General features: G+C 36.7%; 4 protein-coding genes across 4 annotated transcripts; 2 read left to right on the top strand and 2 right to left on the bottom strand.

Moving 5' to 3' along the window:
- Positions 1-29,403: 29,403 nt before the first annotated feature.
- On the bottom strand, positions 29,404-35,003 carry EMB140 (EMBRYO DEFECTIVE 140). Its single transcript, XM_079070994.1, has 16 exons — positions 34,589-35,003; positions 34,357-34,496; positions 34,114-34,174; positions 33,740-33,955; positions 33,382-33,657; positions 33,150-33,308; positions 32,938-33,063; positions 32,768-32,812; positions 32,481-32,588; positions 31,240-31,388; positions 30,921-31,044; positions 30,719-30,793; positions 30,365-30,643; positions 30,195-30,287; positions 29,953-30,112; positions 29,404-29,875 (listed from the first exon to the last, which is right to left on the bottom strand). Exons 1-16 carry the CDS (start codon positions 34,802-34,804, stop codon positions 29,658-29,660), a joined length of 2,445 nt encoding a protein of 814 aa, XP_078927120.1. The 5' UTR covers positions 34,805-35,003; the 3' UTR covers positions 29,404-29,657.
- A 2,196-nt stretch (positions 35,004-37,199) lies between these two features.
- LOC145140677 (uncharacterized) lies at positions 37,200-43,313 on the top strand. Its single transcript, XM_079074086.1, has 8 exons — positions 37,200-37,275; positions 39,832-39,923; positions 40,018-40,200; positions 40,796-40,867; positions 40,959-41,072; positions 41,158-41,590; positions 42,799-43,212; positions 43,309-43,313. Exons 1-8 carry the CDS (start codon positions 37,200-37,202, stop codon positions 43,311-43,313), a joined length of 1,389 nt encoding a protein of 462 aa, XP_078930212.1.
- A 2,878-nt stretch (positions 43,314-46,191) lies between these two features.
- LOC145135546 (uncharacterized) lies at positions 46,192-47,052 on the top strand. Its single transcript, XM_079069806.1, has 3 exons — positions 46,192-46,278; positions 46,362-46,475; positions 46,534-47,052. The coding sequence occupies exons 1-3, from the start codon at positions 46,249-46,251 to the stop codon at positions 47,050-47,052; spliced, it is 663 nt and encodes a 220-aa protein (XP_078925932.1). The 5' UTR covers positions 46,192-46,248.
- Positions 47,053-47,563: 511 nt separating this feature from the next.
- LOC145138123 (uncharacterized) lies at positions 47,564-50,655 on the bottom strand. The gene is made up of 6 exons (XM_079072264.1): positions 49,523-50,655; positions 49,126-49,424; positions 48,888-49,026; positions 48,650-48,786; positions 48,464-48,590; positions 47,564-48,373 (listed from the first exon to the last, which is right to left on the bottom strand). Exons 1-6 carry the CDS (start codon positions 50,556-50,558, stop codon positions 48,063-48,065), a joined length of 2,049 nt encoding a protein of 682 aa, XP_078928390.1. The 5' UTR covers positions 50,559-50,655; the 3' UTR covers positions 47,564-48,062.
- Positions 50,656-72,089: the final 21,434 nt, after the last annotated feature.

Genomic DNA, 72,089 nt, shown 5'->3' with positions numbered 1-72,089 from the left:
AATCATATTGACAGGCATCCAATCCTCTTGGAAAAATCTCTATCCAAATACTTTCATCTTTCTAGTGGTAGTTCTCTATTGAAAACACTCAAACAATTACAGGTTGAACTATGGTGATTTAGTTCAAGGAACACTTTCATTATTCTCACTATTGACGTCTTACTATTATCTTCATTTTTATAAACTTATAGTTGAAAGATGCCTCCTCGTAGATCAGGCAGACACAATCCACCCATAACTCCAACTCAACCACCACCTCCTCCATAATTCGATCCTGTAGTTTTTCAAGCTGCAGTGACCGCGGCTGTAACGGCATCCTTAACTCAGATCAACGCTAGCGGTACTAGCGGAGGTGGAACGGGTGTTAACTCTACACAAGGTGATAGTCACGGGCACCCTAGGGAGTGTTCATACAAAGACTTCACCAACTGCAAACCCAAAGCCTTTAATGGTAGCGGTGGAATCATCGCTCTATCGCAATGGATAGAGAAAACGGAGTCTATCTTTGAGATTTGCTCCTGCTCAGAAGGAAGCAAAGTAAAATTTGCTACCTACACCTTCTCAGACAGGGCCCTCACATGGTGGAATGGCCATGTCAAGTCACTTACTCTCATAGTGGCTAACTCGATGGGCTAGGAAGCACTGAAGGACCTGATGATAGGAGAATACTGCCCGAGGGGCGAAGTTCAGAAACTCGAATAAGAACTTTGGAGCCTGACCATGAAAGGCTCTGACATAGTAGCCTACACGGCTAGATTCAGTGATCTAGTGGCTCTATGTCCGGGGATGGTCCCCAATGAAGGCAAGAAGATTGAGAGGTAAATCTGGGGATTGGTACCTCCATTTCATGGGAATGTATTGTCTTCAAACCCCGCTACATTCGACAGTGCCAAACGATTGGCACAGCGACTCATTGACCATGGAGTCCGCATGCCAGTAACAACCCCTGCTGTCCCAGAACCAGCCAAAACAACCGACAACAAGAGGAAGTTTTGGGACAGAAAGAAGAACTCCGCCAAGAAATAGTAGATTGTGGTTGTTCATGCCGCAACAACCCCTGCTGTCCCTGCACCAGCAAAACAGTACGCTGGGAGTTTGCCGAAGTGCAACAAGTGCAGCTTCCACCACAACGGACCCTGCCGGGAGATGCAGTGCGCTAACTGCAAGAGGAACTGCCCGAAAGCAGGGAATACTAGTGGACTAGGGAGAGTTTTGGCGATTGGTCATGAGGAAGTTGTGGTAGACCCTACGGTGGTCACGGGTGTATTTGTCACACCCCCGAACCAGACGGCGGAAACGTCCGAGGGCTCGTGTGACTTAAATTGAAATATCATCACAATGAATATACATGAAACATAACATAAACATCACCATGCATTAATACATTACAACCGTCATTGTTCACATCCAGTACATTGTTTACATTACATAATCCAAAACATAAATTGTTTATCAATTGACAACACACAAAAGACGTTCAGAAACATGCTTGATAATTCTTCATTCTAACGGTTACCTGAGAACACAAGTTATTTTGAAAACGGTCAACATATATAATGTTGGTGAGTTCATAAGCAGGTTTGGTGTGAAAATGTTTTGTATTGTTTGTAAAACCCAGAAAATCCGATATTTTCTGAAACAGAAATTGTTTACGAAAAAGGTGTGATGATCCATAAGTATGCGTGTGAATGATTTCAAAACATGTAATAGTGAAATGTTTTTCATAATAGTTTCTTGTATTATAGTTGTTGTAAGTAAAAGTGAATAATGTTGTTCCCCCGGAAAACCCGATGTTTTCTGAGATAAATAGTATGATAGTTTTGTATTATTGTATCGTCACAGCATATGAACATGATTTCCCAATGATTACTTAGATGGTAATGGATCTCTATGTGAGTCGTTATAACCATGCATAATAATGACTAATTCGCCTGTCTTGGCATTTTATCGAATGCCGGTCTTGAATAAAGATTTTGTCACCCTAGATTGGCCGAGTCTAACTGTAGCAAACAGCTTAGGTGTGGGGGAGTCACCCCCGTATAGATCTATACACAAACTCTCGCTCTCCCTCCAAGAGACTTTGATTATAACTACAGACTACGACCGACACTTATTGGTGTCACCTGTTATTTCTCACTAAATCCAAATGAAATTGAATAACATTGTTTTACAACCCGATTTATGTTTACTTGAATAAAAGGTAAGCCTAACAGACGAAGAGAAGAGGACAACGGAGGTCCACTAACCTTATATGTTATTAAAGGTTGTCGAGTATGCTACGGACACGTTATAGCGCATTAGGCATATTATGAATGTTTAGGGTCTTATTATCAATGAAATGGACCATTAAGGCCCAATAGCATGTTAAAGCTGATAAAGGCCCATTGGGTATGTAATTGGGTCAACGGAAGCCCAATAAACATGTGTGATTATATTGGGCCCAATAATCATGATATTGGGCCACAAAGGCCCAATAGCACGAATAGAAGGTATTTGAGCCCAACCATTGAATCATTTATAATTTATTGATCTTAAGTTCGTAATGTAGCTATTTGTTGTAAGCGAAATGTTTATTCGAAGTGTTAAAATACTTTGACGTTTGGTTTATAACGAAGCTTTGCTTATACGTATATATATTTATTTTAAAAACCATGTGTTATAAACTTGATGTTTTTAACCCAAAAATTTATATTTGTCTATTCGGCCCAAAAACATTTAGTTTGACCATTTCAGCCCCTTTATCTATAAAAATGGCACTTTTAGTCCCTTCTTATGAAAATTGACATTTTTGGTCCTTAAACCATTTTTCTTGACATTTTCGACCCAAACTTTATTTAAACAATAGTTTCAGCCCAAAACTATTGTATTTGTCATTTCCAGCCTTTATTTGTAAAAAGTTACATTTTTGGCTCAAATTCCGTAAGTTTCACAATTTTGACCCCAAAATCAAAAACTTTGCATTTTTAGTCCAATTTTTGCATCAAAGTCATTTTCAGCCCTTAAAACAGTTTTATTCACGTTTTAAACTCATATTTTGTTAACTTTTCCATTTCAGCCCCTCAAATACTTCATTTTTCGCAACTTTGGGCCCAAAACTCGTAAGGCCCAAATTTAAAGCCCATTAAGCTAAAATTTATGTGTTTGATGGAATTTTGTTGTCATTGAATGAACATCGTGCATGCTTTCAAGTTTTAGTTACAAATGTTATCCTTGTTAATGTTTACAAAAGCATTAGAATTCCTAGTTGTGACATCATCCCCTCCGTTAGAGGGAATTTCGTCCCGAAATTCTTTTTGAAGCTAGATCTGAGAATGCGAGAATAGGTGAGGGTACTTTTGCTTCATCTGGTTTTCGCGTTCCCATGTGAATTCCGGTCCACGTTTTGCGTTCCACCGAACTTTCACAATCGGAATGCGACTTTGCTTAGTACGCTTCACTTCCCTGTCCATGATTTCAACTGGTTCCTCGATGAACAGGAGATTCTCGTTGATTTCGATTTCTTCCAATGGGATGACAAGAGTTTCATCGGATAAACATTTCTTCAAATTGGAAACATGGAACACGGGGTGTACACTGCTGAGCTCAACAGGTAGCTGCAGCCTATAGGCCACTGGACCAATTCGGGCAAGAATCTCAAATGACCCAATGTATCGTGGGTTTAATTTTCCCCGTTTCCCGAAACGAATCACTCCTTTCCAGGGAGAGACCTTTAATAACACCCGATCACCGACTTGAAATTCTAAGGGTTTCGCCATTTATCAGCATAGCTCTTCTGTCGGTCTCGTGATGCTTGAAGTCGAGCTCTGATTTGAACTATCTTCTCTGTCGTCTCACGTATGATTTCTGGTCTTGTTAATGCATTGTTTGGTGTATGTCCTCTTGCTAGCTGAGTGTCACCTACCTCATCCCAACACAACGGTGATCTACATTTACGCCGATATAATGCTTCAAAAGGAGCAACTTTGATGCTTGTGTGATAACTGTTGTTGTACGAAATAACAATTAAAGGTAAGTGGGTATCCCACAACCTTCCGAAGTCTATCACACATGCTCCAAGCATATCCTCAAGCGTTTGAATGGTTCGCTCACTTTGACCATCCGTTTGTGGGTGGTAAGCAGTGCTTATGTCGAGTTGTGTTCCCATAGCTTTCTGAAGTGATTGCCAAAAGCGTGAAGTGAATCTATTATCTCGATCTGAGATGATAGATATTGGTACTCCATGGAGTCTCATAATTTCCTTGATGTAGATTCTCGTCAATCATTACATCTTGTATGATTCCTTTATTGGCAGGAAATGAGCAGATTTTGTCAACCTATCAACTATTACCCATATGGCATCCAATCCATCAGTTGTCTTGGGTAATTTGGTCACAAAGTCCATGGTAATCCTTTCCCATTTCCACTCGGGTATTACCGGCTGTTGTAATAGTCCCGAGGGCTTCTGATATTCTACCTTCACTTTAGTGCAAGTGAGGCACTTGCTAACGTAAGTGGCAATTTCTGCCTTCATGTTAGGCCACCAATAATGTTGCTTGATATCCAGGTACATTTTATCTGAACCCGGATGGATGGAGTATCGTGTCTGATGGGCCTCATTCATGATTATCTCTCTGAATCCCCCAAGTTTAGGGACCCAGATTCGGTTCATGAAATAATATGTTCCATCCTCCTTGACTTCGAAGTTCTTTTCCATCCCACGTAACGCTTCGCTTGTTCTGTTTTCTGTCTTCATGGCATCAGACTGGGCTTCTTTGATTTGCAAGAACATATGTGATTGAATGGTTATCGAAAGAGTTTTCACACGTCGATTTGAGTATTCTTTCTGACTCAAGGCATCAGCTACCACGTTAGCCTTGCCTGGGTGGTACTTCATTTCGCACTCATAATCGTTTAGCAGCTCCACCCATCTTCACTGCCTCATGATTAACTCCTTTTGATTTATAATGTGTTGGAGGCTCTTGTGGTCAGTGAATATGGTGCACTTTGTACCATAAAGGTAGTGCCTCCAAATCTTTAAAGCAAAGACCACAACTCTCAATTCGAGATCATGGGTGGTATAATTTACCTCATGTGTCTTTAGTTGTCAGGATGCATAAGTTATCACCTTCCCACGTTGCATGAGTACACAGCCTAAACCCTGATTCGAAGCATTGCAGTAAACTATGAAGTCCTCAGCTCCCTCTGGTAATGTTAGTACTGGTGCACTACAGAGAGCTCGTTTCAGAGTTTGGAAGGCAACCTCCTGCTTTTCTGTCCATTCAAATGGTACGCCCTTTTGTGTAAGCATGGTAAGTGGCTTGGCTGTTCTGGAGAAGTTCTAAATGAATCTTCGGTAATAGCCTGCGAGACCCAGAAATTGACGAATTTCTGTGGGTGTCGTTGGGACTGCCCATCCTTCAATGGCTTTGATCTTAGAAGGGTCCACATGTATCCCTTCTTGGCTGACAACATGACCTAAAAAGTTTACGCTATGGAGCCAGAACTCACACTTAGAGAGTTTTGCGTATAACTTTTCGGATTGCAGGGTTTCCAAGATTTGTCGGAGATGTCGACTATGTTCCTCTTCGCTTTGAGAATAGACCAGAATATCGTCGATGAAAACGATGACAAACTTGTCGAGGAATGGTCGGCAAACTCGATTCATCAGGTCCATAAATGCGGCAGGGGCATTCGTTAGACCGAAGGGCATTACAACAAATTCATAATGTCCATAGCGAGTTCAGAAAGCGGTCTTGGGGATATCCTCTTCCCGGACCTTGAGTTGATGGTAGCTGGATCGCAGATCTATCTTAGAGAAGTAATTTGCTCCTTGAAGCTGGTCGAATAGATCGTCGATTCGTGGAAGTGGGTAGCGATTTTTGATAGTGAGCTTATTCAATTCTTTATAATCGATACACATCCTAAAGGATTCGTCCTTCTTTTTAAAAAAAAGGATCGGAGCTCCCCATGGTGAGAAGCTAGGTCGGATGAATCATTTGCTCAAGAGTTCGCTGAGTTGGCTTGACAGTTCTTGCATCTCCGCAGGAGCCAACCTATAGGGCGATTTGGCGATGGGTGTAGCTCCTGGCACAAGGTCGATTCGGAACTCGACTTGTCTTTCTGGGGGTATCCCCGGAAGATCTTCAAGAAAGATGTCAGGGAAATCGCAAGCCACTGGGATGTCTCGAATACTAACCTCTTCCTTGGATTTATCCACGATGTGAGCCAGAAACGTAAAGTCCTTCTTTTGTAGACACTTCTGTGCATTAATACATGAGATAATACGAAGGCTCGTACTGGGTTTGTCTCCGTATATGATTAGGGTTTCGTGGTTAGGGAGATGAAGGCGTACGGCCTTCTCGTGACACATAATTTTGGCATGATGGGGGCTCAACCAATCCATGCCGATAATCACATCAGAACTCCTAATAGCTACAGGCATCAAGTTTATTTGAAATGCGTGCTGATTTAAGGTTAGGGTACATCCTACGTAGATTTCCCCAGTTGATTCTGTTTTCCCCTTAGCCATTTCCACCGTAAAGGTTTCATTAAGCTTCTGGGGTTGTTGTTTTAGCAAATGTTTGAATTTATTACTCATAAAACTCCGCTCTGCCCCGGTATCAAACAGGATGCATGCATATGTGTTGTTAAGGAGAAACGTACCAGTGACAACAGCGGGATCCTGAACCGCTTCTCCTTGACCCATGGTCAGCACTCTCCCTGCTCCTCCATTCCCTTGGTTATTGACAGTGGGGCAGTTTCGATGGAAATGCCCAGTCCTTCCACATCCATAACAGGTGTGGCTAGCCCCAGCGTTGTTGTCGTGGTTGTTGTTGGTGTTGTGTTGGTGGTGGTGGTGTTGTTGCGGTTGTTGTTGTTGTTTCCTTGTTGCTGGTTCTGGGGAGGATAGGTCCTATAGTATTTTGTCGTGTGACCCTTTCGGTTGCAACTGGTATAATGCATCTCCCTGCATTCGCCATTGTGATGGAGATTGCACTTGTTGCACTTTGGGAGATTTTCGGAATACTGCTTAGGGGGACTTGGGGTGGATGAGGCTGGAGCATGTGGTGTGGAGGGAACTTGGGTGGTTGCAGCATGAACTGTCACTGTTTGTTGTTTCTTTGATGACTCGGTGCCTTGTCATCCCTTCCGCTTGTTATTCTTTCCCTTCTTGTTATCACTCTCCTTCTTGCTCTCAGTTTCCCCTGCTTTCTCGCCCTTCTTGTTGTTGTGGTCGTACAACTTTTTGGCCAACCTCTTGGCACTGTCAAAGGTTTCAGGATTTGCGGCTATCACGTTTCCTTGAATTGGGGAGGCTAATCCCCAGATGAATCGTTTGATTTTCTTCCCTTCCAAAGTAATCATGCCAGCGCACAACAGAGACAGTTCACTAAACCTTGATATGTAGGCATCGATGTCGGAGTTTCGGACAGTGAGATTCCATAACTCTTGCTCCGTTTTCTGAACTTCGCCTCGCGGGCAGTATTCAGCCATTAGCATTTCCTTCAATTTTGTCCATGGCATGGCATTAGCCATAGGAAGAGTCATAGCTTCCACATGTCCATTCCACCAGGTGAGAGCTTGATCAACAAATGTACATGCTGCAAACTTCACCTTGACTTCTTCAGGGCATCTGCATATCTCGAACACCGATTCCACCTTTTCAATCCATCTCTTCAGGGTTATCATTCCCCCTGTGCCATTAAAGGTTCGTGGTTTGGCGTTGGTTAAATCTTTGTAAGAGCATGTCTTGGTAGGTCCTTGGTTCATCCCGTTGTTTGAACTTCAGGCCCCCTGTCCGTTGCCTCCACCATTGTTCCCGTTGTGGATCTGCGCCAGTGCTGTTGTGACTGCGGCAGATACAGCTGCTTGAAATGCAATTGAGTTGACTTCTGGTGGCGTCGGTGGTTGATTGTTTCCATGGTTCGGTCTTTGTGGCATCTTGTTGTTATGGAACAGAAAGATGTTGAGTACGTATTGTATTAAGTTGGGAATTCCGTGAGTCGATTTTGCATTTAAGTGATTCCATATATTTACACCAAACAATAAGAGTATAAAACACATAGCAGATAACAACATCACGATAAAACACATAATATCTTCCACTAATAATATCCGCACTTTGATACATGAAAATTTTCTCTAAAGAGCATACATAAGGGTACAAAGTTCGGCAGCATAACGACTCTATGAGTAGTGTAATCACTTAAACATGGAATCGGTAGTACATAACATGGTAAGCATAAGAGAACATAGCACTAGTAGGGGGGTCTACTGATTCTAAACACACTAGGAGGCGCCCAACGGTGGTAGCGAAATCATATTCCGAAATGTTGTGCCAACATCTGGGCCATCTCGGTCATCTCCCCGATGACTTCATCCCTTTCCAGTTCAGCCTGCACCGCTCGTGCCTCCATGGCAAATAGTTGTTTCCGTAGTGCGGCAGCCTCTGCCTCCGGAGAACGATCCTTTCCCACGGGATTTCCTGGTGGGGCAGGGTGGTCCTGATGTGTCTCGTCGGTAGGTGGTTTGATGGAGGCTTCGTCTGTGTCTCTTTCCTCCTCCATGTCGTCATCGGTCCCCTCAAACTCATAGTCCGTATTTGTGTACTCGTCGGGCCCAATGTCGTATGCTGCCCCCTGTCCTTCCTCGGGGTCGTCTTCAATCATTATGTGGGCCACCAAGGCCTGGTGAAACTGAATGCCTTGATGCTCCTCTTCCATGGTGACTATGATGAGGAACACGTAAGGAGGGTATATAAATAAACTATTATTAATCCTAAGATATTTTAGTTGTTATAAAAATTGGGTTGATGTTCTCCCCTTGGTTAACAAAAGGGTATGCCTTAGGTTTACTGACCATCGCGATCGCTCCAGGGCATGTGATAGTTGTATTCTGAAGGAAATGTAGTTGATCAGGCTACATTCATCCCTAATACAACTGTGAACAGTCCTGGCTTAACCGATATGTCAGGATTTTTCCCAATGTCTTATTTGAATTATTATTATGTTTATTTTTCTAAGTCGCACAAATAAGAGTGTTTATTATTATATTTTAGTTGTTTTGTTCAGAGTTATTTAGTCTCTCTTTGGGTTTATAGTTGCATATCAATGTGTGGTTAGATATGTCAGTTCACTATAAACAGAGCTCTGATACCAACCTGTGACACCCCCGAACCAGACGGCGGAAACGTCCGAGGGCTCGTGTGACTTAAATTGAAATATCATCACAATGAATATACATGAAACATAACATAAACATCACCATGCATTAATACATTACAACCGTCATTGTTCACATCCAGTACATTGTTTACATTACATAATCCAAAACATAAATTGTTTATCAATTGACAACACACAAAAGACGTTCAGAAACATGCTTGATAATTCTTCATTCTAACGGTTACATGAGAACACAAGTTATTTTGAAAACGGTCAACATATATAATGTTGGTGAGTTCATAAGCAGGTTTGGTGTGAAAATGTTTTGTATTGTTTGTAAAACCCAGAAAATCCGATATTTTCTGAAACAGAAATTGTTTACGAAAAAGGTGTGATGATCCATAAGTATGCGTGTGAATGATTTCAAAACATGTAATAGTGAAATGTTTTTCATAATAGTTTCTTGTATTATAGTTGTTGTAAGTAAAAGTGAATAATGTTGTTCCCCCGGAAAACCCGATGTTTTCTGAGATAAATAGTATGATAGTTTTGTATTATTGTATCGTCACAGCATATGAACATGATTTCCCAATGATTACTTAGATGGTAATGGATCTCTATGTGAGTCGTTATAACCATGCATAATAATGACTAATTCGCCTGTCTTGGCATTTTATCGAATGCCGGTCTTGAATAAAGATTTTGTCACCCTAGACTGGCCGAGTCTAACTGTAGCAAACAGCTTAGGTGTGGGGGAGTCACCCCCGTATAGATCTATACACAAACTCTCGCTCTCCCTCCAGGAGACTTTGATTATAACTACAGACTACGACCGACACTTACTGGTGTCACCTGTTATTTCTCACTAAATCCAAATGAAATTGAATAACATTGTTTTACAACCCGATTTATGTTTACTTGAATAAAAGGTAAGCCTAACAGACGAAGAGAAGAGGACAACGGAGGTCCACTAACCTTGTATGTTATTAAAGGCTGTCGAGTATGCTACGGACACGTTATAGCGCATTAGGCATATTATGAATGTTTAGGGTCTTATTATCAATGAAATGGACCATTAAGGCCCAATAGCATGTTAAAGCTGATAAAGGCCCATTGGGTATGTAATTGGGTCACCGGAAGCCCAATAAACATGTGTGATTATATTGGGCCCAATAATCATGATATTGGGCCACAAAGGCCCAATAGCACGAATAGAAGGTATTTGAGCCCATCCATTGAATCATTTATAATTTATTGATCTTAAGTTCGTAATGTAGCTATTTGTTGTAAGCGAAATGTTTATTCGAAGTGTTAAAATACTTTGACGTTTGGTTTATAACGAAGCTTTGCTTATACGTATATATATTTATTTTAAAAACCATGTGTTATAAACTTGATGTTTTTAACCCAAAAATTTATATTTGTCTATTCGGCCCAAAAACATTTAGTTTGACCATTTCAGCCCATTTATCTATAAAAATGACACTTTTAGTCCCTTCTTATGAAAATTGACATTTTTGGTCCTTAAACCATTTTTCTTGACATTTTCGACCCAAACTTTATTTAAACAATAGTTTCAGCCGAAAACTATTGTATTTGTCATTTCCAGCCTTTATTTGTAAAAAGTTACTTTTTTGGCTCAAATTCCGTAAGTTTCACAATTTTGACCCCAAAATCAAAAACTTTGCATTTTTAGTCCAATTTTTGCATCAAAGTCATTTTCAGCCCTTAAAACAGTTTTATTCACGTTTTAAACTCATACTTTGTTAACGTTTCCATTTCAGCCCCTCAAATACTTCATTTTTCGCAACTTTGGGCCCAAAACTCGTAAGGCCCAAATTTAAAGCCCATTAAGCTAAAATTTATGTTTTTAATCCCCTAGACAAGTGTTATTTTCATAAAAGTTAGATTTATATGTAAATAATACTATTTTGTCCTTATAAAATCGAAAATATCATATTTTACCCAAACTTTGATTATTTTTGCAAAAATGACACTTATAAGGATTTTGACTTTGTTTTCACTTCTTAAGCTTAAAGATCCTTAGATCTTTGAAGTAAGTTGTTTATTATGTACATTGTTTATGTATTCTTCACACTTTAGCCATAGGTTTCAAGATTTAGCAAATAATATCATATTTTCATAACATAAACCAAAGAAATCACATATAACAAGCATACACACATAGATCAACACATAGTACGTGTATTCTCCCCCAAAAACAAGTAAAAACCAAAAACAAGGGGGTATGAACTCACCTTGTTTTGTTGCTCACGATTTTGAAGAAGAAATGGAAGGGGTTGAGGTGATTCTCGGCCCTAGCAAGCTTTTTGAGAAATCTTTGGGCTTAAATGGGTTCTAAGAAGCATGATCGTGAATTTGAATGAATTAAGAGAAATTTTTTGATAAGATATAGAAGTTAATCCATGGATCTAAGTAAAAACTTACCAAGGATTTGTGATATGAGTGAAGAACCTTCTTGGAATGCTTGCAAATCTTGAAATTTTGATGGAAGAATGAAGGTGTTCTTGAGAGGATTTGGAAGTATTTGGAAGTGAATTAAGTGTGTGTGTGTGTGTGTGTGTTGATGCTCTCGGCCGAGAGTAGAAGAAGAAGAGGGGAAAGAAGAGATAAGTTGCATGGGAAAATGAAATGTCTTAGATGTATGTGATGTATTAAGCCTTGATACCCTTTGAGTAATAATTGTTGGATTATGTGTCTAAGCCCATAACTATAATTGGTATGTGCTTGAATTGATAACAGCACAGTCCTTTTGGGTTGCCCTCAACCTAGCAACTGGAGAAGGAAATTATGAAAGGAGATATATTAATTTATAAGATTAATAAATATAAATGATTTATTAATATGTTAAAAGATTAATATATTAATTAGAAATCATTATGTTTAATTAATAGTTAGCCAGAAATTAATCAGAATTAATTTTGGGGTTAAAAGTATTAATTATAAAGTGCAGGGACTACTTTGCAATTATCTAATAGTTGAGTGGAAGGCTCCAGAACCTCCTTGGAAGGAGGTGGACGAAATCTATAGGGGAAACCCTAAGGATTTCGTCCAAGGGGGCTTTGGATAAGCCTTTGGGTTTGCTTAGGCCCTAAGCAAATGAGCATTAGGGTTTTCCCTAAACCCTAGATCCCTCAGCTATATAAGGAGCGTCCCAGCTCTCAAAATCGGTCACTCCTTCTTTGAAGAAACCCTAGGGGCCGAAATTGCATACTCCCTCTACCCTCTCTCCTTCTAGTTTCCTTCTTGCTAGTTCTTGGGTGTGATTCCATTAGAGGCATTACATTTGTGGTGCTAGGCTTCCAAGAAGATCAATGTCAAGAGGATTATCAATTGTTTGCTATAACAATTGAAAGGTATGTAATTCTAAAACCCTAGTTTGATAATTTCGAAATAAGCCTCTCCCCTCTAGGGTTCTTGTTTTGCAATTCAAAGTTATATGTTCAATAGTTAAAACATAGATCCAAAGTTGGTTGCATGTGAACTTAGGAATTGTTTTCTAGTTTATCTGTTTTACCTAAAACCCATCAGTGGTATCAGAGACATTGTTTGTTTTAAATTGAATTGCTATAATAGTTGAATTGCAAATTAGGGTTTATAGCCGTTAAACCCTAAAGGCCAAAAATTTCGTTTTTAGGGTTTTGGATCAAAGGGTTTTCAAAAACCCTAGCCTCCATGAACCCTAATCGAAATTAGGGTTAGGGCTAGGGTTTTAGAAACCCTAGCCTCCTCCCCTTAAAATTCGAAATATGCTAGCCTTTTTAGGGTTTCCTTGGTTTGGATAATAGTTGCCTTATTGGATAATTGAAAAAAAAATAAGGAAATTATCCTATCCCCATATTTTCGAAATTTAGAGGGATAAGGATTAGGATTAAATTAATTGTTTAATTTGATTAGATAATCCTTACAAGATTTGATAAATTGATTAAGAGTTAATTATCTCCTCCCCTTAATTTCGAAATTTGCTAGTTATTTTAGGGTTTTATCTTATTTTGGATAATTATTACTTGATTGGATAATTCTTGCCTAAATGGATAATTGAGAAGAATAAGGAAATTATCCTTTACCCTAATTTTCGAAATCTAGAAGGGATATGGATTATGATTAAATTAATTGTTTAATTTAATTAGATAATCCTTACAAGATTTAATAAATTAATTAAAAGTTGATTAATAGATAAATATTAAATCTAGTTGTTTGGTTTATTTTAAATTTAAAATTAATGGCTTAATTTTCGAAATTTATAAACCTCAAAGTTTTAAAAAGTTTAAAACACACCTTATATATGTATTATAATTAAAAGTTTAATATTATATATGTATAAGAATATGGTCAGTCAAATCGCTAGTATGCCTCATTCACGAAGCTAATCTATAAGGGGGGTATAAGGAAACTGCCTATAAAATGGTAGTTGAATGGGTGTCCACTCTCACCCACCGCTTCCTTGATTAGTGGAGGGTCGTTAGCAGAACGGGTTTGATAGGACAACTACATCTCATTAAAAGTATAATGTTATTAAAGAAAGTACTAGAACATTATTTCACAAAATCCCAACTCTAGTTACTATAGGAAAAATGTGAAAAGTATGCTAATCCATGAAATTGCACATTATGCTTTATTGGTCGTTAGTGGAGCGTGTGTGGTTAACCAACACACTAAAAGGCACTAATAAAGAGTAGTAATGGGTATCTCATAATTGTCATTTTGATGGAGCGTGTGTGGTTTACCAGCACATCAATAGTTAATGATAAAGACAATGAGGTTACCAAGCATATTTGCATGGTTATTCACATCTTGTTTGTGATCCTCGGCATCCCAGTCATATATAGAAGAGCATAATCCGAGATTTAAACATGTCATTGAAAATTTCAATGAATCTCAAAAGATCTAGGAGTTTCCAATACATTTAAAACTTAACCTTCTTTTTCGTTTTTCATGGTGGAAATTGGTAAATCGTCATTTACCTACCTTCAAATATTCTGCAAATTGGATTACGGCATCCCTCTTCCAATTTGTGGAATATTGTGTTGGATCCTAGCCTTGATGTTTCGTTTGGGTGTTACATCAAGGATTCTAATCAACTTGACTTGAATTTCTCCCGTTTTGTAGATGTCTGAATCTAACAATGGTCTTCCCAAATCCATTGGAAAATGAAGATGGCATTCCAAGATATGATCAAGGAAATGAGAGTCATGCTTCACTTCCTCCACCTCCTCCAATTGTTCTCCCTGACCCACAAGTTCAAAGGCTTGAAAAGTTCAAGCTCACTCAATCCCTATTGGCACGTAAGCACGAAGATGGGAAACCTATGTGTGCACACGTCTTAGAGATGAAGTCACACATTGATAGGTTAAGGATGTTGGGTGTCGATATCTCAGAAATGTTGGCTGTTGACTGGGTTCTTCAGTCACTTCCTGATTCGTATAGTGAGTTCGTAAGAGAGTACTATACGATGGTTCACGACGTGACCCTCATTGATTTGACCTATTTGCTGATAGCAGCTGAATCAGCAATGATCTGGCGTACTGATCAAGCAAATTTGTCTTATGAATCAAACTCCCAAACTTCAATGGACATTGAAAATGGTGACATTGGAAATCCAGAAAAGGTAAATTCTGAGATAGTTCCTTGTGCTATTCCAAAAGAGTCCATTTGTTTCTATTGCCAAGAGAAGGGGCATTGGAGACGAAGCTGCCATATTTACCTGAGAGATCTAAGAGATGGGAGAGTCAAGACGTATGGCTCTGCTTCGGGTAAAATCCACTATCTAACTCCATTAAGTTCCTATTCATTGATTCTTAATACATAATGTGATAAGATTACATTTGAATGTTTTGCAGGATCAGAGAAAAGAGAGGAAGCTTGATGGAAAAGCAAGATGAGTCTGATCACGAAGAAATGGATCACGATCGCATGGATTCAAAGATCAGATTTTGAGCTTAGAAAGTTATGATAGATTTGTTAGGAATATTTGATTACATAGTTTTTCAGTTGATTTTGCATTGTAAGGACATGTTTTCCGCTGCGTTTATGAATAAAATAAAAATTTTTGGATTGAATAGTTTTATATATCCTTGCAATGAAATCGTTATGAAAAATTGATGTTTGTGTATTGTTATCAATAATGGATTTGATTCTTAATTATGTTATTTGTGGAAATGTCGAGAATTTGCCAAATAAAGGAAGATTCTCATCGCCCAAGTTTCAGTTGGACAGAAACTTGGAGTCATGCAACTTGGTTGCATGATGAATGAGAAACTTCATAGTTGGAAATTAGACTAATTCTTTGACAAAGTGTCAAGAGAAGGACTAGGAGGTCAAGTACACTAGGTTGTGCATTGATCAAGTCCACCACAAGAGTGATAAAGATATTCGTCATGATTTACTAAAGTTTAGTAAATATGGTTATACTTATAAGAATAAGTATAAATCTGAGTTGATTGAATGAGTTTCAATCAATAGCAGAACGAATAAGAAGAATCAAGTAGGCAGAATGATAAAAGTTTCTCTATTCTAAGAAGAAGGGAGAGTACCTTTTATTGTGTTTTATGATAAGTCTTAATGATTAAAAACCATGTCTCAATTGATCCTCCAAGTGAGTCTTAGTGCATTTGTATGTCCAAGAAGAGGAATCGAGAATTGTAGAAATGGTTAAAATCAAGAAGTCAATCATACTTCGTTCCAATATCAAGTCTTGGAGTTATATTCCAAGATTGTGAATTGAGTGACAAGTCTTAAGTAGGTTTATAACACTCATCAAATGTGGAGTTTGGAAAAAGGCTTTCATATTCTTGCACATTTGAAATTGGTAAGTTGTGCTGTCTTGGACAAGACAAAGACCAACTAGGACCAATTATGTGAAGTGTTTTGTCTTAATAAGAACTACACTAACTCTTGAATATTTGTTTTGTTTAGGAAAGGTTCCTGACAAGAGAATCATATATGTCAAGAGGTCAGTGGGAGTCTCAATTGTCTTGAAAAGTTTCAAGAACAAATCAAGAATAAACCGATAGTTAATCACTAGCACACGACTTGAGGTTTCTAACCTATCGTGTTCACATATTATTGTTTCTGTGCCATTCCAGTTTGGTCAACTATGCATGTGAGTTCTATGAGATCTCAATGGGTTGCATAGGGGCAAGGCACCTTGATCAATGGAAAGTACATTGAAAGGTAAGGGTGAGCTGCTAAGTAACTTGGAAGCAATGGTGGGACCCTTGATGGCAAGAAATTAAGAATGGACAAGTTCGATCCATAAGAGTTTGGATTTGTCACAATTGTTGTCTTATGATTATGGTTATGACAAATTCACATGGATAGGAACACATACACCACAAAAATCTGAGTGTTATAAGGTTTCTCTCCTTCATGAAAATGATTGTGAGGAAACAATTTCACTAAGAGAGATTTTGAAGATAGCATTATGTAATTTGTATTTCTCAAATTCGATTATGATTACGGCATCCCTCTTCATAGTTCAAATTGTGGGAAATGGCAAATGGGTCTGAACATTTTAGACTTGTTCTAGAAATGTTTAAACACACATATGGGTTATCTAAGGAAAGGTGTATGAGTTCGAGAAGCTTAGATGAAGGATTATCAAAGCGTCTCGGTTTCAGAAATCTGAACTTTGGAATAGAAAGTCAATAAGTAATTGGTTTCTAGAAGTCCAGCTAATTTCTGAATACGTGTCAAAGCTAGTGGGAGCATAAATGTTATGCTGGGATAGATATAATCATCATGTTAGTGGGAGCATGATTATTATTATTATTTTAAGTATTGCAAGTTGGCAATATTAATTATAGAAAAACAAAAGTTTCAATTTGCAAAGTTGCATGAGTTGAAAAGTTATTTTTGCTATAATTAAGGGAGAGAATATTATACTTCGTTTCAAAATCTAAAGATTAGATTGAGAAATTTTAATAAATTTAGTCAAAGGATACATAGTGTGTTCTTAAATTTCGATTATGATTACGGCATCCCTCTTCATAGTTCGAATTGTGAGAACGTGACACATAAAATATTATGGCAGAAGATTGATAAAATATCATATCTTTATGTAAGAACATTATGCATCGTGTCCCATACGCTTCGGGTATAGGATCGATTGCAAATGCTATAATATTTGACCATTCTTAAATTTTCCAAATGTCTAGCACATTAAGAAGGAAAAAGGACTAGAATCGGTTTTGACTAAAATAATTAAACAACTATCAAAGAACGATCCAAAGTTCGCTGAGGATTGGTCGCTTGTGAGTAGTTGGAAGTATGATATTAGATGGACCATATCAACATTATTATGAATAGATAAGATTCTATTAAGAATGAGTTGTCATATGGCAAATATGGAAATGTTTCCATATTGGGAGTTGAATGTTGAGAGTCTATGTCTAGATTAGAAACTTTTATGCAAGAAGGATGTTCAAAGGAATGTACTTTGAATATGAGACTTCGCGTCTATGGAATTGTCTTGTGACATTTTTGATAAGAGTACATTGTAATTTCATTGGCCAAGTCTTGGTGACTTTTGTGCTAAGACTTTGCGAAAGGATCGTTGCATAAAATGTTAGATACTAGCACATTCTAGTAGTAGCAAGAACCTTGTGTTCTAACACTAATAATAAGGATTGGGAATTGTGAAATGAGCATCATTGGAAAGGTTTTTCAATTGATCTATTTCACAAAGCAAGGACCATAGGAAACAAAGTGTGCATGCTTGGAGCATGGGACAATTGTTGTTATAATTCAAGTAATAAGTTGATTACTCGAAACATTATACAATGAATAATGTGTAATTAATATGGTGACTAAATAAAAGGAGTTTTATTTATACTCAAAAGTTTGGGGCCATATTGGATTCGATTATTATTGTGTTTCAGTTTGCATGTTTTGACTTCCAGGATAACTGGGTTATTCGAAACTCCACAGTCGCTCGCACTTTTGGAAGTAAGTAGTGAATTAAGACTGTTGTGAACTGGATTGTAGATTGTCTAAGGATAGACATGGCAATAGAATTGTTGCAACGTTCATGAGTACTCAGAAATTGAGATTTGAGTATTGGATTAACCCTCGCTCAGAGTATCACTTCATGGAATTCATCACGAGTAATACTGAGACGATAATATCTTATAATCTTGAAACGAAGATATATGAGTTGTAATTTACAAAGTCGGTTATACATTGGTGATACGAAAACGCATCAGTAACTTGGTGTTATAAAACGTATTGTCATGTATAATTTGATGAGTAAAAGATACAAGCATATGAGTCAATGTTTATTCGTTCCTTTTGCCCTAACCGGAAAAGCGATATCTGTGGGCCCCTCGATGATTTGGTGTTGACTTATGTGCTGGGCCCAGCCAGGACTAAATTGATGTGTTCAATTAGAAGTCATACATCATCACAAATCAGAAATCGGGAAACATAGATTCTGGACAAAGAGATTGATTACGTTCCATGTCTTATGTCTAGGGATATCTAGCAGAACGAAGGATTATATGATCACTTATCTTAGGACACGTAACTGACTGGGTCAGAGTTCGGCAGCAGCTTTTGGAAGCTACAATTTGCTGGTCAAGTTTAGAAGGCATACTAGCAATTATATTTACAGACTTATCCAAGTGGGAGACTGTTGGATTAGGTGTCTAAGCCCATAACTATAATTGGTATGTGCTTGAATTGATAACAGCACGGTCCTTTTGGGTTGCCCTCAACCTAGCAACTGGAGAAGGAAATTATGAAAGGAGAGATATTAATTTATAAGATTAATAAATATAAATGATTTATTAATATGTTAAAAGATTAATATATTAATTAGAAATCATTATGTTTAATTAATAGTTAGCCAGAAATTAATCAGAATTAATTTTGGGGTTAAAAGTATTAATTATAAAGTGCAGGGACTAGTTTGCAATTATCTAATAGTTGAGTGGAAGGCTCCAGAACCTCCTTGGAAGGAGGTGGACGAAATCTATAGGGGGAACCCTAAGGATTTCGTCCAAGGGGGCTTTGGATAAGCCTTTGGGTTTGCTTAGGCCCTAAGCAAATGAGCATTAGGGTTTTCCCTAAACCCTAGATCCCTCAGCTATATAAGGAGCGTCCCAGCTCTCAAAATCGGTCACTCCTTCTTTGAAGAAACCCTAGGGGCCGAAATTGCATACTCCCTCTACCCTCTCTCCTTCTAGTTTCCTTCTTGCTAGTTCTTGGGTGTGATTCCATTAGAGGCATTACATTTGTGGTGCTAGGCTTCCAAGAAGATCAATGTCAAGAGGATTATCAATTGTTTGCTATAACAATTGAAAGGTATGTAATTCTAAAACCCTAGTTTGATAATTTCGAAATTAGCCTCTCTCCTCTAGGGTTCTTGTTTTGCAATTCAAAGTTATATGTTCAATAGTTAAAACATAGATCCAAAGTAGGTTGCATGTGAACTTAGGAATTGTTTTCTAGTTTATCTGTTTTACCTAAAACCCATCAATAATGATGTGTCAACGTTTAATAATTCAAATTAATCTCTTCTCTTTTTTTTGTTGGGCCGTGAACTTGGGCTAGGAGAAAGGATGAAGTAGCTTGGTCCAAATCCTTTCCTTGGTTCGAATTTATGGGGCCCAATAATTATTTTTCGGCCCATAGGGCCTTTTGGGAAACTCACGGCCCAATTTTGTATAAAAGAATGGATTCATGACCCATTAGGGCTAATTAGATTTGTTATGGCCCAACAAGGCCCATTAAAGGTAAACTAATCCATTTTAGGCCCATTATAGCCCAAAATGTTAAGTTTTATGAAAGTGGGTCCAATTAGGGCCCATTTAAGGGTTCTAAGCCCAAACTAGTCAAATTAGAGACTTATTGGTCCATTAGGCCCAATAAGAAAATCCTAGTCCATATTGGACTTAAACCGGGATTTTTAGGGTTTCCAATCCTTTGTTGACTATTTGAAGTGCTTGTATTGAGTGTTTGATGGAATTTTGTTGTCATTGAATGAACATCGTGCATGCTTTCAAGTTTTAGTTACAAACTTTATCCTTGTTAATGTTTACAAAAGCATTAGAATTCCTAGTTGTGACAGCGTTTCTCCTCGATAACTCTTATGCATGCATACTATTTGATAGTGGAGCAGAGAGGAGTTTCATGAACCAAAAATTTGCACACTTACTTAAACAACAACCACAAGCACTGAAAGAAATGTTCATTGTAGAAATGGCTAACGGGAAGACTGAGAGCACTAACGATATATACATAGGATGCACCCTCTCTCTAGATAGTTATTCATTTCAAATCGAACTCATGCCTGTCTCAATTAAAAGTTCTGATATCATTATCGGCATGGATTGGTTGAGTCTTCATCATGCTGACATCATGTGTTTTGAGAAAGTCGTTCGTATTAATCTACCGAATAGCGAAACCCTAGTTATCTATGGCGAAAAAACAGGCACGAACCTTCGAATCATCTCAAGTATTCAAGCCCAGAAGTACTTACGAAAGGAATATCATGCGTTCCTCGCTCACGTAGTTGATGCGAGCCAAGAGGTGAATGACATAAAGAACATCCCAGAAGTCCGGGACTTTCCCGACATCTTTCCCGAAGATCTTCCAGGATTACCACCACAACGTCAAGTTGAGTTCAGAATCGACTTAATTCCAGGAGCTACGCCAATAGCCAAATCGCTTATCGACTAGCACCAGCTGAGATGCAGGAACTATCCAGTCAACTGAACGAACTGATAAGCAAGGGATTCATTAGACCAAGCTTCTCACCCTGGGGAGCACCGGTCTTGTTCGTGAAGAAGAAGGATGGATCGTTCCGTATGTGCATCGACTATTGCGAGCTAAAAAAACTTACCATTAAGAACCGATACCCTCTACCACGGATAGACGACTTGTTCGACCAACTTCAGGGTGCGAGCTACTTTTTAAATATTGACTTAAGATCCGGGTATCACCAGTTACGAGTTTTAGAGGAAGATGTTCCCAAAACAACCTTCTGAACTCGTTATGGTCACTACGAGTTTGTAGTGATGCCTTTCAGATTAACCAATGCGCCCGCGGTGTTCATGGACTTAATGAACCGGGTGTGTCGTCCTTACTTAGATAAGTTCGTGGTCGTATTCATTGACGACATACTCATCTACTCGCGTAGTAAGGAGGAACATAGTCAGCACTTACGACAGATCTTAGAAACACCACGAGCAGAGAAGCTTTATGCGAAGTTCTCTAAGTGCGAATTTTGGATTCGAAGAGTCGAATTCTTGGGTCACGTGGTTAGCGAAGAGGGAATTCACGTGGACCCTTCCAAAATCAAGGCCATTGAGAACTTGTCAGCACCAAAGACGCCTACAAAAATTCGTCAATTTCTAGGCCTCGCTGGCTACTATCGCAGATTTATTCAAAACTTTTCAAAGATTGCGAAACCATTTACCACAATGGCCCAGAAAGGTGTGACCTTTGACTGGGAAGAGAAACAAGAAAAGTTGTTCCAAACGCTTAAACAAGCCTTGTGCAACGCACCGATATTATCCCTCCCAGAATGGATAGAAGATTTTGTGGTATACTGCGATGCATCCAACCAAGGGCTTGGTTGTGTTCTTATGCAACGAGGAAAGGTTATAGCCTATGCCTCAAGACAGCTTAAGATGCACGAAGTCAACTACACTACCCATGATCTTGAGTTAGGAGCAGTGGTATTTGCTCTGAAGATCTGGAGACACTACCTGTATGGTACGAAAAGCACTATCTTTACAGATCATAAAAGCCTTCAACATATATTCGACCAGAAGGAGCTCAACATGAGACAACGACGGTGGTTCGAGCTACTAAATGACTACGAATGTGAAATTCGTTATCATCCCGGTAAAGCCAATGTAGTAGCTGACGCCCTAAGTCGGAAAGAATACTCAGGTCGTAGAGTCAAGGCATTGACTATGACAATCCATTCACATCTGTCCACACAAATTAAGGAGGCTCAGCAGGAAGCCTTGAAAACTGAAAATGTGGCAGGTGAAACCCTAAGAGGGATGGATAAGAACTTAGAAGTCAAGGGTGACAGAGCCTTATACCTCATGGATCGGATCTGGACACCAATACTCGGTGGTTTTAGAGATGTTGTCATGAACAAAGCACACAATAATCGATACTCCGTTCATCCAGGTTCAGACAAGATGTATCTGGATCTCAAAAAGCTATATTGGTGGCTTAACATGAAGGCAAATATTGCTACCTTTGTAGGCAAGTGTCTTACTTGCGCCAAAGTTAAAGTAGAATATCAAAATCCCTCAGGTTTACTACAACAACCGGAGATACCTGAGTGGAAGTGGGAGAGGATTACAATGGACTTCATAACCAAGTTGCCCAAGACAACAGGTGGACTTGATACCATTTGGGTGATCGTCGACAGATTAACCAAGTCCGCACACTTCCTACCAATTAAAGAAACTAACAAGATGGAGAAACTGACAAGAACATACATTAGGGAGATAGTACGACTGCATGGTGTTCCCATATCTATTATCTCTGATAGAGACAGTAGATTCACCTCAAGATTTTGGCAGTCGCTACAAAAATCTCTGGGAACTAGGCTGGACATGAGTACAGCCTACCACCCACAAGCTGATGGACAGAGTGAGAGGACTATACAAACGTTGGAAGACATGCTGAGAGCTTGTGTGATCGACTTTGGTAAAGCGTGGGATATCCATTTACCATTGGTCAAGTTTTCATACAACAACAGCTACCATACTAGTATCAAAGTTGCTCCATTTGAAGCCCTCTATGGTCATAAGTGCATATCCCCTCTGTGTTGGGCTGAGGTGGGTGACACGCAACTAGCTAAAGGACAAGTTCCTGATAGCACTCTCACTGGTCCAGAAATCATCCGGGAAACTACAGAAAAGATTGTTCAGATTCGTGAACGATTGAAAGCCTCTAGAGACAGACAGAAAAGCTACGCTGACAAAAGACGGAAACCCTTGGAATTTCAGGTTGGTGACCTTTTTCTATTGAAGGTCTCACCCTGGAAGGGCATGATACGCTGCGAAAAGTGAAGCAAACTAAATCCAAGGTACATTGGGCCATTTGAGATTCTCGCTAGAATCGGCCCAGTAGCTTACAAACTCCGACTACCACAGGAACTTAGTAACATACACCCTACCTTCCACGTATCGAACCTAAAGAAGTGTCTATCTGATGAGACTCTTGTTAACCCACTCAATGAAATCGAGATCAATGAGAGCCTCAACTTCGTGGAAGAACCAGTAGAAATCATGGATATGGAAGTCAAGCAAAGGAAACAAAGTCGTATCCCGATAGTGAAGGTTCGTTGGAATGCAAAATGGGGACCTGAATTCACTTGGGAGCGGGAGGATCAAATGAAACATAAGTATCCGCATCTTTTCCCTTAGTCCATGTGTATCTCTTAGACTTAATTTCGGGACAAAATTCCCTCTAACGGGGGGATGATGTGACAACCCGTAATTTCAAATCTTGTAAAAGTCAATCTTGGTCAACGAAAGTCAAACATATCAAATAAAGGTCAAGCTTATTTCTTTAATTATCTTAATTTGGTTAGATTAATGAGTTATAAGTGTATCAACCTTGTATTCAAAAGTGTCGTGTGTTTTGGGGGAAAACATTTGGAACCGAGAACCTGCATCCGAGACGCAAACCCTCGCATGAGCCGCAAATAGTTCACAGCCGCAAACGAGGTTCACAGCTGCAAACCTCGGCCGAAAACTCTTCGGCCGCAAACTCCGGTCTTATCCTATCGGTGTGGAAACCAACGAAGGTGTCCCATCAGTTTGACCCTATATAGGGGCCGAACCGTAAATCCTTCCTCACTTCTTCTTGTTCCAGCCGAAAACTCACCCCTTCTCTCTCAAGAACACCAACCGCAAACCCTCATTCTCTCTCAACTATCATCCTTTTTCCTTTGAATCTTCTTAGGATATTGCTTAGGATCTTTAAGTGTTCTTCATTCATCAAGATCATTAGGCCGAAAATCCTTGAATATCCTTCTTTTCATCAAGAACACTCAGCCGTAAACCCTTGAATCTTCTTAGTTACACCAAGAACACACACTTGAGTTTACAGCCGAAAACACTTGAATCTTCAAGTGGCCGTGAACCGTTTACGGCCGTAAACACCGAAGCCCAGCCGTAAACTCCAAGCAATCACTCGATTTCGCTTCTAACACTTCTTTTGTAAGTAATTCTTACATCCTAGGTTGTTTCCTTAACACCTTTGAGGTTATATTCACTAATTTTTTGCCAATATATCGCGTGAATTGCTATTTAGGACTTGGTTTTGTCACGGGATCTAACTTGTGGAAACAATCATCCTATATCGAACGTCCAAACGAATCACTCACTTAAGGTGAGTTCATACCCCTACAATTTACCTTTTTCAATGTTTTTAGGGGGGGAATACAAGTAGAACACAATAGAATTGTGTTAACATTTACATGTGAAAACAAACAAACAAAGGATTTCTTATGATTTTAAATGTTGTTAAAATCATTTTCAAACTCTTTTAAACTATAGACTAGCAGTTTAGCTTGATTGCGTTTTGAAGGCTTATTCTTGGAAATATTAAATAAGTATAAAAATTGTGGATAGATAGAAATACTTACATGTAGTAATATTGATAACTACTTATTGAAATTAATCAATAAGAAGTGATCAATACTACCTGGTGCAGTCTATGGTACTGCAGATAATTAAATGATAATCAACAGTTGTCCATTTGTAAAATGATTTTAGAAGGATTGAAGGTTTAGACTTGAAAAGATTGAATTATTATACAGAAAAAGATCAACGTCAATAATTAAATTGATTTCTTGATTAAGGTTGTTCATTTTCTTTGAACTTGGTAGGAGAGTCTGGCTTTTTCTCATCATTATCATCTTGTATTTCACCAACTTCTTCTCTTTTATGATTATCTTCTTCTCTATTTTTTTGCAGAGATGGAAGAATTTGAAAACATGAAGTTGTTACTTTTAAGCTCCTCTATTTTATCAATGATTGTCATGAAGTCCTTTTTTAGCTGCTTACTAAGCTCATCAGTAGACATGGGATCAGAAGTTGGTTTTTTTGAAAGTTGAGCATGTTTTTCATTTAGAACATCAACATACAACCGAAGTCCTCTTATACATACACCCATCTTTTCATTCAGAAGACATAGAGTTTCTTGTTTGTCATTTAGCAGCTTGTGAAGGAGAGAGATCAGGATGACATTACAAGAAATAACATAAGAGTTCTCGTAATGAGATCTCCCAATTTCTTCACAATGTTTAGCTGCTACCTCAGCAACCGTTTTGTATGAGTATTGTTCAATTTCCTTGATCATTTCAGTCGTCCTTTTCTCATGCTCTAAAAACTTTGCAACATCAGCATCTCTCTTCTTATCAACCTCTTGAATTGCAGCGTCTACTCTGAGGGAAATAAGATCTTTTATTCTTCGATCTCTTTATTGAAGTGATGGAATAGTAAAATTAAGACTTTTAACTGTACATTGTATTTTTTTTTAATTCCTCCCTAGTCACAGTGTCAGATGGTGGAGAAGTTTTGAGGTCTTTAACCATAGTAATCAATGAATCAAGCTTCTTGCTGATACCATTGACTTTCTTTACTAATGCATACTTCTTTTTTATTTTAAAACTCATTTTATTCTAATTAACAACAGATGTTTGAGGAATGTTTCCATTTTCTTCTTTACGCTTCTTTTCATTTTCTTCTTGTTCAGTGGCCAGGCGGTGCTTTTCTTCTTCTTCGATATGCATTCTTTCTGTTTCTATAGCCTTATCCATTCCAATTGCTTTAGCTTTGTCCTCTTGTTCTTTGTGGATTCTCTCTTCTTCTCTGCACATTTTCTCTTCCTCTTCCGTTTTCAAAGCATCCTCACGTTTTGGTTGTCTTTTTATCTCTGCTTCTTTATTCTTTTCAACGATCATACCCTCTACAAAAAAAAATCCAATTCTGAATTTCCATGTTCTGAGCTTTTTGTTTCTTTAAGCCAGTTTTCAGCAATGATCTACGTTGGATTTTATTCTCCTTTTTATTCTTTCTCATATAAACTAAATTACATAAACATGACTTTCTGTCGAGAATAGATTCATGATGAACATTTCCAAGTTGATCATTCAAATGGTCTTCATGAGATCCTGCTTTCATAATCAGTTTGTTAGGAATTCCAAAATATACTTTTTTAGCTATGATTATATTACCAAATTATGTACCTTTTGTTATGTTTGCATTATCAGCAGTTGATTTTTCACCCATAGTTGCTTTTTTATCTGCAACTCTTCTTGTTTCATCAACATCCGTAGTTCTCCTTGAATCAATTTCAGCAATCCTCCTATCTTCATCTTGTTTAGCTTTCTTTTCTTTTTGTTCTTGTTCAATAGCCAGGCTCTTCTTTTCTTCTTTTATCTGCAGTTTTTCTTTTTCTGCAGCGTTAGCCATTTCAGTCGTTTTGTCTTTGTCCTCTTGTTCTTTGAGTATCTTATTTTATTTTTCTTTGTGAATTTTCTCGTCTTCTTCAGTAGCCAGGTGCTATTTTTCATCGGCTCTAGCTTTGTCCTCTTGTTCTTTGCAGACCATCTCCTCTTCAAGGCTTAGACGTGAAGGTGGAAATGAAGATACAAGATCGACATGCTTTTTCTTTTATGTATCTTTGATGTTGATTTTTTTTTCATTAATTACTTCTGTTTTCTTTGCTGAAACTGATATTGAACTTAATATTTTTGATGTTCCCATCTTGATTACTTGATGAAGTTTCAATTACTTTTTCTTTTTTTCCCTTGATGTTTTTGTTTTTTTTTACTTTTGAGACTATATTTCTCTTCTTCAATATATGTTTATGTTTTATATGTTTACATCCAATTCTGATATGTTAGATATTTATAACATAGATGTGTATTCATTTTTCGAATATGCATAATTTTTTTTTTTTAAAAAAAAGTCATAGTTACCATTCATATGTTCTTCTGCAATTTGTTGAACTATTAAATTGACTATATTTTTTGCATCTTCATCTTCTTAAATATCCATATCTTATGTTTATATATCCTTGTTTATATCGTTACATTTGCATTAAATTGGTAATGTCACAAATAAGTTAGTATAACAATTAATGAATCAAAAATGAAAATTATAAAATAAATTTTCGCACATTAGAGTTATGATATAACTAGTGCAATTTAATGAAACTACAAAATAGTATAAGAACACAGATAAATATGCATTCATTTATCACAAAGGTTTTTGCATTTATATTACAATCAATGATATTTTCAAGTACAGAACAATATAAATGAAATGTTGAACATTTGTCTAAATCGATTTAAACCCTAAAATAATCTTTTACATATCAAAAAAAGTTATAATAAAATCAAATATTAGTAGACGAAGATGCCTTGTCAAATTCAACATCACAAAAATAAAATCAAAAAATTGAATATTCAATGTGATAATCCTTTAAGACATTTTCTGTTTTCATCATAAAATTGTAGACATAGACTTCATATTTGATCCTTCATAAATTTGAACATGTAGACTCCTATGATTCTTATATAAAATTGTACTCCATCTATGATCCTTCACAAATTTGAATTTATAGACTTCTTTTTTGATTCTTCTGAAAATTAGAAATATAAAATCATCTATAAGGCTATGAGATGTACCCCATAACACCATGACACAAAAAGTTCTAACACCTCAACGTTTCATCAACACCACTTTCTAATCACTCACCTTATATACCCACTACCCATCACTCCACCACCCAATAAACTCCTAATTTTTAATATAAAAATAATATTAAAAAGGAGAGAGATAGAGAGAAAAAAAGAATAAAAAGTGGAGTTATGGATTGTTAATGGCTTAACCATCCTTCGCTCCACATAAACATAACATACGGGGTGGCGTTATCATATTATTATATGTCATGAGGGTGCCACACGCATGTGTATTAACACCACACCACATAGTCTGATTATAAACCTGACATAATCCACTAGGGTGAGTAAAATCATATACCAAGCAAGGGCGGAGGATTGTTAGGGCCAGGAGGGGCTGTGGCCCCCCCTATTTTTTTATTAGAAATAGTCTTTATACTTTGATTTTATACATATTAGGCCCAAAAATATAAAATTTTGGTTTTGCCCCCCCCCCCCCCCCCCCCTGTTCACCAATTTTTATACACATTATATTTTCGGCCCCCCCCCCCCAAAATATATGTTGAAGCTCCGCCACTGATACCAAGAGTAATTCATAAGAACGGGATTAGAATTACAAGCAAATGTGAAGAACTAAGTTTAACATATGGGGATGGGGTGGTGTTCATCATGTTATTATATGTTATGAAGGTGTCACATCAATGTAACGCATGGTACCTTAGCAGCACACCACATAGCCTGATTATAAACTTGATTTAATCCACTTGTGTGAATAAAATCATATACCAAGAGTAATTCGTAATAACAGGATTAGAATTACAAACAAATGTGAAGATCTAAGTTCACAAATGCATAAAATAAAAGCTTACAAAAACTCTGGTACAACTAATCTAAATATTATGTGTACTACTGAGTACTGATATAAGGAAGTCATCATCAAATCTTTACAAAACTAATATGGGGCTATCATTTACACTAAATTAATCTTTTGAGATGTTTTCTTGATAAATGATAAATATACATCCATCAAAAAGTTTGTAAACTCATCCCACCGTTTTGACTCCAATATATAGGGTATAGCTTCCAGTTAAAAATCGATATCCTTCTATGTTATTCCCTACCGATCATGACAAATATCAAAATTTGGAGAAGATTAAAAAATATATTTAATAGATTCCATATGCATTTTTTATGAGTAGGAACAAGAAATAAGAGATTGAATTTTTCTTACAAAATAATAAAACGGATATTCTTTCACCTTCTGCGGTCTGATGTCATTTTAATTTGGTTGAAAAATGTTTTTCAATGATATTCCTTTCTACATAATACATTTTGTATTTGTATTTAATAAGATAGATTAATTAGTGAAATATCTTATACAGTTATACCAGACCAGAGAATTAAGATGGAATATTATAACAGAACTACAAAGACAAGTGATTGAATCAACAGTGGTTTATGTAGGCTATTGGAATAGTAAAAAAAAAAAAAAAAAGTTGTATGTATAAATGATATTAAAGAGAGATGCTCCAAGAAGAAAAAGTTGGAAAGAAAGAGCGAGTATGGCCAAAATAAAGAAGGAAACTTTTCAGGGATTAATTGACATGAAACCTGATGCCATGACAAGACAAGACGTATAATATCTTGGGAAGGAATCAACAAGTCGTTACTAAATTCCAAATCTCAAAACAATTCCTATTCCTTTTTTTATAACCACCTCTAATTAAACGACAACGCTTCTTCATGTCAAATCATAATCATTTCATCCCTGATTCCCCTTCTTTTTAAACAAATTCTAATAAACTAATAACCAGTAAATTCACCATTCATTTTTTGTTTAAGAGCATGTTTCGCAACTCTTGGTTTGATTTGGGCTTCTCGTCTCCACCTTCTGCGGTGGCGGTGGTGGAGGTGGCAGCTGATGGTGGTTCGTTGCCGCCAGACCACCCTAGCGGTCTCACGTTTCTAGGAACAGCAAACGTGTTTTTTCCCTTGAGCTCAACTTTCTTGTGCCCATGCTCACCGGAATTTGTATCATCACGCCCTGCCATTAAAAATATTTATTTTAAATAAAAATGAGAAGGGCATTTAGGTCTTTTTGTGAAGAAAAAAGAGAGTGACCTTGTTTTGTTGAATTTCTATCATCTCCAAAAGACACTTTTCTTTTGCCTTTAGGATCCGAACGCACAATGGTCAACTTCTTCCCAAGAAACGTCTGTTTATTCTTAGCCACAGCTGCCTCAAGGTGTGCATCATCACAGAAGTCCACATATGCTAATCCCTTTATTTATACAACAAAAAAATATATTCAAAAAAAAAGAAACATAAATTAAAAAAAAAAAAAAAAAAAAAAATTTCCAAACCCTTGATTTTTTAGTGAGCTTGTCCTTCAATATTCGAATCTCTCCAGCACCACCAACATCACTGAAGAAACCACGAAGCTCCTCTTCATTTGCCTGCAAAATGTCACAAGTAGCCCTTTATAACAAACAACATTAATGGAGATTTTGTAAGCAGAAAATTTCAAATTTGCCTTGGGGTTGAGATTTGAAACAAAGGCAGTGCATTTGTCAGTGTATAGCTTGGGTTTCTCAGGTGTTGGGTTTTTGATTTTTGCTTCATTTTCACCAGGCTTTTCCACTTTATTTGCTTTATCCTTTTGACGCTTAGCTGGCGGATGTTCATGTTCATTGGGTGCAGCATCTGAAGCAGCCTTTCTTTTTTCACGTCTATTTCTCTTAGGAGGATCCTCTACCTGATCTGTTTCTTGCTGTAACTTATACAGCTGTAGCTCCTGTAGTCTAGGAGCCACCTGATATAATTAATAGCAAGGTCATATGTAGAATAATACAAGTAAAGAATATTGAAATTAGAATATAAAAAGTACCTTTTGTGAAGCATGATCAAAATCTTCCAAACTACCAAATTCCCTCTCAAACAGAATCCATGAGTTGCATATGTCCTGAAAGGAATATCAATCAACTTATACTTTTCTACCAATGATAGGAAAACAATGGAAGGATTTTTGGTAATTAATAAAAGTATGTGTAAAAGAGATTGTTATTATATGTTGGATTGGAGAAGTGTACCTCAGAGCCTGTCCCAGGAAATCTCATAGTATAGCATCGCTTGTACAGAGATCTAGCTTCCTTTATGTGGGCCATCTCAGTTTCCATTGATATATACCCTTTCCATGCTTCTATCATAGATCCACTGTAGAATACAAGTTCCCAGAAACACCATTAACATGGATAACGGGGAAAATACACAATAACACAATGTACTTCTAACTTCTACCACTCTATTGATTAAGCCCTAAATGTTTTTCTTGTGATTCAACTCTTTCACAAACAAAAGTTGATAAAGTGGTAACAGTATATATATATATATATACATATATCTTTGAACCTGTTTTTAAGCAAACTCTCCCATACTCCACGGGCTGCAGTTATATCTTTCCCAATACTAGACTCCAAACGGGCCCAGTAGCTATGTATTTGCAACAAACTGTATGTGTTGCTGTTCTTTAACTGTGGTGACAAATAATCAGATGCCCTCTGAAATAGAAATACAACATAAACTATCATAAGCTTACAACCAATAACATAATTGATGTAAACAGTAAAACAAATAGTCATATATGCAACTTACTGAAGTAAAAAGGGTAAATAAAAAGGCAAAAGTCAGGTAGCTAAGTCATTTTGTATGTTTTTGGATCTTCTGAAAAAAAAAAAAAAAAAGCAGAAGATTCTATTTGTTTGCAACAAAGTAATCCAAAATAAAGGTGATGTTTGTTTGTTTGGGTCTTAAGTCTTAAACCAGTGACTAAATCAATAAGCCACCAAGGCATACTCGTCCCTATTCAGCCCAAATTGTTTTCCCAAAATGCCCTTTAAGGTGTTATTGTCTTTCTTCTAATGCTTTTCGGGTGAATAAACCAAATTTAATATTGCTTTTGTTGAAAACTTTTAATCAAATACTATTAACTTGTTGATTTATTATCAATTGTTTCTTTTTCATCAGTTTTTGGATGATAAGACCCTTAAATAGTATACTTTTGAACTTGAGGTTTTTAATATAAGACAGATTAAATATTATATTATTTAATTATATGAAATATGTAATACTATTAAACGAGTTGTAAGTAATTAAAATCACATATTTTTCTGTTTAGTTGTTTGCAAAATAATAACTCAATAGTTGCATACGAAAAATAATTTTCCAGTATTTGCTCAATACTTCAGTTGAATGTAATACAAACCACAAAAATGAGTCTTAAATTTTCATGCATCCCTACTATTGCAGCATACACATATAGCTGCACCTCAACATAATATTTTTCTGTTCTACTAACAGTCAATCTGCTTCTATAATGACACCTGGCCTCTAAAAGTTCATTTTATTCTAACATTCCCTTACCTCTCAAGTAGTGGTGTTCACATCAGATTTCTCCTACATAACAGCAAAACTATGTTCCTGAGTCATGTATTATGTATATATATACATCCTAAAGAAAGGCAATAAGATACATTTTCTTGATACAAAGATGATAGAGTAACTAACTATGAATCTGTAGACCTGATAAAAACAGTTGTTCATGTAAATGAAGCTGATTTTCACAGTATATATAATATGAGTGCAAGACAAACCTGAAAAGTATCCCTTATCAAGACAAAATCCAAGCCATTATCCAGTTCCTTGGCAAACGTGATTCTCCTCCTCAATCCATCAACTCTTGTGAGAAATATGTCTACATACTGAAAACAAAATCCACTTGTAAATTGTAATTCACCACCATTCATGATCACATCTCAACTCTATTTTGACAAATACAATAAACCCACAAACATAATCTACATAACAGTGTTTATGATAGTATACCCTTCATATTAAATGATTATACAAGGATTAAAAAAGCTGACAAGTATGTTGATACCTCATCTATGGTAGAAAACGTGCATTGCAAAGATCTTTCAAAAACCTGGATTGGGTGAAAAATCAAATTTAGTGATAATTAGACATTTTCAATGATTCGTTTGAAGAAAAAATCATAAAAATCTTTCCAGTTAGCACTTCACTAAGAGAAAAGAACAAACAGAAACATACATCAGAAAGCTCTTTCTCAGAACTATGACATCTTTCAAGGTATAGCATGAATCGAACCCATAGCTCTCCAACCCATGGACAATTCCTTGTAGCCCTATTATATATATCCCTCAAAGTTTTATCTGCCTGGTAATAAAAAATATATATAAGATCATTATAGTTTAGAGTGCAAAAATTTTAAACCACAAAAACAAGAATAAATTAACTAAAACCTTTAGGGTCTTATTAAGGTAGTTAGTGTAATCAATCCAGAGATCACTGGATATAGGAAATTCAGTTATTGCACGTTCATATAAGCTTTTAACTCGAGGTTCATATATGCTTTTAACTCGAATAGGATCTCCAGATGACTGTTCAAATTTCAGATAAGCCTGCAGTAACAAAACAAATATCATTAGGGTTTAGGGTAACAATATCAGTGATAACTAAGTCACAACTGTGTACCATAAAGCTTTGAAGGCACTCAGTATCAGTCTCATCACTTTTTACTATCTTTTCTTCAAAGTCAGCACGTAAAGTCAACATCTCTAAAGCCTTCTGATATGTGGAAGCAACTTGAGGGGACAATCCATCTGTATTGCTGCTACTGACATCAAGAGTATTCCCATGTTTAGACTCCCATGTCTTGTAGGTCAAAAGAGTTGACTTTAAGTCTGAATGAGTAATTGACAACTGACGATGATATATACTTCGAATCCTTTGAACCTGCTTTTCCCTCAACTGTGAAACAAATAAAAGATCAAGAACTGTAAAGCATTCAATATGCTAAAGAAGAGCAACAACAGTTGAATGATGTTCATACCTCAGAGTCTGTCTTATCCATGCCATCTAGGATCACTTCCTCATAACCTCTGTATGCTTCCCATATTTTACAGCCTTCAGTAACATGCAATCCACATGCAGTAAGAGCGCGTTCAAATAGATCCCTTGCCTTTGAGATTCCACTGGGTGAACATTCACGGACAGAAGAATCATATTTTTGAATGAAACTCAGGTAGTCATACCACAGAGAAACGGACTGCAGAAAGCAATCAATCATTTCAGTTTTGATGAATGACAATTCACCACTGAAGATGAAAATCAGCATAGTCAAAACTCAAAAGACAAATTTCATAGCCATGAATGTAACATTAAGAAGGGCACTGAAACAAAAATTTAGAAATGTGTGAAGCTTACCAAGTAATCAGATACTCCACGCTCATATAGCTTCTCAACAGTTGGAATTGCCCCCTCATTCCTGCATTATGTACAACAAATTATAACGAGTCACAAGTTCTATTTTCTGATGGTGTTCATAAGGTTTTGAATGTGCCTATTGTTCCTGCACACGACAACGAATCCTCATTCTAATCATCCGGCATCCTCTTCTTCTTGAAAGAAAATAAAAGTTTGTACAGAGAAGAGGAAACAATAGCCTACCCAGAAGTCAAGGTGAGTGAAATTTCGTCATTTGCCCATTGCTGCCACATTGCAGGAGTTAGCGGGAACAACTCACTCATGGCCTCCCTTGCTAGCCGCAGCTTATCAATATCGCCTTGTTTCCTCAAAGCCTTTATATACTACATATACACACCATACATTAGAACAATACGTAATAACTACACTCAGTTTCAACACATAACTCCAAACAAGTAAAAATAATCAGACATACTTGAACATGAGCATCGTAGTTGGCAGGGTTTGTCGAGAGCTCCGTTTCTAGGGTTTGTAATTCGAGAGCAGCTTGAGCTTCGTCGTCCGACTCTGAGTCGGAATCGGAACTTGAGGCAGACTGGTTATCATTAGGGTTATGAGGTTCGGTTACAACATCCATTGGATCCCCGTCAGATGGTGGTGGTTCAGATGATGTAACTAGGGTTTCGTCCATTTGGTGATGTTGTTGGTGTAGCGATACTGGGAGAGGCCGTATGTTGTGTAGCCTATGGTAACGTCGATGCCGTTTGATTTGTTAGCGACTGCCGTTCCAATACGACCTCTAGATCATCATGTCCAATTTTACTCCGATCGATCTTCAAAAATTACATTGTTTTGATTGGTTTTTTAACACCAAAAAACATCATTTGAATGGTTGGTTGAAATTTGAAATGCAATTACTAAAATAATAGTATTAAATAATCACCATTTTGATATTTATGGTCAGAAAAGCACTCATATATTTTTAACAAAAAAAATATGATAAAATTTGTCATTAATGTTTTAGCTTTGTCACCGTATATTCAATAATACCATATTGTATATACCCTATAATTTGTTAATAATGCTTTTAGCTTTGTCACCTTTTGTTCACTAAGACCATCCTCATGCAAACTGGGTGAAGAGCTTCTTGGTCAACAACACCACCACCATAAAACCACCATAGGTGGTGCTAGTCTATTGAAGAAGAAAGAGGATAAGAGGGTTGCAAGAGAGAAGAAGAAAAGTGATTGGTTGTGGTGAAATATGGTCGGGAACATGATGGAAAACGAAAGTGGCACTACAAGGCACACGAGGTGTATGCACGCTTGTGATGTATGTCCACATGTTCACATGGCTACCACGAAGCCTTCGCGGTATGTATACAGCAAGGAATAAACTTCAAAAATGTTAAATTAAGGGTTAATGTTGTTGTTACTGTTATCTATGGAACTATAAGTTTTGATCTTAGTTTGTCACTAATGTTTTTTCTTGTATACTAATGCACTCCTTATTCTTTGGTTTCACTAGTGTTATAAGTGTGTGAGTATGTCCACAAAGATATATTGATTGGATATAATTTGTTGACAATTGAAAAAAATAAACCCTAGATCAGTCACACTTGCACCTCTTCTTCTCCAAGCTGCCACCTTTTCTTCTTCTTCATGTATCCCTCCCATTTTCCCCTTTGTGTGTTTCATGATTGCACCAAAAGCCATAGTATTTGACAACGATTAATGAAATCAAACATCAGTGGTCGAAGATGCAATTTAATACATCAATGAGCTCAATTGGACTATATAAGGCCTGCGATTTGTCCAGAGAGATTTCATCTTGTTCAAAAGCGCGACGATTCTGTTATTCTACTTATGTCATCGGAGTTTCCAATTGGGAAGTTGGACTCAATCTTGGAAATAAATCAAAGGGGTCAATCATTTGTCTCAATGGTTTATCTCTTGCTTTTAGATAAATCAAGGTTGGTACATAACATAGCGCACCTCTATCTAGAAGGATCACCTTCCCACATGTATAAATCATTTGATTGTTAGGAATATGATGGAGATAACAATATAACTAAACTGATGCAACTTTTGTTCAGTGTAAAACCACATAATATTTTGTTTCCATAGTATGATGCCTCCGTGAAGTACTAAAACTAGTAGCTTGTTGGCTCTTTGAATTTTTTTGAAAAAAATTCCTAGATGATGCTTATTGGTTTATCATCAAGGATTTATGTTCTTGTATCTAATGGAGGCAGATTATAAGGTTCTTACTCATCATTTATCATGTTCTTCATTTTCTGCTCTTAGAGTATGTCTCTTTACTTCAATTGAATATGGATTTATTGGTTATTCACAATTGATGCTTAGATTAAATGAAGATGATGATTTTCTTGTTGAATGGATTATTATTATTTTTTTAATCTGAAATGATTTGGTGGTGGTGACGAGAGTTCTATTTTGATTCGATGTAAGCATGGTAGTAACAAGAATTCTATTTCTTCATCTTGTCTGTCGAGTGGTGGCGTGGCCCACCAGGTCCTTCGATTGGAGCCAGAGATAAAGAAGGATTCATGGATATGATGTTTATGTGTATGGGAACATGTGTTGCAATTTTTTGTTTTGGTTTTGGAGATTTTGCTTCCATTGAATATGGACTCATGTATTTGGTTTTGTACCCCTTTTACTTCTGTCATCTCCTTGGATTTTCATCAGTGGTAACATAAACACCCTAAGCAACTTGATATGAATCCACTGGAATTTTTTTCATGTGTAATTTTTATCGACCTTTTGATTTATGGGGTATCATCTAGTTTAGATGTCGACAAAGGGAAGCATCTTAAAATTTGGAGCCTGAACGAGATGGGGATGAGGGTTAAGAGCTAGGTTTCGCCAGTAATAAGGGTTGGGGAGGACTTGGTGGTCTGAATGACAACGCCCTTTAAGACGAAGTTAACAGGCTTGTGGTTGCAATGGTTGGTGCAGTTAGGGTGGTGGTTTGAGTTTCTTTTATAGATCGAGTTTCAACATGATCAATAATTTTAGCAATAAGGTAATTGGGTACTAGTAACTTATCTTGAACATGTGGCGATGGTGATGTTGATAATGGCGACGACGACGGTGACGATTGTAGGCTGTGGAGCTAGTGCAGATTATAGTAACCAAGGTAGTTGGAAACGGAAGCCTAAAGGATTATCTTGAGTCATGTTTTTTTTTATGAAAGATTCTAATAAAAGATAGTACTTTCAAGTAAACCATAATAGGATTGGTTGAAAATGGAAATTGTTTCTGTAATTTCATTTTTCTTTTGTCGGTTTTGTATTCATGTGTGTGTTTTTTTTCTTTTTATGAGAGAGAGAGAGACTTGTTGTTTTGTTTTTTATTTTTATTATTTAAGTATTAAAATAAATAAGAAAAAAATAAAAGAAGAAATTAAAATGGCAAAAGGGTCATTTCGACCAAAACCACATTAATTTCCTTATTTTGGACATTCCATGCAAATTGAAAACATTTTGGACTCTATATACAATTTTTTTTCAAACTACTTACCAGTTTTATAATTTTATCCTTTTTACTAATAAAAACAGTTGTATAAATCTACATTGTTAAAATGAAACCATAATTTTAACATGTCAACGGATTGCAATTACATACACAAAGTCTTAATGTAATTCATATTTGTCATAATACTGAGATTTTGTAAACAATAAAATTTATTAATAATTAAAGTGAATATTTGTGATAGTTGGTTGTCAAATAAATATTAATATTGAAACATATAATCAAGAACTACTGAGTTGTTGCTAGAAAGTGTTGCAAGTGATTGAGTATCTTGGAACCCATGCTACGAAGGCAAAACGATATCGGTATGTACATGGACGGACGCAGTAATACATAATAGGTGTTGTCGAGGTTGAAATAGGTGTTGCCGACGTAGAAAAAAATAGGTAAAAAAATCGAAAAATCGAAAAATTTTCCACTACGAACAGAAAAAGTAGGTGTTGCCGATGCCACACCGGGACACTTACTAGGTCCGCCCCTAGGTATGTAACTTGAAATGTTTATGAAATTAGAAAATACGTTCAAATCGACATATATTTTCTTGCAATAATATTTTGAAGAAAAACATATTAAAGTATTTTTAAAAATAAATCTTAAATAATTAAGAAAATCATAAACCAAAGGAAGAAACGGTTGCCATTTAAGGGGGGGGGGGGGGGGGGGGCTAGAGGTTTCTAAAACTGTAGATATAATTAATCGTTTATACGTCTTTAAAAAATAATTAAAACTTTTGAATGTTCTTTGAAAAACAATTTTGAATATAATACGTCATTTATAACCCACAGAGTTTAATTTCTCGTTGGATACCGAAATAAATGTTTTTTTTTTAATTTTAAATTATAAGTCCTTATACACCATTAAAAAAAAAAAAAAAAAAAAAAAAAAAAAAAATTAGAACAGAAATTAACACAGTTACACTCTAATTTAGCAATTTGCTCAATTATATTCAATTGACCAACCGGAATTGAACTCCACATTCGTTATACTGTTATACAACATATACAGGGACTAATATTAAATAAATTATATCTCAGAGGACTTAAATGTATAATGCTGAGTTGCTGACGTCAAATATCATGTCAATTGCAACGGATTTTCCCGCTTTCTTATATCTACTTGAAACCCTTCACAGAAACCTGCAAATCACTTCACGCAACACACAAATTTGATCGATCTTCCTCCGCTTCGTCTTCTTCTTCCTCCATCTTTCACAGGAGGCAAGAAAATGGAGCCAATTCAACCAAGAGACAAATATCCGAAGGCCAAAATTGAAGAACCAACTCTGCGCTTACCCAAAGCGTTGCTGAAACCTGATGGTGATCCGAATGATGATCTCTGCTATATGAAAATTTTCGGTAAGAAGTTGAACATATCTCTACGAAATTGTATGATGTCACCGTCATTTCTTATGTATTTGCATTTCAACTTCCGTGTTCAAGAAGGTGGTGGAATGTCGATGTTTGTTCGCTTTTCCTTTTTTCTAAGTTCTCGTGAGGTTTCTTGGTGAATCTAGTTTATTTTTCAAGCGATTTCTTCTGGGTTCGGTTTCTTGACGTTAATCTTTGTATCTAAACAGTTCTTCTTGTTTTTGGTATCAGTGATCTGATATATTTGATCTATGCGTTTGATTTTGTCACCAAGAAAACTGTACGTAATCAATGTTGTTCATATATAGTCTCCATTGAAATGATTTCCTACTTCCATAGTTCTTGATGATGCTTCTTTCCCTACAGATATTTCTCACAGAATTCTATCTATTTTCCAAATAAGCTTCTGTTGTTAAGTGTTAATAGTCTCTCTCGAAATTATCTCTGTTAATTAGATTCTGTTTGGATCTTGTATCAATAATCAAATTGAAGTGAAGCATTTCTTGAAATAAACCTCTATGATTAGATTCATATGATTCCATATATAACTTCCAATACCTACAGATCTTTCTCACAGAATTCTATCCATTTTCCAAATAACCTTCTGTTGTTAATGTTAACAGTCTCCCTTGAAATAATCTCTGTTTAGATTCTGTCTGGATCTTCTATCAATAATCAAGTTGAAATGAACTGTTTCTTGAAAATAATCTCTCCGATGATTAGATTCATATGATTCCATATATAACTCCCAAACCCTAACATGCATATTTCAACTATTTTGTCTCAATTATCAGAAGATGATACAAGAAGAGCTCAGCACCTAGCTGAGTCAATTGCTGCAGGGGGAAAACTTGATAGGAAAGTATATCGGATTCGTAATAAAGAAGTAAGTTCCACACAATTAATAATTGGAATTCAAGTTAATTTCATCTTCTTGTTGTTAATTTGTATATACCCTGTTATCTTTTCTCTATTCACAGCTTGCCAAATTCGTTGGGAAAGATTTTGAAGGGATGAGTGAGATTCACAAAGCCTCAAAAGCCACAATTGGGATATTAGCTGATGCTGAATCCAATCTTCATAGTCATTCATATCTTGACTTAGTGGGTACTGTTGAAGAAGTCAATATAGCTGAAGGACTCATCCTGGATAACACCCTAAAGGTTTTCTTCTGTTCTGTGAAAAGATGTTCATTTGAACTATTTTCCCAAATTCAAAAAGTTTTTTATTTCGCATATATATATATATATATATATATATATATATATATATATATATATATATATATATATATATATATATATATATATATATACTTACACTTGCCTGGTTTATTAATTCATTGTAGACATATAGTACCCTCGCTTATCCAGTAATTCTGATGCCACCAACCATTTATGGGGACTACATCATCATTCCTGTCAACAAGGTGATAAATTAATTTAAACTTTTGAAACGAATAAAATCTGTGAAAAAAATCCAAATAGGAACGAGGGTATTTAGTCTTTTAACAAGTGAAGTTGAATTCTTTACTAGTTACTACTCCACCCTCATGGTTCGAATCTAAAACAACTCCAACCGAATTGAATTCCATCCATTCGTCAACCCATGTAATGGAATCTCGAATTCCGATTCCATTGGATCCCACAAACCAAACACGCCCTTAATCGGACTAAAAGTCTAAAACCCAGAATTGGGGCAGGGGTATTTTGGTCTTTTAGTATTCTGAATCATTGTTGTTTTTATTTATATATATAGGTTAGTCGTGTCCTTGGCACCTACAGCATAAATATCTTGAGGATGGAAATGGAGTGTGGTGCATGGATAAAGGTTTGTTATGAATTATTTGATTTACACATATGAATAATTAAATAGTAATTATTTATAACATAATGGAGTGCGTGCGTGTGCGTATGTTCAGATTGAAGCAGGTGCCCCTCCAGGTGGTTCGGAGCAGGAGAAATTAATCAACGTATTTGGTCCACGTGAGAATGTCATCAAAGCCATCAAATTAATTCGAGCAATAACCTATGAGGTGATCAATCCATCGTTCATAATTTAAATTAATTAATATAATTATGGAGTATAAATTAAGGTTTTAATATAATTATGCAATGCAGCCCACGGAAGCTTCTGCAGCACAAGAAGAATTATGGCGGGAGTTTAACGAGCCTTGTTGGCGTGAGTATTTTGAACGTAACGAATTAGCAGGAGAAGCCCAGCCCCAGGTTGAGGAATATTCCGGTGGACCGGAGAGGCAGGCTGATCAGGAAGGTGGTTCCGGTCATATAACAGAAAGAGCTACCCAAGGGAGTGAATATTCATCTGACAAAAAGGAAAAGCGGCAAACTAGTACTTTTCTACGAATGAAACCAGAGGGATCTAAATCCAAAGAAACAGTAGAAGGAGAGTTTAAAGTACCAAAATGGAGTCAAACTTTTGGACATATAAAACCTGTTCATGATGAATCCAAAATATTAGGGAAGGAGGAAGGTGGTTCCAGTGTAATAGAAAAAAAGCATGTGGATGAAGCTGAATCTGAAAGTGAAAAAGGTGATGAATTTAATATTTTATTAGACGTAATCATTTTATGTTTTGTGAAATAAATTTCAAATATTATTTGTATATTTAAAATAAAGAATTTTAAAAGAAGTCATCAAATAAGAGAATATATATATATATATATATATATATATATATATATATATATATTTGTTTAAGAGTGCGTAATCAGAAAAAAGAGATCAAATATGTGAATTAAAAGATCTTCTATATTGAAAAATAAGTTCACTGATAAATACTCAATTAAAACAGTTTCTAGAAATATAACATACATAATTAAGTATTTTTGAAAAAAAAAAGATTAGAAAGTTACAAAAAATGAAACAAAGAAAGAATCCTTTTAGGGAAGAGGAGCAGAAACTTCTTGAATGATACAACTAATAGTTTATTTTTGTCACGTTTTATTTATAACTAAATGCATTGCTCCATTGAAACTTGGAAATACCTTGATAATTTGTCCCTTCATATATGGACTAGCACTATTTATAATCAAAAGAACGCAACTTGATTAATTAAGAATCTAAGATAAAAAATATTGGGTCAAAAATGATTCAACACATTTGTTAATAAACCTGATCAAAATAAGTAACATACTCATAAAAGGGTTAGTTGAAGAGATTTCTAAAAAAAGTAACATACTGTAGACGTCTTTAAAGAAACAATTTTGCATATGTACGTTATAATACATTTATAACCTGAAAATTTTAGTTTCTTGTTATGGTATACTAAAATTATATATATGGCTTTTAAAATTTTAGTAATTTGGCCAATCATATTCAATTAGAAAAAGGAACCTGATCTCCACATCGCTATATCACAAGTGCAGGGACCGAACGTAAGTAAATTATATCTCAGAGGACTTAAGTGCATAAATTGATAAAGCCAAATGAAGCCCTTCAGAAACCTGTAAATCATTTCACCCAAACCAAGATTCTTAAAGTAAATTATTTTTTGTTGTCAGAGAAAATATTAATTCTTGAAAGAGTCTATGAAAATTAAACATACAATTTATTATTATTTTTTTTTGAAAATGAAAATTAAAAATTTGCCAAAATGGAAAAAAATATCAAATTACTTTTCTTTGTAAGAGGAAGAGGTTGTATTGATACAACCGATAATTTCTTTTTGTCACGTTTTTTTATTAAATGCATTTTAAATTGAAACTTGGATATATGTCTGACGTAAGACCCTTTGTGCAGGAGAAGCCAAGCTTAAGGAATATTCCGGTGAACTGGAAAAAGGGAAGCAGGCTGAGGAAGGTGGTATCGTTGAGCCGACAATAGAAAAGAATGAGCATGATGTTAAAGAAAGAGAAGCTGAATCATTAAAAAAGAAGTCAAAAAAACTTATTATACGACTTAAGAAATCTGGTGGTGGCGAGGGATCTAAACAAACAGAAGAAGGGAAGGATAAGGAATCCGGTGAATGGGAAAAAGGGAAGCAGGCTGAGGAAGGTGGGCCCATTGTAATAGAAAAAGAAAAGCAGCCAGAGCATGTGCATGAAAAAGCTCATGATTCTGCAAAAACTGAAGATGACAAAGAAGGTGATTATAGATCAAAAGAGAAAAGACAGGTTGAGGATGTTGAGCAAGCAAAATCCGAAAAGGAAAAAGGTGAACTAGGAATTTTAATTTTTATTTATTAGATGATATATTTATGTTATTTTTTTTTAAATTAATTTGTAATTTATTTCAAATAAATATTTAAAGTTTAATAATTATCAAATGTAAGGCAACATAATCAATTTATAAAAAAGGTTTGGGACCAAAACCAAAACAAAAATTATTACCACAATTACTAATCTCTGAGTAATACTATATATGTAACGGGTTTAGCTACTCATCATTAATTTTACAATATCGGATATTCTAAATAATAAATAAAGTATGACCGAATAATATTTATGGTTTTTAGGAAGTATTACTTCCTGAAACTGTTTTTAGAAGTAAAATATATAGATATAAGTATTTTTGAAGAAAAAATGTTAGAAACTTGGCAAAACATGAAAAAAAAATCAAAAGTGGAAAAGAGGTTTGTTTGTCATTGATACAATCGATAGATTTCTTTTTGACACTTTTTTTTTTTGATAAAATGCATTTCCTTTGAAACTTGAATAATAACAAATATATAAATAATTCTGAAATAACTAAGAAACTCATATATATGCATTTTTTTTATTATTATAGGTCCTCGTTACAACTTACAACATAAAAGGACACAAATTGCCCAATCATATTGCGACTATTACACATTGTTATATATGACATACATTGTTATATATGACATATATACACATTGTTATATATGACATATTTTTTTCGCGAACAAACAAAATGAATCATTAGATGATTCATTTGTAAGATGATTCACAAGAAAAAATTCTCAAAAAAACATCTCGATGATTCATTTATACAATGATTTTGTTGTTATTCACTAAAATTGTCATAAAAGTGAATTTTTTCTTAATTTACTTAAAAATGAATCATAAAGATGTTTTTTTGGGAATTTTTTCTTGTGAATCCTCTTACAAATGAATCATCTAGTGATTCATTTATTTTGTTCGTTAAAAAAATATATAGAAAAAAAACTTCTTACCTTCCTACCAAAAATTTTCTTCTTACCGGATATATATATATATATATATATATATATATATATATATATATATATATATATATATATATGAATGGATTAAGTGTACGTATAAAGTATGAATTAAAGTCAATTGTAACAGATTTTCCCGCTTTTGTTGTTTCTACTTGAAACCCTACTTACTAATTACTATACGTAGTACAGAGACCTGTAAATTAAAAGAATTTTTTCATTGAATTTTTTCATTGAATTTTTTCATGTTTTGAATTAATTAAGGAGGCAAATTGAAAATGGAGCAAAAGGCAAAGGCAGCAGCAAGAGACAAATATCCGAAGGCCAAAATTGAAGAACCAAATCTGCGGTTACCCAAGGCGTTGCTGAAGCCTGATAGTGATTCCACAGCCGATGATCTCACCTATATGAAAATTTTCGGTAAGCAGTTGAATATATTATATTTATGTATAATTAATCAATATCACCACCAATTCTCCTTTTCCTTTGGATTTTTTGTCATTAGTTTGTTTTCTTGATTATATATATATATATATATATATATATATATATATATATATATATATATATATATATATATATATATAAATTTCAAATTTAATTCCATTGGTGCAAATCTTTTCTCTCTTTTCCCCCAAAATATCTTTTTTGTATGATGTGTACGTTTCTTTAAAATAATCTCTAGCTAGATTTATTTCATTTATTTGTTGGATCAAAGATCAAATGTAATCAATGTTTTTTTTTTTTTTTTTTTTGTGTGTCAATTATCAGAAGATGATGCACGGAGAGCTCAGCATCTTGCTGAGGCAATTGCTGGAGGGGCGAAACTTGATAGGAAAGTGTATCGGATTCGTAATAAAGAAGTAAGTAAATATGTGACACCACATGCACCACACAATTAATAATTAATAACATATATGGAACTCAATAAGTTTTAATTGTTCTCTTGCTGATAAAAATAAATAATTAATTTGTATCCTGCTCTTAACTTTTCTATATATGTTAATTCTCAGCTAGTGAAATTCATTGGGAAAGATTTTGAAGGGATGAGTGAAGTTCATAAAGCCTCAAAAGCCACAATTGGGATATTAGCTGATTCTGAATCCAATCTTCATAGTCATTCATATATTGATTTGGTGGGTACTGTTGAAGAAGTTAATTCTGCTGAAGGACTCATCCTAGGCAGCATACTAAAGGTGAGATCAGAATTAATTGAATTATTAATTTCCATAATGAAAATCAGCTAGAATCCAATGGCATTGTTAATTCATGCATGCATGTCTTCTGCTTCAATTCTGTACAGAGGAGATGCATGCATGCCTTTGTTGGGTTGGTGTGTGGGACAAAAGTTTGCAATATTTAATTTGTCCCATTCAGATTCCGATATGTAAATTAATATTAATTTTGACTATTAATTGTTCCAACTTCAAATTTATATACGCATGGTTATCAGCTCTTGCCAAGGAGATTTGAAGATTAATATTAGTCTCATATATGATATATACCACTTAACTTAACTTAACTGAACTTTTTGTAATTTTAGGTTTATATATAGTTGCATACTTACACTTGCCCATATATTAATTAATTTGTATGTGGTTCATTCTTTGTAGACATATAGTACCTTGGCTTATCCAGTAATTCTGATGCCGCCAACCATTTATGGGGACCACATCATCATTCCTGTCAACAAGGTGATAATTAATTTCACTTTTTTTTTTTAATTAATTGTAAAATGGATGTTTGTTTTGGAAGAATGGAATCAAGTTATCATTAGTTATTACTAGTCACTTTGACAGGAGATTGAAGGAATGAAGCTTAATGATAGTAGTAAACAACTTTTAAAAGAAAAGAATTGAATTCCTTGTAAGGATGAAAATCGGAAGGTTTCCAACAAAATGAAATCGACATGGAATGGAATCTACATGCACTCTTAATCTGCTGCCCAAAAGCCTGAATTTGATTACTTGTCTAAAGCTTTGTGTCTAAATATATGTATATAGGTTATTGGTGTCCTTGGGAGCTTCGGCACTAATATCCTGAGGATGGAAATGGAGTCTGGTGCATGGATAAAGGTTTGTTACACGCATCTTGACATATAATTAATTATTAGTACAATATCATTATATAATTGGTATTAAGATTAATTAATGTACAGATTGAAGCTGGTGCCCCTCCTGGTGGTTCAGAACGGGAGAGATTGATCAATGTATTTGGTCCACGTGAGAATGTCATAAAGGCCATCAAATTAATTCGGGCAGTAACCTACGAGGTGAGTTGTTAATTTATAATTAATTGATAGTATAATTAATATAATTATGCAATGCCAGCCCACAGAAGGTTCTGCAGCACAAGAGGAATTGTGGTGGGAGTTTAACGAGCCTTGTTGGCGTGAGTTTTTTGAACGTAATGAATTAGCAGAAGAAGCCATGCTCAAGGAAAAACCAAAGCAACAGGTTGCCGGGGAAGCTGGTTCAACAGAAAAGCAAAAGCAAAAGCAGCCGGTTTTGTCTCATCATATAGTAAGTAAGAACAAATCTGGTGATGATGGGGAATCAGAAAAGACCAAGTCAAAAAAACCTCTATCAGAAAGAAAGAAGGCGCAACATCAACATCAACATGTTCTAAGAAGGAAATCTCTATCAGAGGGTTCTAAAAGAACAGAAGCAGCAGGTGAAGAACCTAGTTTGAGTGAAACTTTTGGACGCTTGAAAATTGGTGGTTCAAATGTAAAAGAAAAAGAGCATGCTCAAGGTGATGAGCCAAAAGAGAAAAGTCACAAGGATGTTTCTGCAAAGAATAAGGAGGAATCTCAAGGTGATGAATGTGGTCAAGAGTCAGCAGAGTGAACATACACATACGTAGTATACAAATGGTATTAGATTGTGCAAAAAAACATACTATAACAAACTCTCTTTAGGTAATCATGCATCAAACATGAATGATTCGAATATAGATGATACAAAATGGTTATGAAATTTTCTTGTGTCAAATTTACAAATAACAATTTAGTAGCACACTAGCATAGTTGGTTTCAATATGGTATATTTGTTAAAATGGTGATATAACAAAATAGTAAGCACAAATTTCCAAACATCAAAAGAGTTGAATTAATGATATGCTAAGAATTCCAACAACACTCTAGTCCATGGAAATGGAACTCCGAAGCAAAAGAGTGATTTCAGAAGAAAGCTTGAATATATAACACAAGCTGATGACCTTTTACCAGCTAAAATCCAAATTTGTGTATAAAAAAGTTGTAATGAGTCTTATTTATTACAACCATGTATTTTATTTTATATATCCTTTTCTTATTAAGGCATTGTACCTTGAATCATACATGATTATAAAACATGTCAGTTCCAGAATTAGAAATATTCACAAAAAATCACCATTTCAACATGTTTACATAAGTTAAACCTGTTTACAAAATAAAATATGGTAATCACATTCATCTATTAAAAAAAAAAACCCATCATAATACGTTTCATCTAATTACCTCAATATTTAGTGAAGTTGAACTGCGTTCTTCAAGTACCCTTTCACTTGTTCTTTTTGGTTGTGATTCAAAAATATAACTTTGAAAAAGCTATTTGTAACCCCTATATGAAATTCCTAAATTGCCCTTAGGATCGTGAAAGGTTGAACTCTGGCTATAGTGGATTCACTATTGAATTCCCCTTTTTGATCATCATTGTAATACCTTTGCATAAGTTTGATCCTAAAATGGATTGTTAAATTAGCTGTTGCATGCATCTTGTAGCTATGAAGAAACTTAATTAGTGTTGCCTCCATACAACACAGAAGACATGTCATGTATTAATTTGCTAGCCAATGATTTATGAATCCTCATCAGTCCTCACCATATAGTATTAATTTGTTCCAAGCTCTGAAAAACTTCTTCACTTGAAGGCCTATCTTTACGATCCATAGCTACACATCTTAATGCTAATGTTGCACATGCAAAAGCAGCTTCTAAGGGGTAATTTTGTCCAAGACGCACATCCATTATCTTGTTTAGCTTCATTCTATCTGTTAGGAATGGGGTTGCCCAATTTACCAAACTAAAATCATGAATGTGTCGCTTCATTTCCCATGCTTGTTGGCCTGTTAGGGTTTCCAACAACACCACTCCCAAACTATACACATCACTCTTCACACTCAAATGACCTGTTGTAACATTAAACTCTACTTTATTACTCTTTATACTATAGTAATTACTAATTAGTATCCATAAATATACTAATACATGTTACATACCATTGCTTAGATACGCTGGATCTAAATAACCTAATGTGCCCATAATAATGCGTGTAGAAGCATCTATTTTTCGGATTTCAGGGCCAAATCTTGCCAACCCAAAATCCCCGATTTTGGCATTAAAATCCTGGAAAAATAACAATTAAAATAAAACAAAACCTAAAATCTTAAGTAGTTTAAGAGTACCTGATCCAACAAAATGTTAGAGGTTTTAACATCACGGTGTATGACTTGATCTTTTGAGGAATGCATATAAGCAAGTCCACGGGCTACTCCTATCATTATCGTAACTCGTGTTCTCCATGAAAGTGGTGTGGAAACATCTATGAATTCAACTTTTCAGTAAAAAATATATATAGCTTTTTTTTTTTTTTTTTTTTTGAGAAACAGTCAAGAAAGCATATTATTATTATTATTATTATACCTCCGAATAAGAAGTGGCCAAGATTTCGGTTCTGCATGTACTCGTAAACAAGCAAGCATTTGTGTTCCTTATCATCGCAGTATCCCAAAAGATTAATAATATTTGGATGATCCAACCTTCCTAAAATGGCCACCACGCTCTGATGTCACAAAATTTTTTCAAGTTACATTCACCAAAAGAATTCATAAAAACAAAAATTCATTAGTTGCATTCACACTTATGTATGTATATTTATTACCTGCCATTCTGGAAGACCTTGGCTGTACCTTTTAACAGCAACAGGAATTCCAACACCTTCTGTTGTTGATGGGGCCAATGTGTTCTTGTCAACCCAACCTAAGAACACCTCTCCAAAACCTCCCATACCCAACAGCAAATCTTGACTAAAATTTCTTGTAGCCTTTCCTAAATCACTAAACTTGAATACTTTCAAACTTGGAATAGGAATTCTGAAATTTTTGTTGAAAGCCCCTATAGTATCACCAAGGTTTCTATTGTTGTCCTTGCTATTACTTAATACATTTGAATCATCATTGGCTGAAATAATTGAATACAGACAGATCATTATATATAGTCGTTATTAAAAGAATCTAAGTAATGCTTGTAAGTAGTATTACTAGTATAGCTTAAAATACCATTGGAGGGGAAAGGAAACAAAAACATATGTAGCATTCTTCCAAATATTGTTCTACCAGCAACCTTCAAGTAGCTATTGGTTTTCTCTTGTAAGGTCAATACAAAATCTAGACTTACCACAACCTCAGCCATGGTAGGACGCTGCTTTGGATTGCTATGCAAACATCTCTCTGCAATTCTAACAAATCCCTTCAGACATTTTGGGGATATTTCACCCCTTATGTCATAATCAATTACACGCTTCAAATTGCCTTCTTTGATAGATTCTTGAACCCATCTTGCTAAATTATGTTGCTCTTCATCAAGACTTGCATCCACTGCACGCTTCCTAGACAACACTTCCAACAATACCACGCCAAATGCGTACACGTCAGATTTCCTTGTGAGCCTTCCATTGAAGAAATAATCAGGATCGAGATACCCAAACGTGCCTTTAACAAGTGTGTTCACATAAGTCGATCGTTGATTCGTTGGACCAATTTTGGACAACCCAAAGTCTGAAATTTTAGCTGCCCAGTTTTCACTCAACAAGATATTTGACGTCTTGACATCACGATGTATAACACCAAAGTCAACCCCCATACCAGTGTGGAGGTAGTCTAACCCACGAGCAGCTCCTATGCAGATCTTGAGTCGTTGAAGCCATGAAAGATGGGTACCAAGTTTATGGAGGTGGTCTTCGAGTGTTCCATTGGGCATATATTCATAGATCAGCAGCATCTCTTTTTCATGATTACAGTAACCAAACAAAGATACAAGGTGACAGTGACGCAAGGCTGAAAGCATCTCAACTTCTGCCCAGAACTCTGTTGAACCTTGAGCGGACATGGAATCCAATCGTTTAACGGCGGCAACGGCAACGATTGTTCCGTTGATAACGTTTCCTTTGTAAACTTTTCCAAACCCCCCGTGCCCGATTACTAAAGATTCGTTGAAGTTGTCAGTTGCTAAGAGAATCTCAGGAAAATTGAAGAGACGGCATGGTTGTGACGGGTCTATGGAGGAGGAGGTGGAGGGTTGAGATTCCTTTGCCATCGCCGGTAGCAGTAGAAGCAGAGGCAGAGTTCGCAATCGTTGTTAACCATGGATGATATTTGGGGGATTCTAAATACACCGTATTAAAACCATTGTCAACTCAAAACCACTAAAATAAAAGTCAAAGTAAAAAAATGTTAATAATGTAATAATCGTCAAGGGTGAAACAGGAACGACAAATTTATGATTGCTTCGACAACTTTTAAAATCATTCACTTTGCTATATATATATATATATATATATATATATATATATATATATATATATATATATATATACTAGGCTATAACCCGTGGAAACCATGGTGTTTATGATTAAAATTTTTGTATAGGTAAAAAATAATAATAAATAAGATAATTAGAAGAATGTATCCATGATTATTAAAATATGAGATATGTAATAGGATTTTAAATAAATAGATATCATATATAGAAAAATATGACGTGTGTCAAAAAGACAAGCTAAAAAAATGACATGTAACACTTTAGGTTTCGTTTTATTAAGATAAGTAGATAGATAGATATTTTGAAAAAGATTTATTTATGGTTAATATTATGTGATTATTAAAACATGCCATTTTTTATGTTTCTTTATCAAACAAATTTAGGAATTTAGAAACATTATATAAATATTTATTGTAAGTTATTATTCGTGGTTAATATTTTATGATTTTTAAAACATACAATTTTCATGTTTCTTGAATAAATTTAGAAATTTAGAAACTTATTTATGTGGTCATATTTGCCTACAATTCCAAGGCAAATAATGAAACAATTAAATAAATAAAATGTACATTGTCCAAACCTGAATTATTTATTTGAATAAAACATTAATGCAAATGAATAAACCTTTATTTCAAATAACAGAATTACCTTAAAAAGTCATTTCAATAATTCGTACACATGTATTCAAATTTATGTGAATCATCAACAAAAATATATGAATCCTGCATACATTCAGCATATGATAATAAAATTAATTGTATTAAAATGAAACAAACTTATGCACTTAATTTCTGTAACAATGATTTTTTTATGTCTAAACATCACTCATCTTTAAAATTTGTGTGCTTACTTGCAGTAACAATGATTATTATTAAAGAAAACACCATTTATATAGTAGGAAAAAAAAGTAACCTCAACCAACTTCTAGCTTCTAGGCAGAGTGTGGTCTGGTGACCTCTTTAATTTGAATAACCCAAATCCAATTTGTGTACTTCCAATATTCTTAGGAATTCTGTGGACATGGACCTATAACTTTAATTTGAAATCCAACCCCAAAATCATTAAATCTCCAATACACATGACGATACATAAACTTCTAGGCACTGAGAGTTGTCTAGTCCCTTACTCCATGAATCTTGTGTTTGAGTGTTCCTTATATCTTTTTTTGAATGACTGAATATATTAAATAAAATAAAAACTCAGTAGGAAGCTGGAAAAATTACAGTACACAAATGAAAAAGAAAAAAAGGAATAACATGAATAGAGGCAGCAAAGTCGCCTAATGTCAGAGTGGATGATGTCTCGAGCCTATCAGGATTAAACAATGAAAAATTAGGCTGTGAGGGGAAGAATTATAGGAACAAAAAACAGAGAAACAGCAGCAAGACTTTCCATTTCTTTTGCTCTTGAGGTTTGATCTTTTGGATTTGCAGAAATAACAATCTACCGTAGTTTCTTTGTCTTTGTATTCATCTACATTCATGATATAGTTAATACAACCAGTATCAGTAGACATAGGTTGATAAATTTGCAGAAAAAATTTTACAGAAAAAAAGATACCCATTTATTATTATTGAAAATAGAATGGTTAATGGGAATTTGTATAATCTTTTTTTTTCTATGAGGCATTTTTTCAAACACGTTATGAACATCATTGTAGCCTTTTTGAAAAAAAAAATTCCATAGGATTACAACACCCAAAATGCTTCTCAACAGTGCTATAAAACAAAAGAATAGAAGAAAAACACCTTACCTTGTATATATCTTCTTCGAAAGGGTAGATAAACTCATAAAGTTTGAAGTTCCCCTTCTTAGTGATGAAGATTATTACACCAAGTCTAAAAATAGAGAGTTTTGACCTTGTTTTTTTCTCTTCATGGAACCATCAACCCCCTTCCACTTAAAACCCTAAATTTATGAAACCTAGACACAACAAATCAACAACCGAAAATAAATTGAGCCAAAATGTAGGACTAAGAAAATGGAAACAGAAAGCATACCTGATGCATCTAGCTTTTGAGTTGAGTGTGCGTGTGTTTTCTCGTTTATGTAGTGGAGAGAAAACATTGGTGGTGATAAGGGTGGTTTCAAGGGTACCAGAGGTACCCTTGCATCTTTGGTTTCTTGTGATTTTCCAATAAAATGATGCTCAAAGTCTTATGAATGATCTTTATGTGGGATTTGAGAGGTACCGGGAAGTATTTCCATGGTTTTACCAAATAACCCTAAATCCATTTGCCGGTTAGAACCACCGCAATTAACTGCCATAAGCTAATTACCATCTTAACCTTATAACTAAAATAAACCATTTAAATAATTAGATAATAATTAAAATTCTAATATACATGTGTAATCTTCTTATTGGTTGTTTTCATTTTCACAACAACTTTATATTTTCGCATGAACCTTCTTTATATATATATATATATATATATATATATATATATATATATATATATATATATATACACTAGCCGTTTACCCGCGTCAAGCGACGGGTGCGAATAGTTTCTATCGGTAATTATTTCAATTCGGAAACATGTATGATTGGACACCCAACTTGTATACGAAGGTAATGAAAATGTAAACCCCTAACAGTGAAATCTAATTTGCTCTGGAAGGTGGTAACTTGTAACTTAGAAACTAATCCATGTTCTTTAACTCAAGATAAAAAAAGAAAAAAAAAATATTGTCTTCATGGGACTGTCATTAAATGAATATATAATGAGAAAATATGAATTTATAGTCTAAAATGAAGTAGAAACACTTAAACTACATGTTGGGAAAAATATCGTTTCGATCCGACTTCAAACAAATGATTTATGACATTTTAAAAAAATTCACAGATTATATCTTTTAAACATTCAGTCCAAGACCGATTTTTACACGGAACAAGTAAAAAACCCAAAACCGGTATTGTAGCTTAGTGGAAACCGATAACCATGCATATACTTTTTTTTAGGAAATTAGTTTCCTTTCCATAGTTGGCAAATAATTTTCTTATAGAGATTAGCTTCATTTCAAAAACATGTCATATTCTAAAAAACATGTATTGCATAAAAAAAATATTAAGATATATTTATAATAAACGTTGATTTTTATGGGTTAGATGAACAATTTACAAGCAATAGGTGGTACCTACAAATGTAACAATGGTGAATGGCTAAGAAAATTTCAAAATACATATTAGGTGTGTTCAAAATACTTGGTGGTTTACTTCATTTTATCTCTAATTACATTTAGCAGCTCTTGAAATAAGTTACAAAATGCTTTATTTTTTGTAGGATTTATATTGTTTGATACCTCTAGGTTAAATAATGGGTTTTGCATGGACAATTGGTCTTGTCACAATTTTGTCCATTTTTTAATATAATTCTATATAGAAATCATCATCAAATAAGGATATTCTTTTCTTTAATAAACTGATGATTTAAGATGTAACATGTAATTTAGATTTTCAAATTATTGATCGATATTTTGAGCTAAAGCCAAATTCACTTATTAAAACCATTTTTTAAGATAAACCCAAATCCAACATTCATTATAGGAACGATGGTAATTTTTTTTAGAGAAAGCCAACAAACAAAACAAAATTTGTAAAGATGAAGATATAAAAATAGACCATAAAACACAAATTGTAGAATAAACAAACACAAAAAAATATGAATATTTTATAACAAACGTAACATTATAGCACCATTAATAGTAACGTATTATGAAGTTGCAACCGGATGACGAAGAATATTGATGCACCAATAATTTGAAGCCAACTCCATCAAAATGTCCCAAAATTAATGACATCAGAAGACCAAAAAGCAGTCAATTTGACCATAAATTTTGCGACTCAAATCTTTGATCTCTTGCCGACAAAAATAGTTCCAAACTTTGGACGAAGGAATCAAGAACAAAGAGCTGAAACACAAAACTAACTGGGATGTTGTAATATACCTGAAGCCTCCAATCATCTTGAAATTCCATCTAACAACTAAAATCAAAATCAACCAAAATTATCCCCAAATTCATCATTTGACAGTTAAAATCAAAATCAACCAAATCATATTCTAGAACATTATTCAATAAAAGTCAAAAGAATCCAGACCAAACTGGCATAAGCCAAGCCAACATTCCCATCAAATGAAGAACTTCATCTGAGAATTTAACTATATTAGGGAAAAGAATCGAGATACTTATGATTTACCAATCAAACCTTAACATTTAAACCAAAAACTGATGACAAAATCTTATCAACAAAGGGAACAATTTAAAATTAATTATAATTTTGATTGTCTAATTATTTAGATGGTTGGAACAATCATAAAACCATTGCCTTGTTCATTACTTTCCTTACATGTAGTTTTTGTCTCATGCATGTCGCACCAATATATGTTGCTATGCAAGACAACATAAATCTGTCCAGACAACAACAAAAAAAAAAAGAATAAAAACTCATTTCTAAAGTTTTCAAGTATAAAGATACACATCTAAGCCAAAATATACAATGTACTTTAATTACAGGAAATACAAATGTAGTCTACTAAGGTAAAATCTACCAAATTTTATCAACTCCAGATTAACCTCTGATCGAAAAGATATTGACGAGAACAGGATTAACGTTGATATGATTTATAAACTCCAAATTTAGATCGAGATCGATGAAGAAAATTTTATTTTTTGTTCTCTTCCGATAAATTGGATCGTGGAGGAGAGTTTGATTCAAGATCTACCGTGGCGACGTGAGTCGGTAGTAATCATGGAGGAAACGAGCGACTGGTTCATCGATTCCATCCTCAATATGGCAGTATTTTTGGTGGAAACCGAAGGTGGAGAGATCGCACGGGGAGAGATTCATCGGAAGGAGCATCAAAACCGGATTACCTTTGGGTCCATTGCTTGACGACCCAACATGAGACTTTCCCTTCCAGTTTTGCTTTGGAGGACCTTTCCTTTTCTTCCCCTTCCCTTGACCAATGGACAGAACAGGAGTAAGAAGGATTGGAGGCAATACTCTTTCCCTTCATTCATGCTTCAGATGTCTGTAGGAGGTTGTGTAATCGAGCCAAAGTGGTCTCAATATTGTTCAAATGATAAGTCCATATGAACTGATCATAACAACTTGGTAAGGAGTTAAAGACTATGTCAATAGCCAACTCCTCATCAAAATGCACATTAAGCCTCACAAGGCGCTCCACGTAATGTTGCATTCTCTGTACGTGGCCACACACAGATTCTCCCTCCTTCATTTTGCACGCCATAAAGAACTTTACCACCTCGTATTTTTCCTGACGATCTCTCTTGTGGTACTTCTCCACAAGGTCCTTGTTCATCTCATATGGCTAGTAATCCACATAGAATCTCTGCAACTCAGGGGTCATCGTGGCGACCATGATGCAAGCAACTTTTGTTGCATCATTGTAATGCCTCTTGTAGGTGGCTAGTTCTTTGAGAGTGGCCTTTTCTTCATCAATCTCAGTTAGTTCTTTCTCAAGTACATACTCCTTGTCCTCGAAACGAAGGGCCATTTTGATGTTGCGCATCCATTCGTTGTAGTTGGTGCCATCTAATGTCACCTTAGAGCAGATGTTCAACAACGAAAAGTTATGGGAAGAGGAGGAGGAACCAGAAGCATCATTTGAAGTAGACATCTGTAAAAGAAAGGTATTTTTAGTTAGATAAGAATAATCCTTAATATAGCAACCCAAAAATGAAATATTAAGGCTAGGATCCAACTATATAGTTCACAACTTAGAAAAGGGATGCCGTAATCTAATTGTAAATTTTATAAATGTAGGTAAATGACGATTTACCAATTCCACCAATAGAAAACGAAATTTTAAAAGGAAACTAATTTTTGATGAAATTCCTAGATCTTTTGAGATTCATTGAAACTATTCAATGACACGTTTAATCTTGGATTATATTATTCTATTCGTGACTGGGATACCGAGGATCACAAACAAGATGTGAATAACCATGCAAATGTTCTTGGTAACCTCATTGTCATTTATCATCCCAAATGATGTGCCGGTAAACCACACAGGCTCCATCAACAATGATAATTTATGAGATACCCATTACAACTCTTTATTAGTCCATATTAGTGTGCCGGTTAACCACACACGCTCCACTAACGACTCATAAAGTGTAATGTGTAATTTCATGGGTTAACATACAAATTCACATTTTTCTAAAGTAACTAAGATTGAGATTTTTAATATAAGTGTATAGTTACTTTTTAATATCATTATACTTTTAATGAGAATTAATTTTCCTATCAACCCGTTCGGCTAACGACCCTCCACTAATCAAGGAAGCGTTGGGTGAGAGTGGACACTCATTCAACTACCATTTTATAGGCAATTTTCTTATACCCCCCTTATAGAATAGCTTTGTGAATGAGACGTACTAATGGTTCGACTGACTTAGTCTTATACATATAGTAATTATTAAACTTTTAGTTTTACATATAGTATAAGGTGTATTTTAAAACTTTTCAAAATATTAGGTTTAAAATTAAATTTCAAAAATTAAATATTTAATTAAATTTAAAAATAAACCAAATGATTTAAGGTTTATCTATTAACTAACATTTAATTAAATAAACTAAATCAAACAAGGATTATCCAATTAAATTAATCAATTAATTTAATCCTAATCCTTACCTTCTAATTTTCGAAAATTAGGGTATAGGATTTATCCAAAAAAATTCAGTTATCCCTTTTAAACAATTAAAATAATAATTACCAAAATTTTAGGAAACCCTAACCAACTAATACCATTTTCAAAAATTTGCTTGGGGAAGAAGGCTAGGGTTTCAAAACCCTATCCCTAATTTCGAAACTTAAGGGGCAAGGTTAGGGTTTCAAAACCCTAACCCTAATTTCGAAATTTAAGCCTTTTAGGGTTTAATTTCCATAAACCCTAATTTGATCAAATTCAACAATTATAGCAAATTCAATTGAAAACAAACCAAACGCTCTGATACCACTGATGGGTTTTAGGCATAACAAAACAAACTTAAAACTCTTAAGTGTGCATGCAACCTAAAACAATATCTATGTTTTCACTATTGAACCTATGACTATGAACATCAAAATAAGAACCCTAGAAACCCTAGGTAATTTTCGAAAAAACACATAAAAGGGTCTAGGATTACATACCTTTCTGTTATTATGGCAAATAACAATGATCATTGACTTGTAGAAGCTTTGGAAGCAAGCACCACAAATGTCATTCCTCTAGTGGTTCACACCCAAGCTAGCAAGGAGATTATAGAGAGAGGGGGAGGAAAGTATAATTTTGGCCAAACCTTGGGGAAGAAGTGATGATCAAAATATGAAGGCTAGGGGCCTTTATATATTGCAACTAGGAAACCCTAGATAAACCCAAAACCAATATAATAATATTATCTTGAATTAGTAATTATCCAGCTTCCTAATTATCCTCTAAGGATAATTCCAGAAACCCTAAAATGCCTCTAGAAACCATCCACCCTATGTGTGGAAGGTTCTGGAGCCTTTTTTTCAACTATTAAACAATTGCATTTTAGTTCCTTCACTTTTAATTAATTCCATTAATCCCTAAATTATTTCCAATTAATTTATGATTAGCTATTAATTAAATATTACTATTTCTAATTAATATATTATTATCATAATATATTAATAAATTATTTATTTCAATTTATTAATCAAATAATAAGTTAACCTCTCTCTCTCCAAAAATCATCATGTCCAATTGCTAGGTTTGAGGGCAACCCAAAAGGACTGTACTACTATCAATTCAAGTTTATACCAATTATAGTTATAGACTTAAACACTTAATCCAACATTATTGACCTAATTTCTAATTAGGGTTTCATTACTTGTGATTTAGTGAGAGGATTTCGCGAGTCAGCAGCCCGAGTGTGATTTGATATCTTCAGTCTGGGGTGAGTTTCCTTCACTGTATCCGTGGGTCGAAGGCACCACTGCTGACCCACTAGATTATGCTTGTAGGATGATGATTGTCTTCGTGAAATTTATCGGTTATGCATGTATATGCTTGATGCCTCTATGACTCTTGTTATGATTATATGTGTTAGTTGTAGGGGTAATATAGACCCGCTATCGGCTGAAAGATACCGAAGGGGAGTGAAATAGACCTAGTACCGGTTGAAAGATACTGAAGGGGGTGAAATAGACCTAGCACCAGTTGAAAGATACCGAAGGGGGGGGGGGGGGGTGAAATAGACCCAATATGTTTTTTTTACTGTTATATATGTACGGTATGAGTTATTTTGGGGGAAATCACTAAGCTTTATGCTTACGGTTTTCAGCTTATGTTTCACGTACGTGCAACTCGAAATGGAAGGGCTCGACCTAATCACACTGCATCCACCTATGTTTTTCCGCATCACGTGATTTTGGGATTTTTTTACTCTTATAATATTTTACTATGATATACTCTCAACTGTTTTGATATGATTATCGTATGATTGGAATGAATCTAAAATTAAAATTTTATCTGAATTTTTGGGATGTTACAAGTTGGTATCACAGCCTTGGTTTGAGGGATTCAGGTATACTCTCGGGTATGTCTAAACTCAAATCGAGGGTTTGGTAGATTTTACATAAGAAAAAACATTTTAAATAAGGGATTTTCATAAAAGAAAGGGGTGCGATGCAAGAAATCAACCAAGCTCAAGTAAGTCTTCCTAAAATACTCATACATGTTATATGTTTTACGCTATGATATGAGAATCACATGCTAGATTAGGAATAAGGATCTGCTCATGATTGCATGATAGTATGCTAGGAGAGATGCCTTTATGTGCCTATTGGATGAGCTTATAGATCTGCATGCTAGTATGAGATTAGTTATCTGATAGGATGGTCCGTTTAGGTTATGTTCTGACTTAAATTGCTTGATGCTCAAATGTTGCGTGCTTTGTGCTTTTAGGAAATTTTATTAGTACCAGCTGACTAGTGGATGAATGTGTTTGGTTACATATTATTGAGATTAGACGATTTTAGAAGGATAGATTTAACTCTAATGCGCAACTCTTGTTTGAGTCCAACCGTTGTAGTGTGGGACCTTTCATTCAAAGAATTATCTAGTACCGATAGTATGTAATTGTATTCGTATGGTAGTTAGATGGTATTAGTGGGAGTTCCTTCTGCAGCTGATAGCAGAGAGTGGTGAGGAAAGGAACCCTAGGAAGTTCCTGGAGTATGTATTGGTGCGTAGGACGCTTTACAGTATGAAAAGAGTATTAGATAGGAAGGAGCTGCTTGGAGGAGTCGGGGTAGTCCTTAAGGAGGGTATAGATAGGTGTCGAAGGTAGTATTTGGCATGTACTACTGGAAGCACATGATTTATACCTGATACATAGAAGACCATGATGAATCTAGGAAGCTCGAGAGTATGAACGTCTTCGTGTGTTTACTGATTGTTTATGTGGTTATGTTTCAGCATGGCGGTGACACGCAATGGAGCAGGGGGTTCAGGATCTAGATCTGGTTCGGGCACGAGCACGGGCACCAAACCAATTGATGAGGGATTATGCAAGTTCATTGCGTCAAAGGTTAATAGAGGCATCCTTGATGCGAACCCGATGATGTTTGGGTCGATCAAGGAGGGTATCATGGAGCTGATGGAGGACCGCATTCGGATCTTCAGGGGCAATTTGGTTGCTAGCCACTCTGGGGCCCGCACTCTCTCCTTCAAGGATTTCAGGGGATGTGGGGCACCATAATTCTTTGGGGTGAAGGACCCTATTGCCACCAGGTGTTGGCTAGCAGATATTGAGTGTTCCCAGATGACAAGATTCTGCCCCGAGGGGTCAAAGGTGAGGTTCGCTGCAGGATGTCCGAGGAAGCGAGCTCGGGATTATTGGGAGGGGGTTTTCTATACTCTAGGAGCCCCAACCATCGAGGCCATGACATGGTCAGATTTTGTGACCCGATTCCGAGCGGAGTTTGCACCGGCCATTGAGGTGCAATAGCTAGCTAGGGAGTTTCTGGAAATGAGACAGACGACTGAGACCGTGGCGTAGATCACCGACAAGTTCAGATACAGAACCCTATTGGTACCCCAGTATGTCGTAGACGAGGAGATACAGAAGAATCAGTACCATGACATGTTGAGATCAAATATTTGGTGGATGTATGATTCATATGGGTAGGACCCGGTAATCATTTGATTGAGACTCTTAGGTCTCGGACCATTAGTCTTACTGGCATGTTTGAGTGTTAGTGCATCGTTGGGAGTCGGGAGACTCAGTGACCAACTGGTTTGGAATCATGTGGACAGTAAAAGTTTGTTGGGAGTATTAATTGTGCATCCGAAGTCTCATGATGAATGGTCGCATTATGAAACCTATTTGTTTACGGGTTGTTTATTAGGAGTTTGGTTATCAATGTTGGGTATTGGTTCTGAAATCTCGAGTCATGAAGTTCGTTGTAAATGTCTCAAGTGATTTTTCAGTGGTTGTATACCTAAACTGATGAGGGATTAGGATGCAATTTGAGATTCTTGGATGGACCATCAATATGCTCGTGGGAGGAATGGGTTGGTGATGACTTGTCAGGGAGTCAAGTGTGTGTTTAAGGTTTTTGGGTATAATTTATGGATTAGGGATTAGTTGAAATTCACGATCAATCTGTTTTGAGTATTCTTTGTACATGATTTTGTGGTGTTCCTAGTAAGGGACTAGGGGTAGGTACGTCGAATGGATGATCATCAGTCTTAGGGTATGGTTTCTGAAGTTTAGACTGACGGGTCCCGATTTTGGGTGTTTATTGATAGAGTTAGTTGTAGTTTCAGTTCTGAGAGTTCCCAGTTTGAGTGGTTCTCACTAGAAATTTGGTCTTATATTTAGGGAGAGAAAGATAGTTGTTACGGTTGAGTATTTTCAAGCTATTGAGTTGTTAGTCGGCAACAGTGATTTCCAAGTGGTCTATCAAGTTTTATTTATTAGATGCCTCGACTTCGAAGTGGTTAAAGGTAGCTTATGTAATATTTTGGTGTGGTTTTCAAAGATCCTAACCAAGAAGGATTTCGAGGACGAAATCCAATTTAAGTTAGGGAGAGTTGTAACATCCTGTTTTGAGAAGTTTCTTATTTTAGGAATATGGGAAATAAATTGATTAAGTAGAGGCCTTGGGCTTCAAGGGAATAGGGTTTAGACCCTATTTTATGTTGATAATATTGGTTATGTGTAAGCCCTTGGTTTGTGTTTTAGAGTTAAAGGGTAAAATGGGAAAAGTTATATGTTAGGCTTCTTGCACGGATTATGGTTTTTAGTTCAACATGTGTTAAGCCAAAATTAAATACATAAAATTATGGGGCTCATCAATACCTTTCTGTAGATATAAAGATCGCCAAAAACGAATTTAAAACGAAGAAGTTATGGTTGTCTGAAGTTGAGGTGGATTTGGGTGAAAACCGTCGCCACAGAGTGGGGATCAGAGCCCACAGCGTGGCAGTCGCCATGACACATTGATCATTCAGGCCCACGACCATGATTTTAGGGTTTTCAACGTATTTAAGCATAACGTTCCAACTTTTTGGCCATTTTATCAACATCCATCACCTCTAGAACCCCTTGGGAGAAACCCTATCCTCCACCTTCAAGATTTGAGCTTATCCTCTCCCCTTCTCCTCTTTTGGGTGCTTTTTATGATATTTTAATGAAGTTTAAGATCAAGAAGGCTCTCTTGGTTTCAAGGAATGATACTCCAAGTTTAGATCCATCAAAGACACTACATTTCTGGACTATTGTACATATAAATTTCCAATCTTGCTATCTAGTTCTTTAGATCTTGTCATTTGGGGTTTTTTTTGGCACTTTTGGTCCATTTTATGGGTGATATTGGAGTTAAGGGGACTCCAATATCTCCTGGTGTCACACTCTCGGCCGCCGGCGGAAACGCCAAGGTGCGCGACGTAAATCAGTAATCACAGTTATTAAACATACATTGAACAGTACAAATATAATCTTCTATTATGACCGAAATAGAAATTACATTGATATTGGCTATTACTAGATCGTGACAGACGCCTAACCATTCGGCGTTTACAAATGTATGATACAATTAATGGAGAGTCTTCTGAGTAAATACTTCCGATCTGTTAAATCAGCTGAGAATACATGCATTTAAAATACGTCAACAAAATTGTTGGTGAGTTCTACAGGTTTTGACACAGAGTATTTTTATACCCAAAAGTGTTTAATAAAATTTAGCTGGTTGACCAGCTTTTATAAATATATACTTTTCTATTAAAAGTATAAAATAATTGGGTTATAACATTGTGTTATGACTCATTCATAAATACCCTTTGTTCAAATCCAAATGCACAAAAGTTGGAAAATACATATAAGTAATTCAGACTTATATCAAAATGCATTTTTATATAAAGATTTTGAATATCAAATTATATAAAAATAGGAAATGCTACCCTTTGTGAGAACATAAAATAACAAAATTTACTCTTGAAACCTTATACAAGAATTTGTATCATTTATATGAAAAATTCATAAGTATTGAATTTATGAACTTTGTAAAATCGTGTCGTGGCAACAATTAAGTATTATCTGACTTAATTTGAAAACCGAAACTTAGCCGGTGGGGCAAACTCCTCCCACATAAATATTGTGTTTTCTTATAAAAACAAATGGTTTATATAAATATGATATAGATCCGGTAAGAAAGAAAACTTTTGGTAGGAAGGTAAGAAGTTTTTTTTCTATATATTTTTTTGACGAACAAAATAAATGAATCACTAGATGATTCATTTGTAAGATGATTCACAAGAAAAAATTCCCAAAAAAACATCTTTATGATTCATTTTTAAGTAAATTCAGAAAAAATTCACTTTTATGACAATTTTAGTGAATAACAACAAAATCATTGTATAAATGAATCATCGAGATGTTTTTTTGAGAATTTTTTTCTTGTGAATCATCTTACAAATGAATCATCTAATGATTCATTTTGTTTGTTCGCGAAAAAAATATGTAGAAAAAAAACTTCTTACCTTCCTACCAAATATTTCCTTCTTATTTGATCTTGACTCTATACAAATAACTTATTTTATGTAAGTTAATAAATCTTGTCGAGCCGTGTCATGATATTAATTAAGTGTTATCTGACTTAATTTTTGGTACTGACACTTATCGCTTTGAGTCACAAGTTATCCCGCTAAATACAGTTTCTTTCAACTGGAATGAGTGAACATAAACCTCGTATAAATCCAATATCGATTCTATACGGTAACAAAACAAAACTGGGATTTTATAATGAAATCATAACCGAACTCGTGATACAGTATTTTATTAATGCACCGACACCATAATAAGGCGTGCGTGCTAAAGTGATTCACCCCGTTGTAACACGTGGTAATGTTTCGATAATGCTAACGTCAGCGTCAAAATTCATCTCGTCAGATGTAGTTGTAGCTAGCAACTCCAGGCGGGCGGTTGTACCGTATAAGATCAATAATATGACACTTACACCCGACGTTAGTCGTTCCCTCGAGGATTAACAGTTATATATTGGAGAGTTTCTACTAAGTATTGAGATCTTAGCTGTAACACCCATAAAATTCCGGCCAATTTAAAACATTTTAACCCATTCAAAACCATTAAGTTATTACAACTTGTTTTCAAAATAGTTTAAACATCAGAGTATCCCCAGAACCAAGTCACAAAATCATGAAATATGAGGATCGGTACGATCACGCCTTTGCCTTGCCACGATCACCTGATGCACCTGAAACAATAAACTGAAAACCGTACGCTCGAAAGCTTAGTGAGTTCCCCCAAAATACCCGTACACACATAACCATACACATACAGCAATGAACAGCATACTATGGGTCCAATCAACCGTCAGGTTGGAATACCCCAGGCCCTCAACCGTCGGGTTGGAATGCCAACATACTACGATTCCAATCATCATCGGGATGGAATACTCTCGGCCCACAACCATCAGGTTGGAATGCCCACACACCTATACATACAATAACTACTACGGGTCCAATCATCCCTCGGGATGGAATACCCCAGGCCCTCAACCATCAGGTTGGAATGCCCACCTACTATAAGTCCAATCATCCTACCGGGATGGAATACTCCTGGCCCTCAACCATCGGGTTGGAATGCCCACCTACTATACATACAATAGCTACTATGGGTCCAATCATCCCTCGGGATGGAATACCCCAGGCCCTCAACCATCAGGTTGGAATGCCCACCTACTATGAGTCCAATCATCCTACCGGGATGGAATACTCCTGGCCCTCAACCATCGGGTTGGAATGCCCACATACTAGCAAACATGTGCACCTATTAAATAATCATATAACAGTCTACAAGAAAACATATTAGGGCCCTATCATCCTACCGGGATGGAATACCCTCTATTACTGCTCAACACGTGCACATATAACAGGTAATCTCCTACCAGCATACAGACAGTTAGACCAACTACAGGTCACTAAGCATAGCCACATCCAATCTACCAGAATACCGATCTAACAGAGCATACCATCATATAGCCATCCTATCTACCAGGATGCCAACTAACATAACACAGTAGTAACTATCTCAAATAACAAATCAAAGGGTCGGCCTTGGTGCCTTAGACCCTTGGGTATAGTGAGGACAAATCACCTTGCAACTGTCGAACCGAACCACGAAAACACAATCCCGAAGCACTGCCCCAAACTCCAACACCTATAGCCATCAATGATCCATTGACATAAATATCCAAATTACCATAATACCCTTGAAGGTCAAACTGGTCAAAGTCAAAGTCCTGGCCAAAGTCAACCTTCCTGATTGACCCTACTCGCCGAGTCAACCCGCTGACTCGCCGAGTTCCTAAACTCAGAAACTCTTATATCACGACTCGACTCGCCGAGTCACCCCATGACTCGTCGAGTTCGACCATCTGTGAGTCCTATCATGTCCAACTCACTGAGTCACCACTCAACTCACTGATCTGAGTCTTAACCAGAAGAGGTTGGGGTTTTGCGTTCTGACTCGCCGAGTCCAAGAACAGACTCGACGATTCCACGACAATCTTCAACACACTCGCTGAGTTGTTCCTCCAACTCGTCGAGTTCATGCTTATCTTCAACAGACTCGTCGAGTTCATGCCTATCTTCAACAGACTCGCCGAGTCCAAGAACAGACTCGCCGACTCCCTTTAGTCCTTTATTCATACAGAGGCTTTTCGAGTCATGCAGGGGCTCCAAACTGTAGATCCACTCTTCTAGGGCATGACTCTCACGTAAAGTTGCAAACTTTACGTGGAAACAAAGAGCTATAGGCCCAAATCAATCTAGGGCTAAGGTTTAAGACAAGGATGCTTCACCAACAAGCCAAAGGCTGATACTTTGTGAGTTTTTGGACCAAGACAAGTCTAGATCTGAAGTAGCAACCTCAGATCTAGACCCCTAACCTGAAATAGATCCTTAATATGCAAAAAGGGCCCCAAATCTCATTCTTGAATAGATATAAATGCAATAGAGTCAAGGTAATAGCTTGTTACCTCCAAAATGTGCCCAAGCTGAAGTAGATTCTGGATCTACACCAATCCCTTGATGCTATCCTCTTGATCTTCAAGCTCCCTTCTCAATATTCCTCCTCCAAAGCTTAAATCTCTTTAACAATGGAAGCTCACACGATTTTTAGGGTTTACTGACTCTCAAGGGCAATAAGGAGGCTGAAGGGAGGACATATGGTCCTTTAAATAGGGTGCAACTTTTAAGATTAGGGTTTTCTCTTTTCAGCACCAACTCGTCGAGTCCAGCTGCCGACTCGGCGAGTTGGTCACTTAGCTCGCGACCAGAACCCGCTCCGACTCGACGAGTAAGCGTACCTACTCGTCGAGTGCCTTCTTCAATTTACACTTAAGTCCTTCAATCATACTTCTAAATTTTGGGATGTTACAACTCTCCCCTACTTAAATTAGGCTTCGTCCTCGAAGCCTGCTGCAGTATACGATTCTGAATATACCTCTTGCACTGCAGACTCCGATTTCCCAATCAACTCAGGCCCTTCCAGTCCCCACCACTGTACCCCTTTTAAAATAACTTCTTCTCGTGTGGTATCCTTGCCAATACTCCCGGCCGACCACCGACCTTTTCTACTTAATGTCAGAACACATCAAACCAGTATCACCCGATGATACTGCCACCTTTCTGACATGAACACACCTTCGAGACTTGTGAAAGTTAGACACCACAGTAATCCGCTGAGATCTGCTATAACACTAATCCATATTTCCTTTGCCCAAAATTGGCGATAACCCGGATAACCTGCAATAGGGAACGAATCCTGTTCCCATCCCGAATCTACTCCCTTTTACACTGACAGGGTACTGCATCCTTCAGCTTCTAGCAACTCCCATGAATCAGCCAACTATATCACATAACCATTCGTACCTAGCCCAATCAGCCTCGGGCTGTAATACCAGGTACGCCTATAACGGGTCCCGTCATCCCAAGGATGGTATACCCTCGCATTCCCACGCATGTTTGGCCCAATCAACCCTCGGGTTAGAATACCAAACACACCAGGTCCAATCAATCATAGGGTCCGGTCATCCTCATGATGGAATACCCTAGATTGGCATACCACTTCTCACATAACCCATGCCTACAACCATACTTGAAGCCCAAGGATCCAACCTTGCAGCTCCCTCAATCTACTCTGATTCGACACAACCGAGTGTAACTCACTCATATCTCGGTATCACGTCTACTCCAAATGTACCATGACAGGAACATTATTCTCGTGATCCCTAGGTCCACAACCTACGACTGGAATATCCTCACACGGTTCTCAGCCCGGTCTAGACTGCTCCCGAGTCTATCAACTCCGCGATCTCTAGCTCCTCTGTCAAAATCTTCAATCTGGAATCACTCACCTTCTCCTCTTCCAAGGAGACCTGAACCATGACCTTGCATCATCAGTCGGTGCCGAAAGTCGGAACCTCACTCTACATCATCCACTTGTGGAGCACGTCGCTATCCCATAACACGTACTTATACTCAGAAACTGATTGCTTAACCTACCATCCATAAAGAGTCTTTCGCATGCCCCTCAACCTTTCCGACACTTGGGAACAACCCCACTGATTGTTATAGTATAGCAGTATCCTCACTGCTCGCTCAAAGATCCACCATACAGACAGGGTTCTTACCATAACTGGAACGCCTGATCGCACCACTTCCCGTAATCGTCATCCAAACTGCGTCAGGCAACATTCTTCCAAACCACGCCCCATCCGAGAATTTCCAATTCTCCCCCACTTAGGGCACTAACTACTGTCTACCAGCGGCGAAGCTGGTACGCAACTCATTCGTCCCAATCCGAGACGACGAACTTCAAGTGATCCGAGTTCCCGCTGATGATCCCGAATCTCTGGATCATGACCTTCCTCTCTCTTGAATGCATCACCAGATACTACCCCTCTATAATTTCTCAATAATAACTTCTCACTATCATCTACTATGCTCTAATAACTTATGCAGGAAACAAACAACTCATAATAACATGAACAAGATATAGAAGGAAAAGACATACCGGCTGCCACCTCTGGCGCTGTCCCGATCTCCTCGGCCACAAGCTGATAAGCATGCCCTGGAGCCTTCGGAGGCTCTGCTCGACCCTGACCCCTGTCAGTAAGTCTCAAAGTGGCTAGTTCTAGGACCTGCACTGGCCTGGCAGCCAAGAGAGGACACTGGGCCTTCATATGGCCCATCTGATCACAATGATAACAAAGTCGGACTCCGACAGCTGGAGCCTGCTGCCTACAATCCCTGGCTATGTGGCCCTCCTTGACACACTTGTGGCACCCAGAAGAAGATCGACAAACTCCATCATGTACCTTACCGCACTTCCCACAAGTGCGACTCCTCTGGCATTCCTGACGATAATCAGCGCCCCTCATCTGTTTCGGCGCAGGCTGCGACTGCACCGGGGCCTGCCTCTGCTCCCTCAGCTGGAGCTCAATCTCTAGCTCGCGCCGCCTGGCGGCCTCCTGCAACTCCAACAAAGTATCACATCTGTGCATGGACACAAACTGTCTGATGTCCCTCTTGAGCATGCTCAGATACCGGGTCATCTGAGCCTGCTCCGAAGCAAACTCAGGGCAGAACATTGCCCTCTCCGTAAACATCCTGGTGATCTCCGTCACCGACTCTGAATCCTGTATAAGCTCCAAAAACTCCTGAGCCAATCTCTCCCGCTCTACCCGCGGAACATAACGAGTACTAAACATATCCCGAAACTGATCCCAAGTCATCGCAGCTCGCTGCGCGTCAGAGTATGATCCCGTAGTCAACCTCCACCAATCCTTCGCCCCAAGCCTCAAAAGGTTCAGAGCACACCTCACCCTTTGCTCAGTAGGGCACGAACACGTGAAGAAACATCCCTCCACGTCCGACAACCATCTCATCGCAACAATCGGATCCTGAACTCCGTCAAAGGTAGGGGGCTTCATATTATCGAAGTCCCGATACTGGAAGCCCCGACCGGCTCCTCCCCCTGCCGCTGTTACAGCCGCTGTAGCTGCCGCGGCAGCCGTCTCAGTAAGAGCTGGATAACGATCATCGAAGTACTCCCTCATAGCGGACTTAATAGTCCCAAACAACTCCGGAATCTGACCCCGGATAATCTCGACCACCTCCTCGCGGATGATCTCCCTGACCCGATCATCTGTCAACATTGGCCCCTCCTGACCGATAATCTCAGGTGCCGCTGGGGCCCCCTGATCACCCTGACCTGATCCTGATCCGGATCCAGCCACAACACGCCTCGTAACCACCATACTGAAAATGGAAGAGGAAAAAAAATATCAGACAATCCGCCTAGATAACCGGGGACCAACTCCCTTCTAAACCCTAGGGGTGTTGACTTCCTTGCTACGCGTATGGGTCCTGTGCTTTCAGTAGTACGGGCCCATACTACCTTCCACACCTACCCATATTTGTCTCAAGTATCGCCACAACACCCTAACAATACACATAACATAGCGAGCGCTCAGTCCTCACTCCTAGAGGAATGCTAAATATCTCATAACTGGCCTCCCGGCCTCTCACTACCCACCCATCCATGAAACTTTCACCAACCCTGCAGCACTAGTGTATGCTAGTCATACATAACGCTGGACCCTATAGACTTTCGAATATCCCATTCTACCCTAAGCTCCCAATCAGGCAAGAACAGAACATAAGGCCAAATCAAACATTCTCAGGCTATAAGATCTTAGTTATGTATAACCGTGATGCCTACACTAAATAACTACAGTAATGATGTCAATTTCATATAAGGAAAACCCTAGGCTAACAGGCATCATGTAATCAGGCAATTCTATCATGCAATTCCTGAAGATCCCTAGCCTAGTACTAGCATGCTGTTCTAATCATATCACATAATCAAATAACTTGTATGGTATTTTGGGGTCTACTTACTGGCTCCGGATGATCGTACCCTCTGCATCCTCCTTGAAAACCATTTGAAAACCATTTGAAAATCTTTCCTTGATTTGAGACTGGATTCACACGAATGTTCCTCCAATTCACTCAAACCAAGGCCCTGATACCAACTTGTAACACCCATAAAATTCAGGCCAATTTAAAACATTTTAACCCATTCAAAACCATTAAGTTATTACAACTTGTTTTCAAAATAGTTTAAACATCAGAGTATCCCCATAACCAAGTCACAAAATCATGAAATATGAGGAGCGGTACGATCACGCCTTTGCCTTGCCACGATCACCTGATGCACCTGAAACAATAAACTGAAAACCGTAAGCTCGAAAGCTTAGTGAGTTCCCCCAAAATACCCGTACACACATAACCATACACATACAACAATGAACAGCATACTATGGGTCCAATCAGCCGTCAGTTTGGAATACCCCAGGCCCTCAACCGTCGGGTTGGAATGCCAACATACTACGAGTCCAATCATCCACGAGATGGAATACTCTCGGCCCACAACCATCGGGTTGGAATGCCCACACACCTATACATACAATAACTACTACGGGTCCAATCATCCCTCGGGATGGAATTCCCCAGGCCCTCAACCATCAGGTTGGAATGCCCACCTACTATGAGTCCAATCATCCTACCGGGATGGAATACTCCTGGCCCTCAACCATCGGGTTGGAATGCCCACCTACTATACATACAATAGCTACTATGGGTCCAATCATCCCTCAGGATGGAATACCCCAGGCCCTCAACCATCAGGTTGGAATGCCCACCTACTATGAGTCCAATCATCCTACCGGGATGGAATACTCCTGGCCCTCAACCATCGGGTTGGAATGCCCACATACTAGCAAACACGTGCACCTATTAAATAATCATATAACAGTCTACAAGAAAACATATTAGGGCCCTATCATCCTACCGGGATGGAATACCCTCTACTACTGCTCAACACGTGCACATATAATAGGTAATCTCCTACCAGCATACAGACAGTCAGACCAACTACAGGTCACTAAGCATAGCCACATCCAATCTACCAGAATACCGATCTAACAGAGCATACCATCATATAGCCATCCTATCTACCAGGATGCCAACTAACATAACACAGCAGTAACTATCTCAAATAACAAATCAAAGGGACGGCCTTGGTGCCTTAGACCCTTGGGTATAGTGAGGACAACTCACCTTGAAACTGCCGAACCGAACCACGAAAACACAATCCCGAAGCACTACCCCAAACTCCAACACCTATAGTCATCAATGATCTATTGACATAAATATCCAAATTACCATAATACCCTTGAAGGTCAAACTGGTCAAAGTCAAAGTCCTGGCCAAAGTCAACCTTCCTGATTAACCCTACTCGCCGAGTCAACCCGCTGACTCGCCGAGTTCCTAAACTCAGAAACTCTTATATCACGACTCGACTCGCCGAGTCACCCCATGACTCGTCGAGTTCGACCATCTCTGAGTCCTATCATGTCCAACTCACTGAGTCACCACTCAACTCACTGATCTGAGTCTTAACCAGAAGAGGTTGGGGTTTTGCGTTCTGACTCGTCGAATCCAAGAACAGACTCGCCGATTCCACGACAATCTTCAACACGCTCGCCGAGTTGTTCCTCCAACTCGTCGAGTTCATACCTATCTTCAACATACTCGTCGAGTTCATGCCTATCTTCAACAGACTCGCCGAGTCCAAGAACAGACTCGTCGAATCCCTTCAGTCCTTTTGTAACACCCCGTTTTAAATAGAATAATTAAATGGTTAGTGGGATGTTGGTTTTAGGAAGTCAAATGACAAGA

This window comes from Lactuca virosa, chromosome 9 (genome assembly GCF_052849685.1).
Source record: "Lactuca virosa cultivar CGN04683 chromosome 9, Lactuca_virosa_CGN04683_v6, whole genome shotgun sequence".
In the NCBI taxonomy this organism is placed as follows: domain Eukaryota; kingdom Viridiplantae; phylum Streptophyta; class Magnoliopsida; order Asterales; family Asteraceae; genus Lactuca; species Lactuca virosa.
The sequence above is the reverse complement of the archived record's forward strand: the minus strand, read 5'-3'. Positions and strand labels throughout refer to the sequence as shown.

Excerpts from the sequence above, each read along its gene's own strand:
- EMB140 (XM_079070994.1), bottom strand. The coding sequence starts at position 34,804 with ATGGACGAAACCCTAGTTACATCATCTGAACCACCACCATCTGACGGG. Across the intron at positions 34,497-34,588 it reads ACTACGATGCTCATGTTCAA|TATATAAAGGCTTTGAGGAA; the intron begins GTATGTCTGATT and ends GTGTATATGTAG. Across the intron at positions 32,589-32,767 it reads CGTTTTCTACCATAGATGAG|TATGTAGACATATTTCTCAC; the intron begins GTATCAACATAC and ends TTTTGTTTTCAG.
- LOC145140677 (XM_079074086.1), top strand. The coding sequence starts at position 37,200 with ATGGTGATGTTGATAATGGCGACGACGACGGTGACGATTGTAGGCTGT. Across the intron at positions 39,924-40,017 it reads ATCGGATTCGTAATAAAGAA|CTTGCCAAATTCGTTGGGAA; the intron begins GTAAGTTCCACA and ends CTCTATTCACAG. Across the intron at positions 40,868-40,958 it reads AGTGTGGTGCATGGATAAAG|ATTGAAGCAGGTGCCCCTCC; the intron begins GTTTGTTATGAA and ends GCGTATGTTCAG.
- LOC145135546 (XM_079069806.1), top strand. The coding sequence starts at position 46,249 with ATGGAAATGGAGTCTGGTGCATGGATAAAG. Across the intron at positions 46,279-46,361 it reads AGTCTGGTGCATGGATAAAG|ATTGAAGCTGGTGCCCCTCC; the intron begins GTTTGTTACACG and ends ATTAATGTACAG. Across the intron at positions 46,476-46,533 it reads TTCGGGCAGTAACCTACGAG|CCCACAGAAGGTTCTGCAGC; the intron begins GTGAGTTGTTAA and ends ATGCAATGCCAG.
- LOC145138123 (XM_079072264.1), bottom strand. The coding sequence starts at position 50,558 with ATGGCAAAGGAATCTCAACCCTCCACCTCCTCCTCCATAGACCCGTCA. Across the intron at positions 48,787-48,887 it reads TGGCCACTTCTTATTCGGAG|ATGTTTCCACACCACTTTCA; the intron begins GTATAATAATAA and ends TTGAATTCATAG. Across the intron at positions 48,591-48,649 it reads CTAACATTTTGTTGGATCAG|GATTTTAATGCCAAAATCGG; the intron begins GTACTCTTAAAC and ends TTATTTTTCCAG.